This window comes from Protomyctophum parallelum (assembly GCF_964188405.1).
Source record: "Protomyctophum parallelum genome assembly, chromosome: 4".
Taxonomy (NCBI): Eukaryota; Metazoa; Chordata; class Actinopteri; order Myctophiformes; family Myctophidae; genus Protomyctophum; species Protomyctophum parallelum.
In genome coordinates, this window is record NC_139700.1 from 46,128,501 (window position 1) to 46,189,448 (window position 60,948).

The 60,948-nt window shown below is 41.8% G+C and overlaps 1 protein-coding gene across 2 annotated transcripts; it reads right to left on the reverse strand.

The window, feature by feature from the left end:
* Positions 1-28,304: 28,304 nt before the first annotated feature.
* hbp1 (HMG-box transcription factor 1) lies at positions 28,305-60,569 on the reverse strand. 2 transcript variants are annotated; one of them, XM_083763384.1, is made up of 11 exons: positions 60,469-60,569; positions 58,741-58,857; positions 56,233-56,431; positions 51,939-52,059; positions 50,704-50,818; positions 47,587-47,702; positions 46,449-46,605; positions 45,203-45,347; positions 38,518-38,802; positions 35,482-35,623; positions 28,305-28,453 (listed from the first exon to the last, which is right to left on the reverse strand). In XM_083763384.1, the coding sequence occupies exons 2-11, from the start codon at positions 58,811-58,813 to the stop codon at positions 28,436-28,438; spliced, it is 1,371 nt and encodes a 456-aa protein (XP_083619510.1). In that variant the 5' UTR covers positions 58,814-58,857; positions 60,469-60,569; the 3' UTR covers positions 28,305-28,435. The 2 variants fall into 2 exon arrangements, with proteins under 2 accessions (XP_083619510.1, XP_083619511.1); XM_083763385.1 differs by lacking the exon at positions 60,469-60,569 and adding an exon at positions 60,208-60,310.
* Between the last annotated feature and the right edge of the window lie 379 nt (positions 60,570-60,948).

Genomic DNA, 60,948 nt, shown 5'->3' on the forward strand with positions numbered 1-60,948 from the left:
TACTTAGAAATACTACAGCAGAATCTTAATCCATCCCAGACGGGCTCAGGCCTTTGACAGTATACGTAAATCTGAGACAAACTTTATGCTGTTCATAAAAATAATATATATCCAGCACCCCTGCGAACCAGAAATATACTTTTATTTTGTGTTTGTGTAGCACTGCAGAACATATAGGCTACAAACATGGGGGGGGGGGGAATTGCTTGTGTGCTTTCATGCGTGCGTGCGAGACTGGGAGAGAGAGAGAGAGAGAGAGAGAGAGAGAGAGAGAGAGAGAGAGAGATTCACACAGCATCCTGAGTCTTACATCACTGGCTCTCACTGTGAGAGTCTGCAAATGGAACGTTTGGTTCCATTTGTACACTCTCAGAGTTAAACACTGAAGATTTTTAGAGTTTAGATTGCAAGGGGGAAGGAATGTAAAAATACACTGCAGTCTGCTGCTTTGTCACCGACGCACCTGTTGTTAGTAAGTCGAGTGTGCGGAGGTCTTCCCTTCAGAAAATATAAAGATACACTAAAATGGACATTTCCCCATTTTTTTGGCACCCCATTGTTAGGTATGTCCATATGATGACCACGGAAATATTCTAAAAGTGTGAAAAATAAACATATTTTTAATTTCACTAGGTCTTTAAGAGCACAGGCGATGACTACCTCGTATGAATACATCATTTTTAAAAGTAAAAAAAACATGACTTTTTTTTTTAAGAGACTCGAGACTCGAAGTGGACTCGAGCTCAAAGCAAAGTTGTTGGCATCTCTGGCTATAGCCTGGCTCCAGCCCTTAATCACTATAGCCACGCTCATTAAAAAGAATCTGGCGATTCAGGTCTGGTGACTCGGTCTATATGGGGCGGTGTTGTTTCGGTCGAAAGAAATGATTGCAGCTGCTGATTGGCCATCAGTGCCTCCACTCGATGACATCAAACAACAAACGGCCCCCACTGTGGTAACTGTGCTATCACACACAGCTGGCTATTACATCACCCTATGATAAATAGTTTCTTTACAGAAACGACAGGTTTTACAAACATCATCATCCGACATATTTTACTGCTTTTGTTTACATGCTAGTAGCGCTCGTTGACTGTGTTTGTTTGGTCAGCAAACGGGTTAGCCATAGCCTATTAGCCACATGATTGACAACAATGTCATCTGCTTTCCTACTATTCTGATTGGCTGGTATGAACCAATCGACGAAGATTGCCGCTTTGGCAATGCCCATCCCAGAAACGGCTGTCTTGGCAAGGGCTTTCAGTCTGAATAATAAAGTGAAACGAAATGAAAATTCAAAAAGTGTCAGGCTAATCTCACGCACACGCACACACACACACACACACACACACACACATGCACAGACACGCACATGCATATGCACACGCACACACACAGAGACACGCACACACAGAGACACACACACACACACACACACACACACAGACACCCGCACGTACACGCACATAGGCCTTCCGGCGACGTCGGAGATGGATAATGTTGTTGTGAACATCAGCCTCCATTATGACTCGTTAATAATTGACCAGGAATCTGTCCACGGGTCTATTTATAGATATAGATCTGCTTATTCATGTATGAATCTAATGATGCATCTATTTCTAAGAGCCAAGGGAGCTCACACTTGTTTACATCTCATTGTGTGAGCGTGTGTGTGTCTGTGCGTGTGCGTGTGCGCGTGCGTGTGTGCGCGCGTGTGTGTAATTGTATTAATATACTTGTGAGGAGGAGAACAAACGAAGTCGAGAAATCATGGTTGTTTTGTGGTTTAAAAAAACAGATGCCTAGAGATTTACGATTATGAAAAATAATATTCAGATTGTGGATAGGTTTAGGATTATAAACCTTTAGAAGTTAAGTTTAGGGTACAAGGGATAGTGTTAATTGTGACCTAAACAACGTTAAACTCACTTTACCACTGCACTTTGCCACTAATTTATGCATGCGCATACACTATATAGATTAATTGTACAATGTTTCTGAACAAACACTATACTATAGGGCCCTCAGGTACATTTTCATTCATTCATGACCCGCTTTAATTACTTAGATTTTAAGTAAATTAAGTAAAGTAAAGCTTAATGAGTAGTATTAAAATGTTATTGTCTTTTGTTGTCCAATGTATTTGTGTTTCGTTTATGAACTTAACATAACTACAATTAAAGGCATTTGAAAGGCATTTGAAATTAAATAATTTATTTTTTACTTATTCAGGATTACAATTGAAAAATAGCAAAAAGATATCTACAAACTATATTTAGTTTACCTGAAAAATAGCCGATCTACAAGATCTACAAAAAAGTAATTCATACAATCACTGTCCTAAAACAATGTCCTCACATGCTCACACAAGTATAGCAATACAATTGCGCATGTGTGTGCGTGTGTGCGTGTGTGCGTGTTGTGGCAACCCAGGGGAGAAGAGAATAGGCAATATTCACAATAAAATAAGAGGCTCAGAGTCAGAGTCAGCGTGTAACTTAAATTGTCTTCTGACCTGAGATCAGATTCATACGAGGTTTCCGCCGGACACACACTGGTCTGATGAACCCATTCTGACCTGAGATCAGATTCTAAAAATGTCAGTCGCTCTTCGATTTTTCAAAAATAGCAGAGCTACAAGCTCGTATCGCGCCACTCGGTGGCGCGATATGAGCTTGTAGATCTGCTATTTTTCAATAGCTAAAGCATAACATGATGCTGACACCAAAATGGGTGCCCGTTCAGAATGGGTTAACTAATTAGGGAAAGGGGAAAACGGGGCAAAACTTCAACTTAGGGTTCCTCCTGTCTGGGTCTTGGGCTTCTATGCACAGTCCTGTGGGCAGAGCAGAGAGAGAGCTAGTGACTAATGTATTCAGGTGGGGGAAAAGTGGTAAATGGTGCATTTATATAGCGTTTTCATCCAAGGCGCTTTACATAGATTGTGCATCAATTCACCCTTTCACACACCGATGGCGGCGGAAACCATGCAAGGCACCAACCTGCACATCAGGAGCAATTAGGGGTTCAGTGTCTTGCTCAAGGACACTTCAACATCAACTCTGGGGGAGCCCGGGTTCGAACTGGCAACCTTGTGGTTGCCATCCAGCCACTCTACCCCTGAGCCACCGCCACTCCAGTGCTGCTCTTCCTTGTGGTTTGGGAGTTCAGTCGGCTTAGATATCCATCATACAAGCCGCCCTCCTCATGAACAGAGTGATTCCTGCTTCCTCACTCCTCCATTAGTCCAAACTGACTCACCAGGCAGCTTGGGCGTCGGCTATTTAAAAGCTTCTGTTGATTGCCTGACTGGCTGCAGGTGCGTCCATGTCCAGGCTCCCATTGGCTGCAATACCTGTACAGGGGTAATATCACCTCCCCCAGCCTCCTTATGTGGAGAATAGGCCTGGCTGTTTCCCCATATATGCCACAGTGTGTGCGCGTGTGTGTGTGCACGTGTGTGTGTGTGGGTGTGCGTGCGTGCACATGTGCGTAGATGGGTACAAGGCTTTCACAGAAAAGTACTAGGGATGTGCCGATGAGACATTTTGGCCGATATCGATATACGATATAATTAATTACTGATATGGCCGATAACCGATGTTACCGATGTCGATATGATCTCATTCTGTATTGGAAAATTATAATAATTTTGTCCATTCTGAAAAAATCCATGTAACAGGATATCTGCACTGCAGGCTTATATAGGCAAGTCAGATTTAACCTAAATACATTTATATTTAATATTGTGAGCTTTAGATCTGTTCAAGCTTTGACTTTGTGTCTTGCTTATTATCGTCTGTAAAGACAGACGATTAATCGGACAGATGAATTAATCGGTCCGATTGATTAATCGAACCGATGTCAATTAATCAAAAAAATGGCCGATGCCGATGTGTTTACAGATTAATCTCCCATCTCTGGAAAATGAGGGGCTCATGGTCAACCATAAAGGGCAGGGGTCTTCAGTGTTTTGGACCCCCTAACACCGGGGCGTCCCATCAGCGTCCCGTCATCATCAACGCAAGGAATGTTCCCTTTTTAACGTTGCATATTACTGTCGTAGCAAAAAATAGCCGATCTACAAGCTCAAAACGTGTCGCACTGCGATGCGTTTTCAGCTTGTAGATCTATTTTTATTTATTATTATTATTATTATTATTATTTTATTATTCAAATGCCTTTAATTGTAGTTATGTTAAGTTCATAAACTAAACACAAATACATTGGACAAAAAAAGACAATAACATTTTAATACTACTCATTAAGCTTTACTTTATTTAATTTACTTAAAATCTAGACCGAAGTAATTAAAGCGGGTCATGAATGCAAATCAATAATATATCAGTATGCTGATATTAACCTGAGGGCCACATTAAGTGAATTAAGGTGGGGGCCGCATGTGGCCCCTAATGTGGCTCAGGCTGCCAGTTGCCCATGTACGCCCTATAGTATAGTGTTTGTTCAGAAACAGTGTACAATTAATGTAAATAGTGTATGCACATGCATAAATGAGTGGTAAAGTGAGTGGTAAAGTGTGTTTATCGTTGTTTAGGCCTGACGTCGGAATTAAATTAAACTAAATCCTGACAGTTCTCTGAAAAACCTATGTTTCTATATCAGTGGTGCTCAAGATTTCATGTGAAGGACCTCAAAAATTGTATGTAATTGGCCGCCGACCCCCATCTGAAAATATGTTGTTTCAGGAACCCTTCAGGAGCAAAGATTTGAGTTAAAAGCATTTACTCTGGGATCGAGGCTACGTCGTGACCAGCCAATGCAGCCATCGCTATTCGTTGTGTGATTGTAGCCTTTTTATTCATTATAATTGCAGTGATAAGACCGCAATGAAGGCGTCTGGGACGCCATCGACCCGTTTGTAATGTATAACGAATACAGATGTCTCATCCTAAACTGCGGAAGCCATCGAGTTTTAGTCATTTTTTCTATATCACAGCCGGGCTTAGCGTCTCTCTCGTACCGTGGATGTAGCCTACATCCACAATCTCACAACGGATAGCAATGGCTGCATTCGGTCCCAGGCAGTTAGTTGATCGTGGCGGTCCCTCGATAATACGTCATTACTTATCTGCCGTGGATGAAGCTCATTTCCATCGCTGATCTCTACTATACGTGCTTCTTTGCCCAAACAAAGTGAAGACGCGATGGCGATGTCCAACAAAAGACATGTAAAGCAGCCAGTTAGTTGATCATCTCTCTCTCCTGTGCTTCTTTGCCCAAACATGTCCAGACATGTCAACCAACTGAACTCACCGATCCAGTAACGCGTCTCACCGTTATACTATCGTTCTGAAGGCAGATATAAAAATAAACATAAATAAATTATTATCATATACATACTACACACTGAATGAAAGCCCTAAATGTCTACTTTTAGGAGGAAAACAAATACATAATATTGATCCCATGTACAGTTTGTCAGTAGGCTATTGAATGCAGTTGTTCAGGTCCAACTATTATTCACAAAATAAGGCCTATAGCGACATGTACATACTATATACCGTATGAAACAGAAGACTCTCTGCTTTCATAAGAAAAAAACTAATACTGTAATAATAATAAAAATCACACCCCTGTGAAGTGAGCAGTGCAATGTTGTGAAGTGAGCAGTGCAACATTGCACTGCTCACTTCACAGGGGTGTGATTGCTAAAAGTAGACATTCAGGGCTTTCATTCGGTGTATGGTATGTATAGGATAGTATTTGTGCTCATTTTTATATCGGTCTGTTGAACTAAAAATAAATAAAAAAGAACTGAACTGAAATGTCTGTCAACTTCAACCTTCCATATCTCTGCTGTTTTTTCAAGCGAGCAGCGTGCAGGCAAAAGCAGGTGTTAGAAAAAGGTCAATATCTCCAGAATGGAAGATGGTAAAATCATATATATTTTTTTTAAATTGAAGTGGACAAGTTGGGCTGTGGGTTGTGGGTTGATTTATGCGGTGTGATTCTCGCTATAAGAGGCCCCTCGCTGTGGGCCCCGAAAAAGTTCAGAAGTCCAATGTTAATCGCTCAGCACCACCAAGCCTGAGAAAATTGAACACTGTAGCAATCAATGTCAGATAGGACTTTTCTGTTTGGATGTATGGGCTGTCAAGGCCAGAAAGTATTTATATATGTTTTGCCACTCGGTATAGGTCGGCGATCCCACATAACTTCCGGGTATGATTGATGATGTTGCGTGTCTATTGTGATAGCATAGCCTAATCACTGCGATAGAGTGTTTGTTCAGTAACAGTTTTAAATAGCTCTACATGGTGACAGTAATCATTACAATATTGCTATATTTCTGGAAACAACCTGCAACTCCCAATATTTACGAGCAACGTTGCAGGAAAACAAGCCCCAAAAGTCACTTGGCAACACTACTCACTTCAACAGGAACAGCTGCTATAAATAAATAAATAGTGTTGTCTGATCCTTCCTGCTGGGTGTTACATCTGGCCTTGGAAAAGGAGAGGGAATACAGCTCCACTGAGAGACAGCCTAAACAAACACCTTATTTATGGAGCTGTATTTATGACTGCAGGTCTACCTATTGGATGTTGTTGCTTTCGGTGCATATCTTGTCTCTTGTCTCCATGTTTCAAACTTTTTAAAGTAATGCCCTACACTTACTTACACCCCCCCCCCCCCCCCCCCCCCAACCCCCGCCAAATGAAACTCAGCTTCTTCTAAAATTATGCAACCGGGTTGAGACTACTGTTCTCCTCTATGGCAGCAAATGCTGAACCCTGAAAGAACCCTGCAGAAGTCTCTATAGACCAGGGGTTTTCAATGCTTTTCAGGCCAAGTGACTCCTTAGCTGAGAGAGGGGTGAAGCAGGGTCCCCCTTAGCCCCATATGTGCCCTCTCCCTACGCTCATTCTGTAGCTCCGAGTACATGACACTGCTGTTCAACCAAGTATAATATACTTGGTTGAACAGCAGTGTCATGTACCAAAAAATGTTGGCTCTGAGATGTAGTGGAGTATATTATACAACGATTACGGCCGAACGATACGCACTACCAACATTCTGCAGTTGGTGTTTTAATCGGACAGGTCCGGAGATCATGTGTGCCGATTATTGTGAGAGTTGGACAAAATCTGTAGGAGTAAGGCTATGGACCAGAGCTACTTCCCTACCTGCTTTCTCTGCACCATTTAAGGCCTTTTCCAAATGTTAAAATGTAAAAGACCAATATTAGTATGAAGAAAACAAGATGTTAAGACCTCTAAACCAAATAGAATAACGTTTATGCTTTGTTTATGGCTTCTGAATGTAGGTCTTTTAACATGTAAAGTCACGCGTGGAAAGGGGGCGGGGAAGGGCTGTGAGATAGGCCTAATAAGGTTGGTGAGGGGTGCGTTAAGGGTTGGGAGAGGGTTAAGGTTGGGTTTAGGTGTGCTGCTGCCCCGTGGGAGGTTAGGGTGAGGGTTTGATATATCGGACCAATGATATGTCTGGCTTCAAGCACGAGAGAGAGGTGGAAGCAAACGCAGGTGGATGACGTCACAGCAGGAAGGAGTGAGGACACATATGCTCCCAAAACGATCTATTGTACAAAACATTACAACATAAAAGTGTCAATAAATAATAATGTGAGGGATCTTTGGTGGAATGCATTCATTCACTTCACTTCATCTTATATATACCTGCTACATCATTTTGACTAAAACCTGTCAGATCACTAAAATGTGTAATTTGTCATTGAACTTTTATTTAACATCGTCGGTGTTGGTGTTCTTAAAACTGGACAGTTGTGTGTTGTGTAACTTTAGAGAGATCATGACATGATAGCAGGGAAAATGCATAAGCGTGTGTGTGTGTGTGTGTGTGTGTGTGTGTGTGTGTGTGTGTGTGTGTGTGTGTGTGTGTGTGTGTGTGTGTGTGTGTGAAATGAAATTAGAAAAACTGTCACTATATTTGAAATAGGCTGCCCATTTGATTTGTATATGGACACTTGTTTTACATCCAAACTTACTGTCAGCTTATTGTCCTTGTATTTGGAAGTCTGGGCCATGTCCATAAACTTGTGCTCAGGGGTCTGCAATTGGGTGGATTGCAAAAAACAAATGCAAAAAAGCTGGCTAAATACTGTTCTGTCTCAGCTACTATGGGCAGTCTGTCTATCTGGAGAAGGCGTTGTTTAATTTATCCCTAGGTGGCTTAAAAAAAAAAAAAACAAACATCCTGTTTAGTAGTGTCAAGTAATAGTATGTCAACAATGTGCTATATATATTTATTTATTTTTCTTCTTTTCCCTCTGTGTGTTAACACACTGGCTGCTTGTAACATACAGCTACGGCAACCCTAGTATATAGAGAGAAATCAGAGTATAAATGCTTGTGTACCTACCTGTTGGCCGAGCCTAAGGGGCCCTAGGTTACATACTCACCCGGTCCCTAACCAAGTACTTTTACTCTGATTACTTGCCCAAATGTATCCGAGTACTTCTACTCAAAATTACTCTTCTGTGCCCTGTGGATAGAGAAGACTACCTAACCTCGTACCTACCTCCGGGGGAGCCTCCTGGCACCCTCTGGACCCTGGAAAAGAAGAAGAGGAAAGTTATAGAAAAGTCTAGTTGGTAGATAGCCTAGACCGGAGTCTCAGGCCCCAACCCTGTACTTACCTTGTGCTCTGACCGCTTGCTAACACCCCTCTCATCCTCTGCAGTGACGTATCCATCCTAGGAGACCGGACTTCAAGAAAGAATGTTGTCTGATGAATTCTGATGTGAAACTGACTTTTGTTTGACCTTATCTGAAATAAATCAAGGGGCGCCACCGTGTGTCTAACCCCTGATACTGCATTCTGAGTCCTGTTTCCCACCCGACCTCCCACAATATATATATAGATACATAGAGTTGGGGACACAATCTGGGGTAGATATGTGGAGAGACCCAGTAATCTGACTGCCTCCAACTAAAACAGCTGGAGGAAGTCAAATTGGGCATGCAGAGGGATCAGTTCACAAACCAAGCCACCCTTCCCCCTCAGAGGTAGAACAGAAGTTAGTAGCCTACTATGTCAAGATGTTTCTGTTCTCATCAAGTCATAAATACATAGAGGTACACCTGTATTTACATCAACAAAACAATGTTATATGCTATGTCATGTATTTCACATTGAGAGATGAGGAGTTGTTTAGATGTAGATTCACATACATAGCCCATGTTTAAAGTGAGCCTATTCTTAAGATATGGTATGAGCATTGAGTGATACTGAAGGGAGAGCTAAGGAATGCTCTGTCCGAGGCGGTGGAAAGCCTGGTGATGCGAGGTTATTAGAAACATGAGGGTTTTTCGAGAACAACTGAAAAAAATGGAGATCAGAGGTTTCTGCCCGACAGCGCGGACCATCTGAGCTGATTGTTCTGAGTATAGGTCCTCGTGGCAAAACACTGTCCGCTCTGAACGCTCTGTACGGGATCAATAAAGGTTCTTTGAACCAGCCGTGCTGAATGCTGATCCACATGAGGCTACTGTCAATCGTGCAGTGGAACAAATGTGAACCTGATCCACACAGAGCCCTGTCTGTCCGTCAGAATCTACTTTGTTCTTACTCTTACACAGACTGTGGTTCTTCTAACAAGGTGTTCATGTCAGGTGAAGCATGTTGGCCGCGCGGAAACACCCCTTTTTTCAATAGCTATAAAGCATAACATAATGCCAACACCAAAAGGGGCTCCCGTCCCAAAATGGGTTAACATTGATTTTACAATGTAAATCGGGGGTCCCAGAGATAGAAATGCCACTAAATGAGGGTCCGTATAGACTAATATGCATGTCAAACTGGAGGTCCTTGAAATGAAACGGGTTTGAGAATCACTGCTAGAGCCGTGGAAATCTTCTCTTATGGGGGTCCCTGGCATGTCTTATGGGGGTCCATCTGGGATATCTTTTCAAACGGGGGATCCGCAGGATAATCAGAATCATTTTGGGGGTCCTTGACAAGAAGCACTGTTCTGAGAGACCTTAGGCTGAGGCATATTAGGCTAACACAATTAAAGGACCACTTCACCACTTTTCAACCTATCTTCATATAATAGGTCCTCACTAATAATCATGAAAAAATGGTGCAATTTTTTTCTACTCGGTCTGTGTCTCATAGGAGGGCTGTGGGCAGTTCAGAAACCGTCCTCCAGTGACATCATCGATGGGGAATACAAGCTAATAGAAACTGCAGGCTTTCTAGTCCTGAAAAGTTGCAATGCGAAAATGGAAGATAATGAGAATCTAAATATTTTTGTAAAGAAATCTTGTTTAAAAAATAATCTGCCTAATGATGATGTCACTGGAAGACGGTTTCTAAACTAAACAGCCCTCCTATGAGACACAGACTGAGTAGAAAAGAATCGTGCCATTTTATCATGATTATTAGTGAGGACCTATTATATGACACACACAGTACAATATAATAAAATGTTATATTACAGTACAATACAGTATAATAATAATACAGTAATGTGTTTCATGCTGTAAAATGGATAAGAGTACATTATGTAATTTTACATTACAAAAAGTTAAAATTACAGTAAAATACTGTTTTGTAGTAATACAGTAGTGTTTCATGCTGTAAAATGGATTAGAGTAGTTTATTGTAATGCGAAAATACAGCAACTTGCTGGCCACTGAGCTGCCAGTAATGCACTGCATTTATACAACACAAAGGCTTAGCGTATACCATAAAGCATGTTTAACTTTAATTCCAATCCATAAAACAAACAAAACAAACTCTAATCCTGACCCAAACCCCTTTTTAACCATAACACAACCATGTTTCCTGTGTGGACCAGGAAAATGCACAACGCCTAATTCTCCATTTCTAGTCTACTTAAGGCATAATGGTCCTCACAAGCATAGTAATATAAACACACTCACTCAGGCGTGCGCACGGCCACACACCCACACACAGCCTCCATGTTTGCAGCAATGCAGCATTTTCAGTAGTTCTGGATTTTCAAGGGCAGCAAGAAGTGATACCCTGAAAAATACGTCTTGACGGTTGACTTACTGTAGCTCATTACTTATTGACACTGCTGAACTTTAACAAAGTACATTCACTTGAGTACTGTTTTAAAGGCCTATACGTATCTGTACAGCAGCTTTACTATTTGTTGTTTATGTTCATGCCGTGTTGCATAAACATAACATATAAGGCACCGAGAAAAAGTGCCTATAGAAAATGAATTTTGTTCCCACGTCTGGGTGCACTACTTTTTCAATGCCTTTTTTGCATAGACAATCCTTCTAGACTTTCAGTTCGGTAAACACATTTGGCTTAGAGATGTATACTCTTCCTCTGAAATATATACGCTTGGTGTGGAGGACGAGTATAGCCTACTCGTTTTAATGCGCTTTATATCGATATAAAGAAAGCCTTGCTGTTTTTTTTTTATCATTTTGGGGCAAAATGACAAAAATAAAATACTATTAAATATCAAATAAAATAAATGAAAAAAATATATATATATATTGTAAAACACTGCCCTCTCACGTATTAGAAGGACAATGTCAGTCACCAGAACCATGGGCGTTTTTAATTAACCCATTCTGACCTGAGATCAGATTCATACGAGGTTTTCCACTGGACACACACTGGTCTGATGAACCCATTCTGACCTGAGATCAGATTCTAAAAATGTCAGCCGCTCTTCGATTTTTCAAAAAATATGAGCGATATGAGCTTGTAGGTCTGCTATTTTTAAATAGCTAAAGCATAACATGATGCTAACACCAAAATGGGTGCCCGGTCAGAATGGGTTGATTAATGTTTCATGGTTATAGTGTTTGGTGTTACAATAATGAATGGCATTTTTACAGCGCTTTTCCAAGTGCTCAAAGTGCTTTACAACGGTTCATTCATTCATACATCGGGAGGTGAAGCGGCGAACAGTCGACGCCAGCGTCCTCACTTCCCACATTCACACACCATGGTGTCAATCTCACACTAACCAACTCATTGGAATGCAATGTAAGCTTGCAGTGTCTCTTGCACAAGGACACTTCGACATGATGTGGAGTTGTAGACAATGGGTTTTGTACGTGTATCAACAGGGCATGTCTGATAAAACTGAATATCAAGTACCCAAATATTGAACCACCTGGGGTCCGAGTCCAAACTTATTTTTCAAATAATAATAAAACCTCTTCCACTTTTTCCCAGCTACAGCTTTAATTGCTTCTTCTCGATTTTTCCACAGACCAAAACACAAACAGCCAAACCAACCTATGGTGTATTGTGTGCCTCCCTGCAGCATCCAGTGTGTTGTCATTAATTCTGGGCTCCTGCACAGTTGTCAGATGGAGACATTCCTCCATTATTTTCTGTGCGGTGAGGTGACGCATGCGGCTCCCACAGTTTGCCATTAATAAACACCCCATAGCACGTGCGCGCACTAACAACATGGCCCAGAGGAATGATGATGACGGCTGCACAGTTCCTGGTCCTGTCTCTAGGCCAGTGGTTCTCAACGTGGGGTCCACAGAAAAAGGTATAATTTAACCCATTCTGACCTGAGATCAGATTTTAAAAATGTCTTCTACATCCTGGCAGTTTTCTGAAAAAGCCATGTTTCTGTGTCAGTCGTTCTTCGATTTTTCAAAAATAGCAGACCTACAAGCTCGTAGCGCGCCACTCGGTGGCGCGCTACGAGCTTGTAGATCTGCTATTTTTCAATAGCTAAAGCATGTCATGATGCTAACACCAAAAGGGGTTCCCGCCCAAAATGGCTAAATATAGCATCACAATCATTTTAACCACTTTATCCTTTTTGTCGCTTAGTGGTGACGTGGTGAGGAGGACCCAAAAGCAGGACAGCCAGGCAGGTATAGTGTCAAAAACTGCTGATCATAAAAAAAAAAAAAAAGAAAAAGAATGATCCGACAGGGACTGACTGGGGAACAAGACACATGCGGGCTGATTACAGACGAGAAACACCTGGGGAAGACAAGAACATCTAGAACCATGAAAAACCAGGACCAACTAGAACATGAACAACACACAGAACTACAAGACCTATAGACAAAACAGGCACATATAGTCTCACTGTGACACTTTATGAGATAGAGGGTGAGAAGTTCAGTCACGTGAGAGAGACTCGGAGTATAGACCCACTGCTTCTCCGCTTGGAAAGGAGCCAGCTTAGGTGGTTCAGGCGCATATATATCTTTCTACGTCCGAGCATAGAAATGGTAACGCCCCGCCTGCCTCTGATTGGCCTATACCGACACTGCCACTCTTGCCTGTCCTCCGAGATGCAAGGCTACTCCGTACAAGAGAATGGCAACACGCGGCAGTAATTTGTAACTTCAATTTTTGTAGAAGAGGCAAACTAATATTGTTTGTGCCGTTTGCTTTGATTGAATAATTGATTGAACACGTAGGCCTCTGTGTACAGTATGCCTACTATGATTTGATTTGGCTGTGTTCTAAATTAAAGTGTTAATGTTTATTACCATGTATTAATCTAAACTAACACTAAACTAATACTATTATACTAATAAAGGGAAAAGATACTTTATTTTACAGTCCAATAATGTTTAAAGTTTGTATACATATATATAAATAAACAGGTCAACGGCATAAACAATATTAGTTTACCTCTTCTACAAAAAATAAAAGTTGCTGTCGCGCGTGCCAAGCTGTCATTCTCTTGTATAGCTATTATATATCGTACTTGACTTGTATTATTTATTTATTTCCCACCACGGAGTAACCTCGCGCAGGCAGACTATCCAGCATGTATCTTCCACCTCGGAGACACCGGCTGTGTCGGTATAGGCCAATCAGAGGCGGCCGGGGCGTTGCCATGTCTATGCTCGGACGTAGAGAGAATATTCAGGCATGCCAGCCGAGCATCTCCATGTAGGGAGGTGACCGTTGCACGTCCCACTGGAAGGAGACCCCCGGGTTACCGATGTTGCTCTGCGTGGAGAGGTAAAGTCTGGAACCCTCTGTTGGAGCTGCTGTCCCTGACGACACGACTCTGGATAAGCGGCTGAAGATGGATGGCTAGATGTATAATGGTTGGTGGCTAAGAGAAGTCAAACCTATATAAGCCATCACGGCGTCTGGCCTGCAACTGTGAGGCCTCATTCTATTCACACGCATGCTCTGTCTGTTCATTTTAATGGCTGCCACAATGCATTTGCAATGGGACTCGGGAGTCACGTGGTCTGACCAAACATTTGTGTTTGATTGCTGATTGCTGCCTCATCAAACACAAATGTTTTGTCAAGCCATACGACTCCCATTGGAATTGCATTTGTTGTGGCAGCCATTATTCACAGACAGAGCACAGAGCATTTGTTTGATATAGGTGTGAATGACTCATTACACTGCTAATTACTGACACTCATTACACTGCTAACTGATTAGACTGCTAATTGGATACAAAATTACTGACTGTGGCAGACAGAGGTGGACAGTAACTGAGTAAATGTACTTAAGTAGTGTACTTACATACAGTAATACTGATTATGAGCAGCGACGTAGAGTCTGTGGGGGCCGGGGGGGGGGGGGGGGGGGGGGGGCAGGGCCCCCATGAGGATTTTGAAAACTATTCGTCCCTGATTCTTTTGAAAAAACGTCAGTCCATGTGCAGAAAATGAATGGAGCGGCCCTGTGAGTGGCTTTGTGAGAATAGTATTCTCACAAAGCCCACAAAGCAGACTAGCATGGTGAAGTGCTTACATGTATTAACCCATTCTGACCGGGCACCCATTTTGGTGTTGGCATCATGTTATGCTTTAGCTATTTAAAAATAGCAGATCTACAAGCTCATATCGCGCCACCGAGTGGCGCGATACGAGCTTGTAGGTCTGCTATTTTTTGAAAAATCGAAGAGCGACTGACATTTTTAGAATCTGATCTCAGGTCAGAATGGGTTAAGGAAAGGTATTTCCCCCCCCCCCCCCCCGGCTTATACCATTCTGACCTGAGATCAGATTAAAAAAAATGTCTTCTACATCCTGACAGTTTTCTGAAAAAGCCATGATTCTTCTATGTCAGTCGTTCTTAGATCTGCTACTTTTCAATAGCTAAAGCATAACATAGTGCTAACACCAAAAGGGGTTCCCGCCCCAAAATGGGTATACGAGCACAAGCTCTTCGATGTGCTTCATTATAATCAATAATGGACCTTCATTCAGTCCAGTGGACACTGTAGGACTGGATGGAAATGGAGAAATTGGAAGACAAAACTATAGCTAATGGATCTAGGGATAGTTCTTTCTTTGGTGTATAATGGACAGCAACCACTCAAAACTCAAACAGCTCAAATAGCTACAAAAACAGCTGAAGTATAGCGGCACTGTAAACAGCTGAAGTATACCGGCACTGTAAACAGCTGAAGTATACCGGCACTGTAAACAGCTGAAGTATACCGGCACTGTAAACAGCTGAAGTATAGCGGCACTGTACTTGAAAGCTGCATTATTCTGAAAGTAAAGAGAATTACCGGTATAAGTATAGACAACATGTCTGGCTGTTTTGTTTCTTTGTAGCCTACCTACCATGAATGAAACGGTCTTTAATACTTTTACTTTTGATAGATACATCTAAACACCAGATACTTTTCTCAAGTAGCCTACATAATGTACGCTACCTGTGTGTGTGTGTGTGTGTGTGTGTGTGTGTGTGCGTGTGTGCGTGTGTGAGCGTGCGTGTGCAGGGCTGGACAGGGTAAAACAATTCAGCCCTGACATTTGGCACAGACCGACGCACCACAACCGGCAAGCAGATATAGATACTCTACCTCCGCCTCGCTCTGGCCGAGGCTCACACAAACAAACAAGCCCTATAATAACAGTAACACCACCACTTTTATACTGAAAAACATCCCTCAATGTGCAGAAAATGAATGGAGCGGCCCATTCATTGGGCGGCCCCCCCGGGCATATGCCCTAGTTCAGTGGCGGAAGGTTCCTATAACGGCAGTGGGTGACGCCACTGCCCTAGTTAGTACGTTAAAGTGGCCAGTCCAGGCCTGAAATTACGTTTACTCTTGAATACTTAAGTACATTTAAAAGCACATACTTTTTTACTTTTACTCAAAAGTAACATTTTGACTGAGCTATACTTATACTTAAGTAAATCTGAACCGGTCGTGTTTGTACTCTTACTCAAGTACTGGGGTCGAGTACTCTGTCCACCTCTGGTGGCAGGACACAATTAATACGGAAATGTACACAGATCAGGCATTCGAATGCTAATGTTGTTTTCACCTGCCAGGTATAGGAGGGTATGCATTGCATACAGTACTGAAAGGTAAGGTACTATGTTTACCCAGGGTAACTGGACTAAGCTCAAGAACTTGTTTACAGCCAGGCCCTGCTCATAGAACATTTCATGGTAGGGGTTCAATGCCTTGCTCAAGGGCACTTCAGTCTACAGCTGTGGTCATTTTAAAGTCCCGGTCGTCCGGGGATACGAACTATAGCGACCTTCCGATATCAAGACCGCTCCGCAAACCGTCCGGCCACCGCTGCCACCTGTACTCTGCTTAGGCTATTCTTGTTCACAATGAAACCATGCACCAGCAAGAACACCCTGTTCTTGCTGCAGCTACACACTATGATTTTAAAAACCCAATTTTGTGCTGAAGGGTTTTAGGGGAAATGGAAGGGCAAAGCAGCAATACTATATATCCACTAAAAAGCAATCACTGACTGTAGCTCCATTTTCATCAATCTAACACGTGTGCGTGTGTGTGTGTGTGTGTGTGTGTGTGTGTGTGTGTGTGTGTGTGTGTGTGGGTGTGTGTGTGTTTGTGTGCGTGTGTGTGCGTGTAGTGAACCCTCCCATCAGTGTCCACTGTCCAGACAGACAGGATGTTCTGTACCGAGCCGTTTGGGGCTTCATGCAGTTCACTCCACAGCGGAGGTCTTCAGGAGTGTCCTCACCCATTCTGACCTGAGATCAGATTCATACGAGGTTTCCACTGGACACACACTGGTCTGATTAACCCCATTCTGACCTGAGATCAGATTCTAAAAATGTCAGTCGTTCTTCGGATTTTTCAAAAATAGCAGACCTACAAGCTCGTAGCGCGCCACTCGGTGGCGCGCTACGAGCTTGTAGATCTGCTATTTTTCAATAGCTATAAAGCACGACATGATGCTAACACCAAAATGGGTTCCCGTTCAGAATGGGTTAAGGAGGGTCATGTGGTGAGGATGGATGAATGTCGGGCGGATTCCCAAGGATCTCCTCTATGGAGAACTAGTTAACGGAAAACGTCCCGCAGGAAGACCAAAACTGCGCTATAGGCCTACAAAGACATTTGCAAGCGAGACCCGAAGGCCTTCGGACATGGATCTGGACACCTGGGGATGCTGCAGCATCCGATCGCACAGCTTGGAGAGACAGATCATCGAGGACGTTCTCTCCAGGTTTGAAGAGACTTCTCGCCCAGCAGTCCGTGGCAAAGAGACTTGAGGCCCAAAACCAACCGGACAGACCAGCATCAGTCTTTCCCTGTGTGAAGTGAGGAAGGGAGTGCGAATCCCTCATTGGTCTATACTCAGACACACTGAACGCTGCACCAAAAGCAAGAAGAACCCAATATCCAGAGCGTGACTCCATAATCTCTCTCGACGGACGGATGCCAATAAATGAATGACCAAATTAATAGAAGAAAACACAAATTAAAAGTACGGCATGACATCACTAACCTGACGCTGCCAGATGAGGGCGGTATTGGGTAACCATGTTCCCCAACACAGCACTCATCTGGGATCTCTCAGGGAGTTGAGCTGACAAAAATCCGTTCCGTACCGAACCAATCAGCGTGAGCTAAGGGCGGGATATGTGCAAAACCGGATGTGAAGCTATATAGACACGTCAATATGATTGGTTGTGTTTGCACGCCCACACGGTGATAGACAGACGGTCCCATCCAATCATCTACCAAGTATCTTGAAAAAAAGGAACAGCCCCGTCATCGAATTTGCTTCCGCGATCCCAGATCCCAATAAGCTGTGAAACAAATTTGTGTAGCAAGCTTCTTGGATCTGGCAGCGTCAGGTTATGACATCACAGGTTAAACCCTATTCCTTGAGCTTTTGCCCCCCCGGCTAATATGGACAAAGGTCTATAAATTCCTAATCTTAATCCCAACCTCAAATATTTTCCTATTCATAAACCTACAGTCATTTTAAACCATGAAACAGCATTCATCTTGTGAGGACCAGGGAAATTATCCTCACAATTTACTGTATATTATGTGTCAAATTGTACTACACTTGTGGCCATCGTACAAGTAGTGATGTGATTACGTGCACACGCATGCACACACACACACACACACACACACACACACACACACACACACACACACACACAGTAGTAGCATGAAGTACTTCATTATCTCACTACAAGGTTATTCCAGCCTTCATTCATTCCCTGAGCCGAGCTCTCATTGGAGTGACGAGTCAATCTCATGGCGTTAAATCTCACAAAGGGATTAAAATGTGTCCATGCTGTGGATGCTTAGTGTTCATTTGACTCCGAGGGTGTTACCAGCGCCGCGGTTATCTCCTGTGAGCAGGCGAGATTAACACACCATTATACAGGCCCTTCCAGATCCATATATAGCATTTAAATAGATGGACCGGCTGGAATAGGCTCTATACAATATATATATATATATATATATATATATATATATATTAGGGCTGTCAAAAAAATCGATTCGAGTTAGAATCGCGATTCTAATGCCGTCCGATTCAGAATCGATTCTCATTTTCCAAAATGTTCTTTTTTTTTAACGTGAAAAAAAAGAAACATGCACAGGTACTACCTGTGCATGCAATGCATTATGGCCTGGGTTTCTGCATAGTGCATTTACTACCAGCTAAGCTAAGCCTGCCAATTGTATTTCTTTTACACCTGTTTTAATACTAATGTATTGTTCTGGTATTGAGTGAGAAGAGATTTTGTAACTTTTGTACTGGTTCAAATTTGTGCAAGCTAAATAAATGAGACATGTTCGTACTCTTGGATTTAACCTTTGTGTGTTTAAATCATTCAGTTGATAAAACCTTTACAATTATACAAGCTTTTTACTAAATGTACTCTGCTTTCATGCCAGAAGACTGGAGTAGATCATGCTAAAATTCTATTTAATTGTTTTAAATAAAAATAAAAAACTGCTTTAGAATCGGAAAAAAATCTTTTTTGAATCGAGAATCGGAAAAATCGAAAAGATCGTTTTTGAATCGAATCGTCACCCCAAGAATCGGAATCGAATCGTGGGACACCTAAAGCTTTGCAGCCCTATATGCACAGCAGCCATGTTATAAAGACATTGGGCCTCTTCCTTCACAGGTGTTTACCAATGAAGGTCCTGCGGCAGGTTCTCAATTTATTTAAAACACATTTCAAGGGCAAACCGTTCCTCTGAGACTGTACAAATGGAACGCAGCTTGTACGGGGGCTCGGGGATGGGAGTTTTGCCAGGTGCTAAACTGGCTTATAATTACTACTGGGGCTAGTATAGTACACAAATGTACTATAGGCTGTATATACACCTCATGCCCCGAAGTCCCCAACAAACACTCAAATCAGGCTTCTGGACAAACTGAACTTTTATGCACTACTCTTAATTAAAGGGGTGCTACAGGGGTGCGCACGCTTCTCCGGCCAGTCATTGGTCCTTAATCCAGAAAACGGCCGGATTAAGGTTGGCGAACACGCACGTCAAGTCTGTATTACTATACAAAGAACATTCCCCCCAAAAAGCAGAACTACAACGTTGTGCAGAGATAGGCCATTGTCGGCTCAAGTTTCCTATGGATGCTATAGGGTTCAAGATTCTGCGACCCCCGACCCCCCTGTAGTAACTCTGAGGAACCCTATACTGGTCCCGGACCCCCTGTTAAATGGTAAATGGTAAATGGTGCATTTATATAGCGCCTTTATCCAAGGCGCTTTACAGAGATCGTGCATTACATTCACCCATTCACACACACATTCATACACCAATGGCAGCGGAAACCATGCAAGGCACCAACTAGCACATCGGGAGCAATTAGGGGTTCAGTGTCTTGCTCAAGGACACTTCGACAGTAACTCTGGGGGAGCCCGGGTTCGAACTGGCAACCTTGCGGTTACCATCCAGGCACTCTACCCCTGAGCCACGGCCGCCGCCTGTTGAAGACCCCTAGCATAAACTGTATATACGTTTGGTTTCCATGTTTGTTTTGGCAAAGATATTGGGTGTTGGCTGTTGGGGGTGTAGATGTAGATGCATGAAGTGTACTTTTAATAAGATGCAGAGGTTTACTTATAGGACAAATAAAAAAAAACGATTAGAATTTAAATGCTCCTGGCTCTGGGCTGTTTCCGGTTATATTTCATCTTGACATTTCACTAGAGGACGAATCCCTTGAGTTGCAGCATCTCGTTTTAAAGGGGAGTCCTAGATTGATTGGACTATTAAATCGTAAACGTATTAAAGTGACATTTTAGGAACACCAATCTGGTCCCCAATTTGATATGATGTCCCCAATCCCCAATAAGTCTCCTAATGTGTCCTATTTTAGGAACAGACCACACACATGTGCACACATGCAATCACACATTTGTAATATATTTGTCAGGACGGCTTCATGAATGCATTTGTAATCAATTTTAACCCTCAAAGCAAAGCTAGAAATAGCTGATCTATAATCGCACGTCATGCACAATCACAACAATCAACGCATTGCTGTGCAATGCATTGGGAACTCGTTGATTTTCGGCGTGGGACACCAAACCTTTTCAGGCATTACCCTTAAAACTAACTAACCTCTAAATGTAACCCTAATCCTAGCTTTTCCTTATTGTCTAGCTGTGTATAGTTTTGGAGGAAACCTGTAACTCACACCAGAACTATTTCATTAAAACAAGCATTTATCTTGTGAGGAGCTGGAAAATTGTCCTCAAATGATGGGAACATTGTGCCCTCACAAGTATAGTAATACAAGTATTCCGTTGTTAATGTTAATGGTGTTGTAAGAATATCAGCCACAGCGAACAGGAAATGACCTCATCTTCATCATGTTTAGTACTGATGTGATCTGAGTCGTAACCCCGGCTGTGATTACAAGGAAATACTAATTACTATAGGAAATCATTTATTACTAAGTCATTACTAGGAAAACATTAATTGAATCATAACGGCATGTAATAAAACCTTGTCGTCTCTCATTTGACTCTGGATATTTGGCAAAACACTACATTTTTGATGATAACATAATTCATATTAAAGGACTACTTCACCACTTTTCAACCTATCTTCATATAATAGGTCCTCACTAATAATCATGATAAAATGGCACAATTATTTTCTACTCAGTCTGTGTCTCATAGGAGGGCTGTGGGCAGTTTAGAAACAGTCTTCCAGTGACATCATCATTAGGCTTTTTTTTTAGATTTTCATTATCGTGAGAACGATGGCTTCCATCTTCGCATTGCAACTTTTCAGGACTAGAAAGCCTGCAGTTTCTATTAGCTTCTATTCCCCATCGATGATGTCACTGGAAGACGGTTTCTGAACTGCCCACAGCCCTCCTATGAGACACAGACCGAGTAGAAAAAGATTGCGCCATTTTTTCAAGATTATTAGGGAGGACCTATTATATGAAGATAGGTTGAAAAGTGGTGAAGTGGTCCTTTAATGAATTATGTGGGGGGGGGGGGGGTACTGTCCTAAACTTTATTATAGGATACTTTTAGCACCTAAAGGAAAGGGAAGTTTCATCTTACAACATGGAGACTCGTACTTGCTGTACCTTTGACTTAGACACTTTGGACAGCAGTTCATTTAAGTTCAAGCTGAACTGCACCGTGGGTGTGTGTGTGCTCGTTATCTGGTCAGCAGTGTGCAGAGTAGCCTGACCCAAACTTTCACTTTCAGCTTGTATTCATTGCATTGGATCCATTTCTGAGAAATGGGCTGACTGTTGTGAAGGTGTGTGTGTATGTGTGTGTACGTACGTACGTTTGTGTGCCTGTGCGTGCATGCGTGTGTGTGTGTGTACGTACATGCACATATGCTATAGCGTGTACACACACACTATAGCAAAAATTGCTATAGCGCCCCCCAATTGAAGTAAGACTGGTTTCAGTGCTATTTGGTATGACTTCAGCTTCTACTATACTGTAATGTTTCATAAACATGTGACTCTGGATGTATGCATTAGCGGCAGAATAATAATTTTCATAAAGATGCAATATTCATTGGCATATAAAAGCTTAATTTATTCCACTTAAATACAAAAGCCCAGATCTTTCTTTAGATATTGATCAAAAGTTTACGTGTAGAAGGTTTTGTCCATTTTGATCAAAGAAAATCTCAGGAGTAGATCAATTTGAACTGTTCACTGTTCACATAATGCAAATCGGTAGAGGGCACAAATCCACGGGTTCATGTACATTTTATTTGCATTGTAATCCCCATAGGGGGATTTGTAGCCTCATATAAGAACAGTGTTTGAAAAATAAACATGTCATCCTGGCCGTTTCACTTCAAATGGATGTGAAGAATCAACTCAAATCATATGAGTGACTGACTGTCGCAAAAGATACAGACACCTCCTTGACAATAACGCAAACATCTTGGTTTTTTTTGGACCACAATGCTTAGGCTATATGAAACCATTTTAAGATGACCCCATATCTCCATAGAGAAATTACTTCCATGAACATGGGGAAACCAGGGTATGAGTGACGTCAATTGAGTGCTATATAGCACCACACTTTGGCTAATGGTTGTGCATGGGTTGTGCATAGCCCTCTAGTATATTGGGGTTCCTTTTATATCTAGTATAAAAGGAACCCCTTTTGGTGTTTTAAGCATTATGTTGTATGACTTTAGCTATTGGAACATCCACATCCACATGCTCACGCTATGAGCTTTTTTGAAAAATCATGAAAATGTGGCCCAAATGTTTGAACATATTCTTTCAGAGCGAACATTTTTAACTCAAATCTTTGCTTCTGGTGGATCCCTGGAACTACATCTTTTCAGAAGGGGGTCGGTGGCCAAATACATATATTTTTGGGGGTCCTTGACATGAAAGTGTTTGAGAACGACTGACATAGAAACATCGTTTTTTCTGAAAACTGTCAGGATTTACAAGACATTTGTAGAATCGTCCTCAGGTCTAAATGGGACAGAACTATAGAGGAAACCTACCAAATACAATAAGGAGAAAGGCCCTTCCAGAATAATGACCCACATCAAGGCACTAGAGTGACCACTGCAATGTTACAGCCGTAACGCTGCAAAATAAAGTCAAGTTTAACTTATGCATTTACATTTTTGTAACACTATGTCTTCCAGCACTGTGCAATCTAAATGTTGAAAGTCATGTAACAAACATCCAATTTACACAGGAAAGAACAAACACCAAGACAAAGAATATAAAATGTAGCCTACAGTCAAGTTTAATATAATACAAAGATGTTGGCATATGACACTGATGTGAACCTGTACATTATGAACAAAAGCACAACATTATGATGTCATAATGTCATACAATGGCTGAAAATTGGATAAGATTACATATTTATATAAAGTGCAATAAAAATAAATGCAACACAGTGAAGACCTGAACACTTACTAGACCCCAACAAACAGCAACATACAGACTTTTGTATATCAGGGGTCTTCAACAGGGGGGCGTCCTCAGGGTGTCAGAAATTCTGGGGGAGGGAGTTTTAGACCAACCATCTCGATAATCTCGGGGGAACATTGGCAGGGAATAGCAGATCTATAAGAGCAGATTTCAACGTGCAGCGCCATCCATGTTTTGGCCATGTCGTGACGTCATTTATGCGTCCTACCTGGGTCAGTCCCTCCCCCCCCCCCCCCCCCATTCTGAATTCCCATAGACTTGTTTAATATTGCATCAAATAAGAACTGCATTCCAAAAATAAACCAAAGAGCATGGCGGTTTGATTAATATGGATATGAAGTATCAACTGACAGCGAGAAAACACTAACACACTAATATTACACACCGACAAATTAGTAAACATTTCGCCAGAAACGGACTGTATCAAATATGAGTGACTGACTATCGTAAACGATACAGAGCCACGTACCTGACAATGTCGCCAGGACAGTTTATTTTTGGACCACAATCCTTATGAGATGATCCAATTTCATTGACGTCAGGACTTTGGGAACTCTATTGGCGTAGCAGAATTGGCTCAAGAGACTAAAGGTCATTACACACTGGCGAATTAGCGACGCGATGCGAATAAGCGATCTGAAAATGCGAAATATTGCATGTTGCAGTTCGCCTGCGAATCTCTGCAAAATACGACACCAGAGCGAACAAATAAAAGCGAAAACGGTCGCATTTTCGCACATTCGCCACTGTTGTGGAAGCTTGCATGGACTTCAATTGGTTTTTTTTAAATGCGAATTATTCGCACGAATATATCGCGTCGCTAATTCGCCAGTGTGTAATGACCTTTAAAGCCCAATATCTCACCAGACCCATGGCGGAAATGGCCCTTTAGGCTAGTGGATAAGATGTTGGCTTCCCAGTGTACATGTGAGACCTGGGGTTCGAATGCCGGGTGTCGCATAGACGAATACAAAATAACTAACTGAGAATTTAAAGTGATTGTGACATTAAAAAAAAGGTTTTGGAATTGTTTTTCTAATCTCAATTGCACCCAAAAAACATGAACTTTTAACATTCAGTAGATTTTCTGTGATCTGGGGTTTTCTGGCTCAAACAGGTGCTCTGATTTGCCGGCAGTAAGTGACATCACTTACTGCAAATCCCATATATGTCAATGGGATTTGCCAGCAGATGTCACTGTTTCACTGTGTTGCCTGTTTTCATTGTAGCTCAAAAGTAGCTCCAAACCCCAAAGAAAACTTCAGACCACAGAAAATCCACTGAATGTTCAAAGTTCAGGTTTTTTGGGTGTAATTGAGGTCATACAACCTAAAAGAAAAAAGAAAAATAAATGAAAATGAATGTCATAAAACCTTTCCTATCTACAAGCTCACGAGCTTGGCTTTTCTGGAACATTTCTGAGTAGGCCAAAATCACTTAAACCCCGACATCCATATTGTGGGGAAGGCTTTCGCAGAAAACATTTAATGAGAACAGAAAATACACCAATATAGAGCCCTGAAGACTCTCAGTCAACAACACAGGGTATACAGCACTATTAAATAGTGAGAATATCAGATCTACATGGCTATTTGTACTTGTTTTTTTTGTCATGTTTCAATTTCAGAAATTATTTTGAAAAGTTATAGTCGTTATAAAAGTATAGTTGTAACGAATTTATATTAATTATAGTTATTGGTTACCGTTCTGGGTGTTGTAACTTACATGAACCCAAGTGTCCCTGTCCTATCCACAATAAGCGAGCATTCTCTGAGAATTGGCCAACATTTCGGTGAAAACAGCCAATCTACAAAGCCCGTAGATCGGCTATACTTTCGCCAAAGAGATTTTGTCTAGAGGGGGGGGGGGGGGGAGGAGGATGCCTACTACAAAGCCCTGGGGGACCCCCGGTCAGTTAGGTATAAGGGTTTAAGTGGTTAGGAGGGTACAAATGGAACCAAACAGACCTGTACATGTCCACACAGTTTGACCTTTTTTCTTATACCGTGTGCAGCAGAGTATAATTCCAAATTACAATAAAAAATTACAAGAGTTGTAAATCTGTGCAATAAAAGTTGCCAATCCCATATGGATGGCTGATTAATCAATCCTCTTTTATACATGTCCAGATGTTGTATATATATTTGAACTGCTCTTTTTTTTAGCACCACAAGGCGTCCATGTTTCATAATCACGATGAGACAACCTCAAAAATAAAAGAGCAGCTTCATATATCAGAGGAATATAATGGCCTGTAACCCACAGCGTGTTATTTGCAGTGGTGGAAAAAGTACTCCACTTAAGTAAAAGTGCCAATACTGCAATTTAGAAGTACTTCGTTACAAGTAAAAGTACGGAATTGAAAATGTACTTGAGTAAAAGTACAAAAGTATCAGCATCAAAATGTACTTAAAATACTAAAAGTACTCATATTGCAGAATGTCCCATTTCACAAGTTCCAAATGTATACAAAATCTATTGAAAATATACGTTCTACTTGTAGATCGGCAATTTTCAAATTGGTTAGTGGTAAATGTGTGTTTTCTAATCAAAATTTAAATTTCCAAAGTAACTACAATTTTCAAATAATTGTAGTGAAGTAAAAGTACAAATTTTGGCTCAGAGATGTAATGGAGTACTGGAAAATGGAAATACCTCAAAATTGTACTTAAGTACAGTACTTAAGTAAAAGTATTTACTTTCCACCGCTGGTTATTTGCGCTCCGCAAGCATCGTTTGCGCGACCGCTCACCAAAAAACCTGAAACCAGACCGGATTCACTAAGAAATTTCACAAACATTTCGATCAATTCTCACCCAATGAAACCTGGGATTCACAGCTAATATTATTATATAAAATATGAATATAAACTCTCTCAGTGTAACCACCGAGAGACTACAGATGATGCAGGTTCAAAGTTTGGACGGATTGATTTAGATCAAGAGTTATTCACGTTTTAAGATTTTCGATCTGATCAATGGGGGGGGGGGGACATTTTGGCTGGTGGGTTTCAGTCATCAGGGACTACGGTCACACGTGTGCATCAGAAACATTGTAGTCAAACACATGCCGAGGCGGCAGACACTTCAACGGGCTCTATGCACAGCAGCCATATTGGACAGGAATTGGGCTTCTATACTTCCTTTAACCCATTTTGGACTGAGGTCGATTTAAAAAAAGGGCTTCTGAATCCAAACAAAATTCTGAAAAACCCATGTTTCTATGTCAGTGGTGCTCAATCCTTTTACATGTCAAGGACCCCCAGAATTATCTCCATTGGGCCACGGACCCCCATCTCAAAATATGTAGTTCCAGGGACCCCCACTGAAGCAAATATTTTAGTTAAAAATGTTCGCTCTGAAATATATATTCAATAATTTGCGCCACATTTTAACGATTTTTCAAAAATAGCAGACCTACAAGCTCGCAGCGTGCCACTCGGTGGATGAGCTTGTAGATCTGCTATTTTTCAATAGCTAAAGTATAACATAATGCTTTAAACACCAAAAAGGCCTTCCCGCCCAGAATGGGTACGTTTGAGAACCACTGTGCTACACTAAATGGAACAGAGCCTTATTGGTATACGGCAAGTCTCTTGAGACAAGACTGTTGACTCGCATCATTCAAAGGGAAAAGAGGGTGCCGTTTTTCCTTTATTTCTTTGCAGATGGGTTCTCAGATTGATATTGTTAAGACCTTTGAAGGAAGTGAGTCCCCGATTTCTCTCCAATATGGGCTGCTGTGCATATGGAGCCCCGTTCGCCTAGTTGTTGGGTTTCGTCCAACGAGAACAAACGTATAGCAGCATCACATCAACACAGCAACCGCCTCCCAAAAACCTTGGGCTTCCTCACATGGACAGAGCTGTATACGTCGCACTCCATATAGTATGTATACCGTTTATTTCCGACGGCCTGGTTTATTGAGGTACGACACGAATTTAAAATTGTGACCAAATTTGACTGAGGAACGGCCACCGGATATTTTTTCTTTTTTTCATGTCATATGAAAGCGGGGAATCATAGCTTCAAAATGACATGTTGGTTGTTCAGTTCGACCCACCAGTTTTGGAGATATGGCGAGTAATTTCTTGCAGAAAACAGGCTCTAAAGGTTCACTTCTGTGGTCTCCAACATCACACCTAGCTACATGTTAAATTTATTTCATATTTACGATTTCAGCTCGGACACTTATTTCAGACATAATCTAGTATGTGAAGAGTCTGCCTGTGCCATTAACTCATTTTGGGGAGAACAAAAAAAAAAAGTTTTTCTCCTCTGGTGAAAAGGAATTTGCGACATGGCAGGCTCTCAGTCAAATCTGGTCACAATGCAGTAGCACTCTCTCCCTCTCTCTTTGTGTTGCCCTCGGGGCGTCAGGATCCCTGGGGTCACTTTGAGAACCACTGGTCTATGAGACACCTGACGAGTTGTGTGTGACCACCCCCCCCCCCCCCAAAGCATCATTTACACTTCACAGTACGGCGGTGTCGCTCGTCGACAAGGGGCCAGTGAAACAGGGTTCATGTCGGCGAGCGCCGCCGCGGAGGATGACTGAAGCTGAAAGCGTCCGACATTAAAAAATATAAGAAAATATATATAAGCAAAGTTAGATTACTAGATTACAGGTTTCATATAAAACGCATAATTGTTCCCCCCCACCGCGCCCCCCCCCCCCCATAATATTTTGTCTGCATAACGTTTTAACGGTTATAAAAGGGTGGATTAAAAAAAGGTGTCGTCACAGTTGACATCATTGCGTCCTGCTTCTCCGTCCAACCAGAGAGGATTCTGGGAAAGATCTTAAGTCTGCTGTGAACCCTGAGCGGGGGAAGAGAATGAAAATAAGTCAAACTTTTAATACATAATAAAAACACTGCATTAGTGTGTGTGTGTGTGATAGGATGCACCGATCCGATACTCGTATCGGAGATCGGCGCCGATCCAGGCTAAAATTCTAGATCGGGTATCGGATCGGCGGCCGAATCCATTATCCGATCCGATAATTATGTGTAATTACAGTATGAAAACAACTCTACCTCCTCTGTGACACAGCATTGTAGTATTGACAGTATAACATGTGGAATGCAGCCAGGCTAGCCTGCGCACACATTAACCTGGTCTAATTGTTGCAGTTATTTAATAAATAATTCAGTGCATTTATATCTGTGTTTGTTACATTTTGTTTTACAAAGTTGGGAAAGTAATGTTTAAGTCAAGCTTGATGTTGCCTTACACAAAATAATGATTCCAGACTCCACACAGTGAGGCATACAGCTTAATAGGTTATTACGTTTCTTGTGGGGGGTATCGGATCGGTACTCTGTATCGGCAGATACTGGACCCCCATGTATCGAAATCGGTATCGAATGCCAAAAAGCCGGATCGGTGCATCCCTAGTGTGTGAACCCCACCCATAGCACATACAGTATACAATCTCACAATACGTTGCAACGCGGTGCGTTGTGAGCTTGTATACGAGGTATTTTAGGTGAAAATACCTCATACAACGTTACGTGTTGCTAAGACAAACTGGCTGCTCCTACCATTGAAGACCTTGTTATTTCAGAAGAGGATCATAAGTATTAATATCAAGAACGTCTATACTATAACACCATGGTGAAACGTCGCAGTCGGGCGCCCTGCAACAGTGCTTCATAGGTACCCAGAATATTTAGGGGCATTTTCTCCCTTCCTTTTCCCAAAAAAAAAAAAAATGTTTAAAATGATTCAGTACTAGTAATGATGTCAATACATAAGTATGTACTGTATTACTGAGCATTTCTCTTGATAAACTGTGCGTTTCTACACATGCTCATTAATCTAATAGCAAGTGATTCGGGATTCCAAAGTAATGAGGTCAACACATCACTGAGCATTGTGTCTTGTGATTTTGATCAAAAATGTGTTTCTATTAAAGGAGAATTTCAGACCTTCATTTGTAGTTGTTACGTCCCCACCAAAGAGGTCCAGGTGTTATTTTGTGCAAAAGCGCATTATTGGCTATTTCCCTTACCCCAAGCCCTCAATGAATTGAATTGCATTGAATTGGGCATTGGGTTGTGCTAATTTGCTTATTTCCATTGCTCAATGATCAACGCAAATAGTATCCCAAGCCGTACACTACTATTTATTTGGAAGTAGTAAAGTGTGCCGATGGAAATAAGAGAATTAGCACAAAAACCCAACCCCCATTGAGGGCTTATGGTAGGGGGATATAGCCAATAATGCACTTTTGCACAAAATAACACCTGGACCTCTTTGGTGGGGACGTAACAACTACAAATATAGGTAAGAAAGCCTTCTAGAAGTGATTACACATACAGTACATGCAGACACAGACACAATATATAGCATAGTGATTTATTTTACACAAATACTTCCAACAAAGAAACACATGGTAGTACAGTGATTGATGCAAATGGCCAGTCATTCCACATTCAGAATTAATCCCAGATTGAGATTTGTTATTGTCCATTAACGTTCTAAAATTACAGTATACCATTACTCATCAACTACGGTGCTAACCTTTCATTATCATTGGTTGAAAGTTGGAGAGGATACTCACGACATACCAAATCTTGTTTATGTTGTGCAAGCGGTGGTTGGGGATTATGTCGGAGACAATTTTAAAACATTTTATTTTTGAAATAGCCCTTTCAACATGAACTCTGTGGTGTGCAATGGTCTTTGCTTTGCCGACGTCACACGCTGGCACCCGGCGGTTAGATCGGACAAAGGGAGGGAGGATGTTTAATTTCAGCCCCACATCCTCCACCTCTTGGTCTATTAGAAATCCCTCATCTGCCATAAGCCCGTCGCCCTGCTTAAGGTAGCCGTTCACCATCAGATTCCTCAGCAGGGGTATGATTCCACACTTCTTGACCATCTCCTTGTCCGATACACAACCTGTAAATAAGTTGGAACAAAACATAACGGAGCCTCTCGGGTCGACAGCAATCAATGACTTGAGCGTGCCGGTAGATTTGTAATTTGAAAATGCTCGCTCTGTGGCACCAAAGAGCTCGGTTGCTGAATCTTAATCTCCGTGCAGTCCAGGATGGCAAACGTGGTGGGGAATTCAGACCAGTACGTGGATGGCATTCTCTGTGTTATTATGTCTCTGTGGGGCCACATGGGAAACCGCCCGAGTGTCGTGAACATAAAATCAATCCAAGAGTTGAACAAAAGGCTCACACATTGATGACTGATGTTGAACTTGAAAGCGAGCTCGTTGTGGTCAAAGTCTTGACGCAGCTTCATCAGAACCAGGAGGAGCTGCTGACAGCAAAGGCATGAGAGTCATTCGCTCGTCGGCTTTCTTGTAAATCGGGGGGCCGTTTGTGGCGGAGCGTTTGCGCTGTTGGGAATGCGAACACGGTGCACAGGACGTTGAACCGCTCGTAGGTGAACCCCGTGTTACACTGGAAGGAATTTGGAACGGTGCAGAACTGTACTCGTTCTGGGGTCATTTCATCGCTATAGCTGAGAGCTCGTCCTAAATGTTCAATTCGTTCGAGCAGTTCGGCCTTCTCACTGTCCGTTTGGCGTCGCTTCTCGACAAAATCCTGGTATCCACGGCAACCTAAGAAACAAGTTACATTTGAATTAAAACCACAATGTAAATATTTGAATGGAATATATACTTTTATTCATCATGTTGTGTGGTTGTAATTATATTTTTCATTATTTCCCCCCCACCCCCCCCCCCCCCCCCCCCCCCCCCCCCCCCCCCCCCCCAAACTACCATTCTTGGTGAAAGCACAGCCACCACCAGCTTGCAGTGCAACATCACCCTGTGGCAATACAAAACCTCCCCCCTGTCGATTGGCCAGTGATGTCTACGTACCACGTACCGGAGCACACCACCACCAGCTTCAGTTTGATAGATGGCCGCCAAATGCAGAACACAAAAGACCAAGCGTCATGTCTCAAAATTTGAAATTAAACGTTGACAAAAATAATTATTCATCAGAGAATGAGGCTTTGCCAAGCAAAAGTATGTTGTACAAAAAAAAAAGTACATTTCCTGAGCGGCATGCACCTGCACAGTTGGGGCCCTTCTACTGCAGCCAAGTTTGCTTTTCCTTGGGGCAACGCCAGATGGCATTGTATGCAATTGGGTTGCTTGACCCTTAAATGTCGCTTTGCTGCAAGGGACATGGCGGTAGCCATTGCAGTAGAAGACAAAAAACGTTTACATTGTAAAAGAGGGCGAGACCTTCACCATCTCTAAAATTCACTAGCCAGATCAAGGCTAGCTGCTACCAGTCAGCTACTGAGTGGCCTAGCATTGTGACTTAGTGCTTTACACTAGAAAATATGTGTTTTTTGAGTGCACAGAGACACAGAATGTATCAAATGATTTTGAGACTCCAAAGCCCATGTCAGCTGTAAAATATTTGATGCTGCTATATAAATATTTGAAGTTCATCAGAAAACAGAATTTAGGAAAGGATTTTTAGTCCAAAATGGGTTAAATACTGTTTTTGCACATTGTCATGTTAACCCATTAACCGAATGTATGTCAAGAACGCAGGATCTCGTTATTCTCTCCACAAAACCCGCCTGTGCCAAAACGAGAAATCTCGTCTCTTTAATTTGATTTAATCGAGTAATAAAAAAAAAGTTATTATTTTTAGCTTTTACTCACGTTAGACAGCCTCCACAATGACCCGACGCGCACGTGGTCGCACGCTTAATAGTCCTTTTTCCTCCTCAAAATGAGACAAACTGCGAAGGCCTTATAAAGTCTAAACTTTGATCACGCTAAGAAGTGAATCCATCCCGCAAGCGACGCACAGCCTAGAATGAAGATGTGGCTCAAATATGGGGCGGCTATCACTTCCGGGGCGGGGACGGAAGCGACCCGTCTTGTAAGCTTAAAGTGCGGGGTTTATTGGGCACTGGCGCCACGTTCTGGCTCATAGGGGAAGCACACATTGTGCATTCCATGCCGCTACGATAGGCGGTAACGTCGAGGCCAGTGCCAGTGAAATGCGCAACATGAAAACAAAGACGAACCCTCGTCCGGCCAACCCTGGAAGTGATTGCCCGCCATTTTGGGCTCCATGCTCGCTCATGGCCCTGATCTGCCGCCCGGACTGAGTATTTTTCATATCGTACATCAAATTAATGTTTAATCAAGCTCTAAACATGGTCCTTTATGACCCGAGGCCAATTCTACAAACGCCTTCTAAAGCAGAGATTCTCAAACTTTTTCGGGCTAAGACTCACCAAAATGATATGTATTTGCACTGTTTATGACATATTTGCACTGTTTATGACATATATTTGCACACATTTTCAAGGAAATAAGTTATTGCTATACTGTGTGTGTGCGCGCGCGTGCGTGTGTTAAGACATTTTGCTGATCCATGTATGCATACATACATACCAATTTCTGCAGAGTCCTGCTTTGTGTCAGGCTTCTTCTTCTTGTACCTGGAATAGAATGTATTAGAAAATAGTTAGTGGGTACACTTAATAAAATAAAACATGCAAAGAATAGAATGGTTGGCTCGGTAATCTGCCATACTGGACATATTTACATCTGCTTATATGTTACCTTTTTTTACAGCTTGTAACAAAGGGGTGTGCTTTTGTTGTTGCTTCAACAACGGGGCGTGCTTTTGTTGTTGCTTTTGCAACAACGGGGTGTGCTTTTGTCGTTGCTTCATGCTAGAAACACATACAGATAAATTAATTTATAAACATACTGTACATGATGAAGTTCAGTCCTACATCAATGCAATATCTACTTTAGCTGACATTTGAGAAAAAAAATGATTTCTCAACATTGATCTACATTATGCATATTTTGTAATGTTTGCTAACTTCATTTCCAGGGTTAAGGACTTCTCCTAAACACTAGCATGACTGAAGTAAAAAATCTGACAGGAGTAGCATGTGCTTAAATTCATATTAGAAAACGTTTCAGATGTGAAAGGTCATGGAAGGGGAACATTCTGAAAGCTTCATGGGCAAAGATAATCTAAATCTAAATCTAAAAAAAAAAAAACTGTCAAAATGACCTCTCAGTAATTTAATTAATGCTATGGACCAGAGCTAGTCTTGATCTAAGCTGAGCCTCGTTGTCTCAATCAGCCTCGTCATCAATATATTACGGAGCCTGGGATATTTTATTTTGTGATACATATGGTTAAAGGTATATTCAGTGATTTCACTTAATTCAAATATCACTTATTTTTTTGTTTTGTTGTGATAATCCTCCCTACTATAGAGTGTGCTGGCCATATAAGGAGTTCCTCCCTGTCCCCAGTTAACCCCTGGGGGTCAAAAAACCTTAGGTTTCGTTTTTTGACTCTATCCTGATTGGACGAAAGGCTGGGTCCCACAGCCAAAAACGAAACCTACGGTTTTTTGAGTGAAATCACTGAATATACCTTTAAGGCGAGGCTAGTGACGTGAACGCCACTGTTCAGATAATCTTGATACAATACTGTGGCTATCACTGTCTTGATCCACGGCTAAATGCTAACGTTTTACTCATTCAACCTGCTACTAAAGCATATTATTAAACAGCTAAGTTTACTAAACAATGGTTAAATCAATTGTCTAATACTTCAAATAACTTACCTTGGAACAAATATAGGTGGTCTTTGTAACTTTCCCCGACGTTTAATTGTTTGTAATATGGTCGGCCGTATAACTTCACCCACAGCTTGCATTTATTCGGTGCTTGTTTGGGCTTGGGGGGAAAGGAATAAAAAATGCCCCCTCCAAACGTTACCTGGGTACCTAGAATCACTGTTGCAGGTCCCCCAACGGCAATGTTTCACCATGGCGTTATTATAGTATGGTTCTTCTTGATATTAATACCTCTAATCCTCTTCTGAAATATGGCGAAATAACATGGTCTTCAATGGTAGGAGCAGCCAATTTTGTCTTACCCAGCAACTGGAAAGGTGTGTGTGTGTGTGTGTGGGGTCTATAGAGCGTCGCAGTCCCGCCCCCTTTCATGACGACGAGAGACGCGGAAAATAATTCCCGTTCATTTTGTAAGAAGAAAAACAAAACAAAAAGTGTTGTATCCTGGCTTTTTTCTTCTAATTATTTGATCAGCCCAAAACATGTGTTTATTGTCATGATTTGTCACAACTCGAGTTGGCTTTGTCCGCGGCGTAAACGTCTTTAAATAAACACTTTTTGACTGTGGACTTTACGCCAGTGTAACAAAAGACAGCTTTTAACTAACCAATTTTCAGTTGTAAAAACTCCAAACTGGTTCTAAATTAGGCAGGGGTTAAAAGAACAGAAGCGGTTCCATGCGGGTGCAAAAAGGGTCGATAGATTGGTTCTCTACTTCTCTCGGGTTAATGTTAACCCATTCGTGGCGGAAACCCCTTTTGGTGTTTCGAGCACTATGTTAAACTGTAGCTATTGAAAAATAGCAGATCTACAGAGTGCTGCGCTATGAGCTTGTAGAACTGCTAATTTTGTATTTCCCCAAAAATAGCAGATCTACAAGCTCATAGCGCCGCACCGAGTGCCGCGCTACGAGCTTGTCGATCTGCTATTTTTGAAAAATCGTGAAAATGTGGCACAAATCTTTGAATATATATTCTTTCAGAGTGAATGTTTTTAGCTCAAGGGGGGGGGGGGGGGGGGGGGGGTCCGCTGGAACAACATTTTGAGATTGAGGTCCCTGGGGGCCAAATACATATATTTGAGTAAATATATATATACAAAATATTTGAGCACGACAGATAATAGAAACATGGATTTTGTTCAGAAAAGTGTCAGAATCTCTAGAAGACATTTTTGTAGAACGGTCCTGTAGTCAGTTATAAGGATTCAGTGAGGTAACATGGGTCAGAAGGTCTTACAGAATTGGTTCTCTTGCGTTTCCAGCAGTCCGGGTTGATTTTCTTCTGCTGGTCAGCCAGGGCCTTGGCCTCCAGCGTGTACATCCTCCGCTCTTCGCTCCGCATCTTCTTCCAGCGGTCGCCCAGGATCACACTGATGGCTCTGGGGCATGGCCAAAGGGTCAAAGGTCAAGCTCACAGCCTCATGAGGTCATGGGGACGCGTCCCCAAATCACAGACTAACATTTTTTCCCCCCACAATATAGTTTTTAGTGCAATACACCAGTGTTGATTCTGTAGGCTATTTAAAAACTACGGCTGAAAAATGTTGGTCGACTACCCTTTTTCCACTGGACGAAAACTAAATGAAAACTAAGCTAAGCTATGGTGACTAAAACTACAAGTAAATATATTGACAATTTCGTCAACAAATAAAAACTAGACTAAAATGTTAGGAATGGACTAGTGGACAAGAGAACCAGTACAAGTCATTTTACGCTTGGTTGTATGATCAAAATAGCAGATCTACTTGTAGATTGGCTAAGTGTAAAAAACAGCCATTAAGACGGCCTCAAGGCCTGCCAAAATACAATTTAGTCGACTAAATCAACTGTAGATTTAGTAGACTAATATCTCATGATATTTAGTCGACTAAAACTGGACTAACACTAAAACATTGCAGGTGACATTGCAAATGTGACTAAAACTAAATTAAAACTATTCAAGAGACTATGACTAAAACTAAAATCTGCTGCCAAAAACAACACCGGTGGTTATGTTCCTCAGTTTCTATGTTCCCAGGGTTCTATGTTCCCCCACATGCCTATACATTCTTATATGATTCTTATGATTTAAGTATCCGTGTCATATTAGATATTTGCTAACATGAAACTATTTTTTTCCCCACCAGATTAGGTTGGGATTTAACCCATTCTGACCTGAGATCAGATTCATACGAGGTTTCCGCCGGACACACACTGGTCTGATTAAACCCATTCTGACCTGAGATCAGATTTAAAAAATGTCAGTCGCTCTTCGATTTTTCAAAAATAGCAGACCTACAAGCTCGTATCGCGCCACTCGGTGGCGCGCTATGAGCTTGTAGATCTGCTATTTTTCAATAGATAAAGCATAACATGATGCTAACACCAAAATGGGTGCCTGGTCAGAATGGGTTAAAAGGTGTTTTTAAAACGTAAGTCTAAAGGGGTACTGAGAGCACACAGTTAGTAAAGTGCCCCATCTTGTGACAAAGCAGAGGTAATACACGGGTGCAGTACTTAGTTTAGACAGTTTTTGGTTTAGACTAGTCATTGGTTAGACCAGTCCTACAACTAGTCTAGAACCTATCTCCAACCCTCACCCTAAACCTCCCACGGGGCAGCACACCTAAACCTAACCTTAACCCATGTCTAACCAATGACTAGTCTAAACTAAGCATGCACCCTGTACTACACAATACATGCTCCTGTTTTGCATATAGCAGTTAAACCTTGTTTTTTGGACTGTTTCAACAAAAAAAAACACTACATATCGTTTCATAAAAGCATAATTGACGTTACGTCGCTGTACATTCTGGTATGTTGTCGTCATCGTGGGACATTCATACTAGTGTAATGTCCATTATTGCATACTGTAATATTTCCAGAATTGTGTATGAATGTATTTCATGTACTATGTCGTAGCTACATAATTCGGACATCCTAAAACTCAGACTAATTTGGCATACTAAATTAATTTTAGTTTTTAGAACCTCTGATAGTAGTCATTGCTAGAGCGATTGTTCAGTGACAGGGTTCTCCAACCACTTGAACCCTAGCATGCATAGTCTGGGGAGAACATTTGTCGAAAATAGCCGATCTCATGGGCTATTTTTCGACACAGAGGTGTTGGTGTAGTAGAGGGGGGGGGGGGGGGGGGGGGGAGTATGGAGGGTTAAAGTGTTTAAATGTCTGAAAATACACGAACATGAACATGAATCATAGCATGTTAGTCAGATCTTGTCTCTTTTCTATACGTCTGTTGTTCAAACTGTGATGTTGTACTGTAGCACGGCCTGGTTTAACAGCTTATCGATGATATATAAGTACAAACTGTACAGCCAAATTAAGATCTGTGCTAAAATTGTTGGTAGGCCTGTGGAGGTCGCGTTACGTTCCTTTAAAGAGGCCCAGACCAAGAGCATGCTTAGACTTGCGAAGAGTATCTCTTCTGACCCCTTACATGTTTTAAATGATGAATATCAACTGTTGCCCTCCATGAGGCTGGTTTAGAGTCCCCACATTTAAGAAAAACAGACTAAAGAACTTGTTTGTGCATCAGTCTTGCTTCTAAACCAAAGTCGTTAAACCGTCTACCATTTTGTAATGTATGTCCATGTCCTTGTTTGTTTCTTGAACGGTGACGTTATGGACACAACACAAATTTCAGTGCAAGCTGACAATAAAGTTGTATCGTATATTATCAGAAAAGATAATATGTAAACAACAAACAACACTATTTGTGATGAGCTATCTATGAGATCTATGAAAAGAAAAGTGTATTCTGTAACTATTGTATACAGTAGGCTACTGAGCTCAGCCAAGGGGTCCTTGGCGTGAAAAACATTGAAGACCCCTGGTCTACCCGCTAGCAATGATTACTGTCACAATATCGAGCGATTCAACCCATTTTGGGGCGGGAACCCCTTTTGGTGTTTCAAGCATTACGTTATGCTTTAGCTATTGAAACCTACAAGCTCGGTGCCGCGCCACGAGCTTGTAGGTCTGCTTTTTTTGAAAAATCGCAAAAATGTGGCGCAAATCTTTAGATATATATATGCTTTCAGAGCGAACATTTTTAAATCAAATCTTTGCTTCTGGAAGGTTCCTGGAACAACATATTTTCAGATGGGGGGTCGGCGGCCAATTACATATAATTGTTGGGGTCCTTGACATGAAATATTGAGCACCACCGATATAGAAACATGAGATTTTTCAGGAAATTGTCATGCTTTAGAAGAACATTTTTCAAATGTCGACGCAAGTAGTACACACTAGTGTTCAGTGTGTGACATACCTGTTGTCTTTCCCAGGGTACAGCTGTGTGTACTCCACGCGGAACTTCTTGGCGAAGAGCATGAAGGCATTCATTGGACGCTTGCATTTGACGGGCGTGACCGCCGCGACTGTCGTGGCGGAGGAGGCACTGCCTCTGACGGACCTGCTTCCCGAGGCGTGCGGGGGGGAGGGGCCGTCGCGCTCCGGGCTCGCGGCGCCCCCGCTGGACTGGGAGGTGCGTCGCTGGCGCGCCATGCTGCTCAGCAGGTACACGGCTGACGAATCCAGCGGCGTGAAGTCATAACTGTAAAAATGACATGAATATTTAATTAGTTAAAAGCATAACTCTACAGTGTTTTCCTCCCAAACACTGGGTCGGCTCTTTTGAGTCGCTAATATTACGGTCCTCCTTGTGGTGTAGCAAACCACAATTAGACAGCAAGCCAAACTCACAGAGGACATGAGAGTCAACGTGTATATGCTTCAAGCTCCAACATATTTATTGCAGACTCAAGGTGCATACCATATAAATGTAGCATACATTTAACCCATTGTGGAATGAGAACCCTTTTGGTGTTATACTTTAGCTATTGAAAAATAGCAGATCTACAAGCTCATAGCGCGGCCCCTACGAACATGAAAATGTGGCGCAAATTTGGAATATATATGCTTTCAGAGCGAACGTTTTTAACTCAATTCTTTGCTTCTGGGGGGGAAGGTCTCTGGGAACAACATATTTTCAGATGAGGGTCAGATAGGGCTCCTTGACATGAAAATGTTTGAGAACCACTGAAATAGAAACATGTTTTTTTTCAGAAAACTGTCAGGATTTAGAAGATATTTTTAGAATCGTCCTCGTGCAGGTCTAAATGGTTTAAGGTTATCATGTTAAGTATATGCATGGCAACTGTAACAATGAGGCAATAGTCTTTTCACAAGCATAAGAACTGTATGAAATAGATTTGTGTTATTGTGCATGTCTATGAATTGATCAGTGGTGGAAAAGTACTCAAATGTTTTGCTTAAAGGACCACTTCACCACGTTTCAACTTATCTTCACATAATTGGTCCTTACTAATGATCATGATAAAATAGTACCATTTCTTTCTACTCTGTCTGTGTCTCATGGGAGGGCTGTGGGCAGTTCAGAAACCGTCTTCCAGTGACATCATCAATGGGGAAGCCAAGCTAAACTGCAGGCTTTCTAGTCCTGAAAAGTTGCAATGCGAAAATGGAAGCCATCGTTCCCAAAATAATACAAATCTGCCTGACGATGATGTCAATGGTGGACTGGTTGATGACAAATTATCGATTTACAGTGTACACTGTCTTGAATGTAAGTCTGTCTAGTGTTGAGTCTGTTGACCTTGTCTGTCAGAAAATCCTCAAAATAATACTGTAATATAGAAATTCCCTGTTAGAAGTAAATGTCCAGAATCATTTCAAGTTTAAATGTCTACAAATATGTCAGATCTACAAGCTCACAATGCATCACATCGTGTTGCATTGTGAACCCGTAGATCAGCTATACGTGAACTTGTAGATTAGCTATTTTCAAATGGCCCAAATGTATATAGCGCTGAAGTGGTTACTGTACGTGTTGTAATAATAAGCATAATCTACATAAAGTGCATAAAGTGACTAAAGTTTTCAAATATATGTAGTGGAGTAAAAGTACAATATTTGCATCTGAGATGTAGTGGAGTAGAAGTAAAAAAGTCCTGGAAATACTCAAAGTACAAATAACTCACAGTTGAGTTGTACTTAAGTATATGTTAAAATGTAGTTAGTTAATTTCTACCACTGGAATAATTGGAATTGATTGATTGCATAGGGCCTAAATGGAAACAAGACAGCAAGGCCATTTTTGGGTGCTATGCTTTTGTGTGTTGCCTGTACTGTACTCTGTTGCTGTTTAACTATACATTCTGTCAGTCAAGCTCTGGTCCGAGCTATAGACCAGAGCTGCCTGTATACATTCTGCCTAAGAAACTATTCAATCGATCACACCAAATACACAACAACAAACACTCAGCCGAAGAATAGCACTGGTTAAACAGCCACAGTACATAATCACAGGACTCGTGAAATTGAAGTTAGCATGTAGCATGTTAGCATAGGAACAATACATCCCAAATCACTTGTTTACTTTAACAAGGTTAATCCAATCGTGCAAAAAGTCATACTTACAGTTACAGACTATGCTTGCCTAGCACAACAACAGGCAGCAATAATGGCAGCAAAAGCTTAGGAATGCTGTTTTGTTTCTGGCTGCGTGAACTGGGATAAAAGACTGAAATAGCTCTCTCTGTAGCAATGTTTGTATTTGTCTCAAAAACTATCTTTCGTCTTCTTTTCGGCAGTTTTCGACGCAGTTGTGTATTCTAGATCCTCTCCACAGCCTGATGCTCCTTTCCCCGACTGAACAGTCTTATAATCAAAGTGGAAATCCAAATATTTCTGCCCTGAACGTTCTCACGCTCAAATATTCCCCAATCCCCACTGTTGTTTATCTGTTTAACTTTTCAGGCAACATGGCTCGCTCGCGGGAACCATAGGGGGGCGTGAACCATAGGAGGGGTGGGAATTAGCTGATGTTTTTCTTTTTTATTTAGATTCCATTTAGTTTTCGTCAGTGGAAAAAGGTAGTCGACGAACATTTTTCGTCTTGGTTTTAGTCGACGAAAACAACACTGGACTGAGATGCCGTTTGATCGTTGCTGTTCTTCTGAATAAACCCCTAGATATACAGTCACCTCACCTTCCAGATGGACATACTGTATATTATTTCCATGACAGAAAACAAAAATATTATGTTTTTTTCCTCTGTAGGAAAAACAAAGTGCTGATATAAAATGTGTCATTGACTCATTTTCTGTAAGACAAAATATTTCCATTTAGTATTTAAACCATTTTGTGTAATAATAGTGCAATCAAGTAAACTTAAATTAAAGAAAATTACATTCTGTGAACACTGCCTTTTGGTCTATAGGCTACAGACAGACAGACACACAACTCTGAGCATGATGTCAATTTCACAGTTTATTCAAAGTGAGGAAAGTGATCATTTCCAGGTGCTTTGGTGGTGTGACTGGGTGAGGGCAGTCGCTTGCTGTGGAGTGCAGACAGGCCTCAGGCATCCATGGAAACTTTACTCTTCCACATTGATTAAAAAGGAAAGACATCTGTCGAGCTATATATATTGTAACATAGGCCTATCTCTATTCAATTCAGATATTGTATTTATTATTATTAATTAATTCACATTTTATTTGATATGAAACATAAAACATTCGTACTGGTAGTATGGTAGCTATAGCACAATGTTGCTGTATAGTCTATGAAACCAACGCATTTCACTTGAATGTTGATAAAACCGCATCGGAGATTCGGAATCAACAGTGCAGAGAAAACCTTTGGACCTTGTGCACTGTGTGTGTGTGTGTGTGTGTGTGTGTGTGTGTGTATGTGCGTGTGCACACGCACAAACACACACACACACACACACATACGGACAGAAACAAAGTTATTTTATGGAAATCAAGATTGAACGTCCTGTCTCGCTATAGAGCGTCGCAGTCCCGCCCCCTCGAGAGACCCGGAAAATAAATCCCTGTTCATTTTCCTCATAGACTTTTCAGAAAGTATTTATTTAAAGACGTTTACGCTGCGGACAAAGCCAACTCTTGTCGTGACAAATCATGACAAAAAACTAAAACTTTCGGGCTGAACAAATAATTAGAAAGAAGAAGAAAACGGCAGGTTACAACACTTTTTTTGTTGTTTTTCTTCTTTGTAATTATTTGTTTGGTCCAAAATATTGTGTTTGTTGCCATGATTTGTCACGACAAGAGTTGGCTTTGTACGACACTTATAAGGTCTTTAAATAAATACGTTTTGAAATGTCTATGGGAAAAATGCATTGGGAACCATTTCCTGGGCCTGGCGTCGTCATGAAAGGGGGCGGGACTGCGACGCTCTATAGCGCATGTAGGCTATATGCTATCACAAACATTTCACCCTGTGTATGGCTCTTCCTGTGTGTGTATGTGTGTGGCGTGCACAGAGAGAGAGAGAGAGAGAGAGAGAGGCGTCCTGTTTCTGTCTCACGCTTGTATCACAGCATCCTGAGATGTCAAAATGAATTGGAATAAAAAACAAATGATGTAGCCTATATGTATCGGGTCTGGATTGCATCTTGGTGAACTCTCGCAGTGTGTGTGATGCCTAGTCGGCGATCGATCGTTTAGTGTGAAAGCCAAAGATATGACAGTCGATTTAAAGAAAAGACTCCTGCAGTGTGAAATACTTAACGATCTGATGACTCGCCGACAACTTTAAAACTCCTACAGTCTGTAGGGGCCATAACGCAAATAGAGCAGATGCCATGGACTATTACTAATTGGGCCAGACCAATGTGACCCTTACTGAATGGTAAAAAAATTAAGCAGGCTTTCCGCAGTGGAAAGTCTGGTGACGTAGAAGTTAGGTTTAAATGATAAAAGCCAAGACGACTCAGTCAGGTATACCGGGCAAGCTCACAAGCCAACTTACCGAAGGCGAGTCTTCGTCACCAACGTGGTTTCTCCTCAGATGCTCGTTCATCGTGCTTGTCATCATCATAATCATCATTTTTATTTATACTCGTTAAAGGTATATTCAGTGATTTCACTCAAAAAACCGTAGGTTTCGTTTTTGGCTGTGGGACCCAGCCTTTCAGGATAGAGAGTAAAAAATCAGGGTAAATTACAAAGGACCTTTATGCAGAGCAACCAGTCAAACAAACAAACAAAAATAACTCCGTTGAAACAAGGGCTATCACGGTTTAAAAAAACAAAAACGTTTTGAAGCATTCCTTTGAACTGACCGAATGATGGCAGGGAGCTCAGTTTTAAAGAATTTTGAAGTTCCATCCAGGATTTTTGGGCCGCTGACAGAGAAGGCTGTCTTACCCAGCTCTGTCTGAGCATGAGGAAAACAGCAGATCTACAAGCTCATAGCGCTACGAGCTTGTAGATCTTTTGAAAATTTGTGAAAATGTGGCGCGGATCTTTGAATATATATTCTTTCAGAGCAAACGTTTTTAACTCAAATCTTTGCCTCTGGGGGTCCCTGGAACAACATACTTTCAGATGGGGGCCGGCGGCCGAATACAGAACAATTCTGTGGGTCCTTGACATGAAATAGGTTGAGCACCACTGACATAGAAATACAGCTTTTTCAATCACTACAGCTGTAGAGCGGGTCTGATAGGTGTGCTCCCATCATGCCACACCGAATCCATCTTGCGATGTTTGCAAGCAGCTTTTACACGTTTTGATGCGACGGCGAGATGGCACTATATGCTATATGGACGCCGCCATTGTGCCTATTTGTTGTGATTTGTGTTGTGGTCCGGTCGCTATAGTGCACATGCGACACTACGGGAAGAACGGTGTCTCTAATTCTGTCTTTTAAAAAGTTTAGCAGCCCTAAGCTAAATACTAATGTTGGAAAACCCCCGCGATTCATTGCAGATAATCGATTTAATCAGCCTTACTATCTGAATCCCCACGCCCACACCCACCTACGCCTTTTCCCCTCACTGTATAGTTTCTCTTTTCTCTTCTTACCTCCTCTATGATGATTTCCTATTCTGTTCTTTGGCTATATAGAAGTGTATATTTGTACGTCTCTAAATGTTTTGATGAATTGAACAAGGTGGACCCTCTTGTAAACAAGTGTAATGCTTTATTTGGTCGTCGACTCACAGTTAACAGTATTTGTATTGCGTTGTGCTTGAAATGTACTGTAATTCTGCAAACTGTGAGCTTGTAGATCATCTATTTTCGGGGCGTACGGCATGGATTTCTAAACAAATTTGTTCAACGCAAAAATGCTGTGTTCGCGTTCAGGATACTTCGGGGAAAAAAAGCAATTCTCCTGAATGGTGCCTTCCGGTATGGCATGGAAAGGAGAGGCATTTTGCATTTCTTTCACCGTGTAGTAAATGCTGCATTCGTGGTATGGAAAGGGCAGTTGTTTTCGGGTAAAAGGGCAGGGGGCTGAAGCACCCTGTGCACGTCCCCGGCTTGACCCATCACAGGTTGGATTAAACATACCTCCTGAACAGGTCATTATGTGATGCTGGCATTCAAAGCAACCAAAGGCATGGCTCCCCCATATCTCACAAGTATGATCGTACCCTACAAACCCTCCCGCGCACTCAGATCAGCCAATGCAGGGAAGCTGGAGGTACCTTCACTAAAAACTCTTCTCCCTTCTGGCTCCAAAACTATGGAATGCACTTCCCATCACAGTCAGAACTGCAGCCTCACTCCCAATAGTCTGAAAACCCACCTCTTCAGACTCCACCATGGCCCATAGCACTTGCCCTAGCCTAGCCCCTTAGATAGCACTTTATGTACTTAGATAGTATTTTAAACAGACTTATAGCTTGTTACGTAGACAGCACTAGAATTGCAATTTTATGTAGTCATGGCACTTTATAGTACACATGTATAATATATAATATAGTATAGTATGTACAGTTTACATAGATACTCCACTGTTACGTTCTTAGTTTATACAGTACATGATTCATGATAAACTACTTTTTATATATGTGATGTATGCCATGCTTTTGTTTTTGCTTAATGTAAATCGCTCTGGATTAAGAGCGTCTGCTAAATGCCTAAATTGTAAAATGTAAATTGATGACGTACCTCCTGAACGTGTCAAACACCACAGAGTCGTCACAGTTGATGGCGTCGGGGTGGCTCGGCGGCAGACAGACCTCGCCCACCTGCATCTCATAACAAGGTATCCCATGATGCACCACGGTAAGGCTCGGATAAAAGGAAGACCACCCTGAAAGACAAGAAACCCAATGGATACAAAGGGAAAGACCACCTTCAGGGCTCCATGTGCTGGTGTGCAGCAGTGTGGTTTTTGTCGACTTAAACTAAGACGAAAACATTTCGTAGACTATACCTTTTTTCTCTGACGAAAACTAAAGGGAAACTAAATGAAAACTAAGCTATGGTGAAAAAAACAGTTATCCAGGCCCGCCAAAATACATTTTAGTCGACTAAATCAACTGTAGATTTAGTCGACTAAAATGTATTTTGGCATCTTATGACATTATCTTATGACATTTAGTCGACTGAAACTAGACTAACACAAAAAAAAAATCCTGGTGACTAAAATGTGACTAAAACTAAAAGAAAACTATTCAAGAGACTATGACTAAAACTAAAATCAAAATGTGCTGCCAAAAACAACACTGCTGTGTATAGATTATAACCTATAGCAGGACACATACCTGTGCTGTACATAAACAAATGCACAATACATAGACAAATAAATCGCACAATACATTTACAGTACTACACTATTCACCTCTCCTAGCTTGCAACTTTGGCACTGTCTAAAAAATATAACGGCGTCCTATGGTAAAGACGTGCTAAACGTTTATAGTAAAAACAAGAAAATGCGGCACAAATCTTTGAATATATATTCTTTCAGAGAGAACGTTTCTTTTTATTTCGACGTCAGGCCTAAATGGGTTAATTTGACCAAAGTTTGGCAAAAGCCCAGTGCACACACTTTCCCTGCCGCCTCCCAAACAGCTCTGGAGTGTAGGCTAATAACGCAGAGGGAGTGAGACGAGGCCAGGGCGCCCCGTGGGCTTTTGTTTTTATTTTATCGGTTCACCATTAGCCGTTTAATAGTGTTCGGCGATTACAAATATGTCTCAACGGCTAAAACGCCTAGCCGACACCCCTAGGCCACCGCCCTTCAAAATAAGACTACCTCCCGTTCACTTTGAATTGCTGGCAAAGGCTCTGCTCAAAGCCACCAGTAGATGGCACCGAATGAGTTTGTAAAGAGCTGTAGAGATCTGGAGAGACATAACCATATCACTTAGGCTACCTTTCATTTTCTATAGGGCTATTATGCTTTTCATACCTTTGTTTTTGACGAAGAAGGGATGGTCCAGTCGACATTCCGCAGTTAAAAGCCCGTGGTCAGGTGAGCCGGGGTCAAAGGTCAACTTGAGGACGGCCTGGCTGAACGACAGCGTCTCCTCGCGGTTCACCAGCTGCAGACCCTCCGAACCGTAGCGCTGAAAGCACCACACAGCCAATCAAATCGCACCGCAAGTCAACCCACAGCCAATCGAGCCAATTACACAAAAGGGACTCATTTTGGCCTGATGTGAATATTACGCAGATATAAAGCAACACAGTTTTTTATTCTGAACAAATGAGTATATGATCATATAGTACTTTATTGTCAGTTCACACTGAAATTTGTCTAGCGACCCAGCAGCCAAGTATGCAGAACACATATACACACATTTGACATAACACAAAGAACAAGACGATTTACATACATAAAGACATGAAGAGAAGATCAATATCTGCCTAGATTACAGCGTGGCTACTACAACTCCTGAGTAAGCCTCAAGGTCGACTGGTGGACAAAGGACCTCTTTAGTCTGACCTTATTGTATGCTGGTACACTATACAGTATCTCCTTCCTGAAGGTAGCAACCTATATTCTCCATACAACACATGCCTATAGTATTAGAGGTTATATTCCTTGCTAACCTTAGGATGCTGTTATCATACGTGTGACTATAGTTACACCTGCGATTTATTAATCACGTCTCCAGTGTGTAAAGATCTTTAGTTGTAGTTGCTTGTACGTGAAACCAGTCAGTTGCTCATAAGCACAAAGAGCAGTTATTATGTTATGAGCAATTATTTGATGCATGTTTAAAGCCCCTTTTGGTGTTTAAAGCATTATGTTGCACTTTAGCTATTAGCTATTTTAATCGTGAAAATGTGGCGCAAATCTTTGAATATATATATTATATAACGTTTTTAACTCAAATCTTTGATTCTGGGGGGGGGGGGTCCCTGGAACAACATATTTTCAGATAGGGGTCGGCGGCCAATTACATAATTGGGGGGGGGGGGGGGTCCTTGACATGAAAATGTTTGAGAACGACTGACATAGAAACACGGGGGTTTTTCAGAAAACTTTAGGAGGCATTTGTAGAATCGTTCCCAGGTCTAAATGGATTAACGGTGTCACGGACCTTGAGAGTGGAGAACGACGTCACGCTCTCGTCGTCTGAGTCGTCGTCGGAGTCTCCGAGGTCGTCGGCGTCCTGCCACTCCACGTTGGGACCCCTGTGGAAGCGCAGGCGTGTGCCTGAACAGAAATACAGACGTTATAGGACCCCTGTGGAAGCGCAGGCGTGTGCCTGAACAGAAATGGCACTGCCTGTCAATAAACACGCACATGACATGTATTCAATGTAGGGATGCCACAAAGTGACCATCAGCCAAATGGAATAGTCGACAGCTCTGCCGATTAATAATCGATTAATTGAACCTTTTTTTTATCAATATCAGATAAAACTTTTAAAGATTTTATATTATGCACATGCCATGGTCACATAACCATTATATGTTGAGTGCATGCTTTGATGGTTACAGTTTTATAATCAGTTTTGATGAGTAAACCTTTGTGGAGATCTTCTCAGTTCTCATTGTATGCTAGTTACTGCCATTCAGGATGGAAAATGAAATCCATTTGGATTTGGGGAGAAGTAGTTTCATAAGGGGCTGGTATGAAGTACTCGGCGGCATCCCTAATTCAATTATGTCTGATTGATGTAACACTTGAATAATAGAATGGTGATTAAAGTAAAATTATTATCACACAGACATCCCGACAAGGAGGAAGAGATTGCACACGCACACTCTATTCATTTGTTTCTATGGAAAAGCAGCTGTAAAAACATTTATTTAATTTTTATTTCATTGGATTCATTAAGGAATAAGCCGTTAAAATGCCACCAATGGCGTGCGAGTCTTCCAGAGATCGGATGGGTGACAGTAGCCTTCTTTCTGTGCGTGTGCGTAATGTGGCCAATGGCCAGCATCCGATGTTAGGTCTTCAGGCTTGATAGCGTTTCATTGGGAGACAATAGAAGCATGGCTGATATCGTGAATGAAAGTAGAATTATCAAGGAGACATTACATGGAGCGTTTTGGGTGCTGTAAAGGTCTTTGGTAGAGGTGTGGGTGGTTTGTGGTTGAAAAGGTATTTGGTAGAGGTGTGGGTGGTTTGTGCAGTTAGGGTCACAGTGGCATGTACGCGTGCATTAGGCATGCGTACATGAATCGTAATCGAAATAATCGATACGTATCGATAAATCGATACAGACGTGCGCGATGCGAGTGCATCGGTTCATTCACTGTGTATCGGATACAATTGACGATGCATCGTTCACGGAGTGCCTGCATCGGTAAAATCCATGGTTGCACCGGCTTTTTTCCATGTTGTATTTCACCCTATTCTGTGTTTCCGAGGCGCGTTGAACGCACCATCAGAAAAGGAAGACAATACGGTCTCTCTAAAACATTCAGCGCAGCGCGCTGCAGTGCACACACAGTCAGTGAACAGAAGATACCGTACGACGGTGCAGACAAGACAAACAAAGACTATAAAGCGCACCCACGACTAACAGAAGTGAGCCCCACGCATTAAACATGAGAAGCACCACCTTTAGCTTCGTAAAACCGCTGTCCGAGCTTTGTCCGTCGATCAGTTGTTGACTTGTCACTGTAGCGCTGAGCGCTGGTAATGATCCACAGCTGTTCTTGCTAATTATCCGACGCAAATGCGAATCTGCGTCGCGATCATCAATTTGTAATTAAAGAAAGCTTCTGCAGTCTGCTCACACGTGTACAACAACAACAACGCCACAGCTGGGTGTTTTCAACCGTTTCACAACTTTCCACTGTCCAGCTTACCCCTGCTGTTCTCTGGGATAGATTTATATTCTGCAGCGCGACGGTGTCGCACGCCTAAAATTGCAGATCCACAAGCTCACAGCGCGGCGTGGATGCGACGTGTTGTGAGCTTGTAGATCTGCAACTGCTATGTATTTAAAACGTTAATAATACATGCAGGCCAGGGTCTTCAATGTTTTTCAAGTCAAGCCGAGAACCCCTTAGCTGAGAGTGAGAGATAGATCAAGCAGGAACCCCACACTATACATAGGCTATATTATTATAAAACTGTTTTGCAGATTAAACTAGAACTTGAACTAGAAGAGTGCCTTCTAGTGCGCAAGCAGAGCGCGCAAGTACTGTCGACCGCTACGAACTTTCAAATCTCAGCCTCTCTGTAAAACATTGAAATCAAATACTAAAGTCGGGTTCTAACTGGCTGTCACAATGGTGACGTAATTACGATACGTTTCAGTATTGGTTGGGTAACAGGTAACTTATGTATGTATGTAAGTTGTAAATTGAAAGTACTATACTGTGGTCGGCTGGCTTTTGTATGTGTGTATGCTCGGAGGTATATATATACTGATGTCGATGGTGACGTAATTAGGATATGTTTCAGTGTCGGGTGAATTAAAGGTAATGTCTGTATGTATACATGTATGTAATCTGAAGCCTATCTTTATTACGTCACCATCAAAAGCCAGTTATAACCCGGCATTGATACATATCTTAATCAAGTCACCATCAATACCTACCAAGCATACACGTGCATTCGTACCAGAACGACCACAATACTTGCGCAAGTAACTAGACAGACTTGTTTGCCAGCACTACCAGTGTGACCTGTAAATGAATGTTTTGTTTATTTGTTTCTTTTCTATGTATATGTTAGTAACATTAATTGATGAACGATAGACTATTACATTTTAATCTCTTGACTTAAACCCTCTATACTCAAAACCTCAAATTGACCTTTGAGGTATACAGTATATAATATACTATAGCCTAGTATTAGTAATCTAACAATTCCACAATAACCAGCAGAGCGCAGACCCTTTGTTTACTTACAGAATTCTATAAGTTGGGTTGTTTGAGATGCAGAGCTACTGTATGATACTAACCTACAGTAAAACAATAAATTCCATTGAATTGAAACGTAATGCATTTTTACATGTTTTGGGAAATTAACAGAACTTTAATATAAATCCTTTCTATTGTGTTGAATCGCCATCGTATCACATCGTATCGCATCGCATCGCAATGTCCAGAATTGAATCGCCATCAAATCGCATCGTATCGGGAAGAGGGGTGAATCGTATCGCTAAAGTATCGTATCGCTGGCAGTGCATCAATATATCGTATCGAATCGGCCTCAGTGACGAGATTCACACGCCTAGTAGTGTGTATACCTTTGAGGAAGCAGTGCCAGGCTGTTTCGGGCCAGGAATGGGACCAGACCATGTCCTCATCATCTGAGAAGGACGACGACATGGAGAACACACCCGACTCTGACTCGCTGCTGGCCTAATGGGAGTAGAACCGTCATTACTGATAAAAAACATTTAGACCTGTCGAATTATTTTTAAATTAAAAAACAAATGTCTTCTAAACAGTTTTCTGAAAATAAAAATGTTTCTATGCCAGTCGTTCTCAAACATATTCATGTCAAGCACCACAAATATATATGACATTGGCCGCAGAACCCCATCTGAAAATATGTTGTTCCGGGGACCCTCCCAGGAGCAAAGATTTGAGTTAAAAACTCGCTCTGAAAGATTTTTTTTTTTTCCAAAATAGCAGACCTACAAGTTCCTAGCGCGGCACTCTGTGCTGCGCTATGAGCTTGTAGATCTGCTATTTTTCAACAGCTAAAGCATAACATAATGCTTTAAAACACCAAAAGGGGTTCCCGCCCAAAATGGGTTAAATGAACCCTTTAGGGCCCAAAAGGTAGATTATGATCTACCAGTAGATCACAAAGGCTGTGCAGGTAGACCACATTACATGGCCCTAAAAATATATATAATTAAAATATATGAAAAACAAAACAAAACATTAACTGTTAGCTCAAACCATCAACGCAATACTTTGTTCTCAAGAATGTTGCGCACGAATGTCAGTAGCGTTACAAAGTTATATACAAAACAAAGCCTAGCAATTCCATTTTCCCCCTCTATTTCCCATTCCAAGTGTGTGTTGTCTTCTATGCAACGCCAGTGCTGCTATTCCAAAGCCCCCTCAGGTACATTGTTAACCCATTTTGACCTGAGGACGATTCTACAAATGCTTTCTAAATCCTGACAGTTTTCTAAAAAAAACTCATGTTTCTATGTCAGTGGTTCTCAAACATTTTCTTGTCAAGGACCCCCAAAAATATATGTATTTGGCCGCTGGCCGCCATCTGGAAATATGTTGTTCCAGGGACATCCCCCCCAAGATTTGAGTTTAAAACGTTCGCTCTGAAAGAATATATATTCAAAGACTTGGCGCCACATTTGCGCGACTTTTAAAAAATAGCAGACCTACAAGCTCGTGAGCTATGACCCCTGCTTTGGGGTGCTACGAGAGCCCTCTTCCGCTTCACGCCAGGGTCTAAATCACCCTGCCAGGGTTTATTTCTCAACAATGACCTGTGAAAACGTACCCTGACACGCCTGCGCTCCCTCAGGTGTCCTCTAGAGGGTGTGGGGGCGCTGCTGGCCAGCGGGGGCCGGGCGTAGGAATGCAAACTGTTACTGTGGCCAAAGATGTGGACGGGAGACGATCTGCACGCACGCACGCACGCACGCACGCACGCACGCACACACACACACACACACACACACACACACACACACACACACACACACACACACACACACACACACACACACACACACACACACACACACACACACACACACACACACACACACACACATGCTATTTTATATATACACACACACGTGTGCTTGTGTCCTAAACGTAAAGCTATAATCCGTAAATTGTATCGAAATATCGATTTAAATTTAAATTTAAATTAAGTCGAAGTATATCGATATGTAAACAGCAAATATCGTATCGCATCGCTTGACTTTGTATCGTAACGCCAATGTAAATAATCGGTATTGAATCGTTTTGCAATGCAAATAATCAATTTAATCAATACTCAATACTACTATATTGTATTTAGCAATTTTAAGAAGAAAAAAAAAAAAAGATGGGTTTACATAATACTTTTCTATTCCATATCGCTACACTTGGTCCATCAAAAATGTTGTGTATTCTTTGTTCATGTCACTCTCTCTCTCTCTGAAGCACTTTGTGATTTGCAAATAAATAAATAAATGTGTTACAAATATAATGTATTATTATTAATAATAATAAATTATTATTACTAGCCCTTACCCGTTGTGAGATATTTGCTTGCGTTTTTAATTCACTAATAAATTCATTAATAATCATAATCATATAATGTGTCATATCAAAAAAAGGGCTTTGTTACGCCCTCCATATTCATATGGTCAATGCCTGTGTGAAAAGTGGGAGCCATTGGTGCAGGCAATGAGGAGCTACGGCTCTGACACACAGACAGACATTGTTAGAATTATAGTATGATGATGATGATGATGATGATGATGATGATGATGATGATGATGATGATGATGATGATGATGATGATGATGATGATGATGATGATGATGATGATGATGATGATGATGATGATGATGATGATGATGATGATGATGATGATGATGATATCACAAGGCATGTGGACCGACAGTGCTGGCTTGCAAGCCGCCTCTCCCCCCGAACCGTGAGTCAAGCAAATGAGAGATTTGACGATTTATTCATTACAAGAAGTCCTGAATTGTAGCTTTAACCTTCTTCCACGGATTACAGACAAGGTCCGCGAGAGAAGGATGCCGTTGGCTGGGCACTGCGTCAGGCACCCGGAAATGGTATCGAGCAAACCCACACGGAAAGGAAAGAGGAGCAACCGGCTACATGGATGTACTGGAAAGTGCTCTGTTCTCTTTTTATTAACACTGAATAAAATCAATCGATCTGATCAGGACAGTGTAGATGTAAATGGCACAGGGTTCAAGAGTCCTGAGTTGGTGTTGGCCAGTATGCAACGAGCCATTACCTTCTAGTGTTGGGTTATAATTTAGGAAATTAGGTCTACTATGTCAATTCGAATCTGAATCAACTACTTCACATCACAGGTTTACAGGTATATAGAAGTCTGTGAAATAGTTTTACAGATAATCACTATTAACCCATTTAGTCTAAATGTTTTAAATGTCTTCTAAATCCTGACAGTTTTCTGAAATAGCTATGTTTCTGTTTCAGTGGTGCTCAATATTTCATGTCTATTACATGAAAAATCATAAAAAATGATATGTAATAGGCCTGCACCGACCTCCATCTGAAAATATGTAACTCCAGGAACCCCTCAGAAGCAAAGATTTGAGTTAAAAACGTTCGCAAAGATTTCAGGCACATTTTCACTATTCAAAATAAAATAGCGGACTTACAAGCTCGTAGCGCGGCACTCTGTGCCGCACTATGAGCTTGTAGATCTGCTATTTCTCAATAGCTAAAGTATATCATAATGCTTTAAACACCAAAAGGGGTTCCCACCCAAAATGGGTTAAATATTGGAATTGTCAGATGACTAATGTCATCAGATTAATCACAGCTTAAAAATGAATTAATCATGATTAATCACCATTCGAACCATGTCCAAAATATGCCAGGTTTTCCTGAATACTGTTGTGGACATGGAAATATAAATGACAGAAAGCGGATATACATTTGTTTTTTAATGTTTTTTTGCTTTCTAATGCATTTAGTATATGATGTGATGTGAGCATTTGTAGGCCTAGCCTCCACTTTTGAGTTAAATGAACACTGGCTTTTGGCCATGTAGACTGGGGTCCATGCAGTCCAGAGATGTATATCATAATGAAATGGCCTAGGCTAATTTCTATCTATTTAATTTAGGGGTCCTTGAAATTAAAATGGCTGAGAATCAATGGGTTAAAACTGTGTATAGACTATAGTTAATTCACAAAATAAAATAACATGGTACATTTTTGAAACAGGGCTTGGTTTAGAAAAGCCTATATCTTGCGCTAAAGTAATGTATTGAATAACATATAAATGTAGGTTTTATGGCTAGAAAGGCATTGTAGAGAAGTGGACTATAGTGAGAGATGAGATTGTATCTCCTTCATTACGGGACTGCAGGATTCTGGAGATAGTTAGTCGTGAATGATCAGCTTCAGTTAGTGTTTTAGGTCGCCTTCACACCAGAAAGCTTTACTACGATTAAAATTAATCCTGCTGCACATTGTCGGAAAGTGCGCTTCGTTTGGCAGGTGTGAAGCCTCATTCGAATCCTAATGCACATCAAAGAACCGCATTCTACTTCGTCCAAAAACAAGGGTTTCGCTTCGCTTCCAATCGCATTTGATTTCGATTCGGTGCAGGTGGGAATGCAATCCGCAGCAAATAAAGGAAATTAAGCTAAACACAGTTGGAGACGGAGAAGGGATATAAATGTTACGCAGCGCAAATATGTCCCGTTTAACCGTGAATAATGTGGGCAAATAAGGAGACTGAAGCACTCATTGAAATATGAGGACGAGTAGGCCTACATTAATCATTTGCTTAAGGAAACACTGTAGTGTACAGAATATTCAGTCCGTCTGTGCGTAAACATGGAGTGTTGTCACTGCTGTCACTGTGTGGGGAGGGAGTGGGAACTTTCTTCATGTCGATAAACTTGTAAACGGAGGTCAGATTCATTTTGTGCTGCTGTCTGCGCTGTGCCTCCACATGCCCAAAAGAACAGTGTGCACACAGACATGCACGCACGCACGTGTGCACACAAGAGTGAGAGAGAGAAGTCTAGTCCCCGACACACGGTACCCTAATTTTACATCCTAATTATTACTCAAAATATTATTTTAACACCATAGATTTAACTGTGTTATGAATGGAACACATTGATGAAGTTCCCTGCGGCGTTACCAATTGCTGCGGATGACAGCGCAGTGTGATGGCAAACCGCAGCAAATTAAATATGCAAGAATCCCACCTTTTCCGCCCATTCGCATCGAGTCTACCGAAGTATTAGGTGTGAATGCGACCTTAGTTCGTACCTGGAGTTGTGCATTATCTCCGCTGTGCACAGCAGCACAGGGGAACTGTCTTTATATCCATGGTCGTTTTCAAAAGTACCATGTGTTTGTTTTGGTAATAGCCTACTGCAGGTGCAGCCCTGCTGATTCCCGTAATCGCGTTGGACAAAAGGAAACCAGCCGAACCAACTTTAATGGCTTAATGTACGTCCACAAGTTGCGACGGACCCGACAGTACTATAAAACATGTTGTGAGTGATTCTTGCAGCGCGCTGCGTCTGAGCCCACTAGTAGTGTGCGTGTGTGCGTGCGTGTGTGCGGAAGAGGGAGGAAGACTCCAGACTGGAGGTGGAGGAGTCGTGTGTGTGTGTGCGTGTGTGACTGCGTGTAATGAATGTTATGCACTGGACGTTCCTGAGCCGCGCACACGTTAGGGGGAACACTGCACATGCATTTCATTTAAATATTTTAACGCAATTAATTAACACGATCATTTTGACAGCCTTAAAGGTATATTCAGTGATTTCACTTAATTCAAATATCACTTATTTTTTTGTTTTGTTGTGATAATCCTCCCTACTATAGAGTGTGCTGGCCATATAAGGAGTTCATCCCTGTCCCCAGTTAACCCCTGGGGGTCAAAAAACCTTAGGTTTAGTTTTTGACTCTCTATCCTGATTGGACGAAAGGCTGGGTCCCACAGCCAAAAACGAAACCTAAGGTTTTTTGAGTGAAATCACTGAATATACCTTTAATTGGAATACACTAAAACGTGTTGCAGATAAGACTGATGTGTCTCCGTCTAACCTCTTGTGGGGGGCGCTGTCCTTCACCAGGGGGCTCTGGGGGCCGGTGGCGATGTTAGCCAGCTCTGTGAGCCAGCCGCCTTCACGTGGAGAGCTGCCGAGCTGCCGAGCTGCCTTGTGGTGGTGGGACACCTCGGACCCCACGTGGTACACGTCTGAGCTCCGGTCCAGGTCCACCTCCTGGAGCTCCGGCATGTCATCTGGAGAGCAAGCAGTCAATGGCTCTCAAACATGTTAAGGTCTAAGGACCCTGCAATTGATGTTACTTGGTCCAGGGACCCCCCCTTTTGAAGAGCCCTGCGGGCTGGGGTTGGGATCCGGAACCGGATCCAACATTGAGGAACCGGAATCGGTTCCATCACATTTGTGTAGTCTCGTGTTACCAGACTGTTGCCTCCGCAATTTCCAAATGCTTCATCATACAGTCTGGGCCAACGCTGTCATGAGTAAACTATAAAGCGGAAGTGGAGCCTCCTCGCCACTTCCGTTTCGTCTTTACAGTCGTGCACATTTATCCTAATATAAATAGAAAACATCTAAGCATATAGCTTGTTGCTTAGCAGAAAATAAGCTCTAAAGATATTTTAAAATATATTTTCGTGAACTGAAATGGCAGCTTCCATTACTCAGCTCATGGGGGCTATAGGTGCAGACTCTACAGCAGGGTTCCCCAATAAATGTTAGCGTACCAAGGCTGGGGGCCGAGTCCGCACGCGCAAGGTCGAGGTCTTGCCCTAGGGCAAGACCCCATTTGAAAAGGATGCCCAGTTTGACATGTATAGGCTGCTGACCCCCATGTAATGCCATTTATATCTGGGACACCTAAAAAAACATATATTTTTTTATTCTTCCAGGGGCCACAAGGGGGCACTCCGCGGGCCGCAAATGGCCTGCGGGCCGCCTATTGGGGAACCCTGCTCTACAGTATATAGCATTCGGAGATTGTGGAATAGTTGTCTGGCTACGCGAGACTACATTTGTGGAACCGTTTCCGGAACTGGTTTCCGTTACACTTCACGTGTGCTATACAAGTAAATACCAGTGGTTCTCAAGCTTTTTAATTTCAAGGACCACTATAACTCTCAGACTTATAAGGGTCCATTAGGTTCCATTTCTACTACACTCTCAGTTACAGACCTGTAACGGTCCATTTGGAACCCCTCTCAAGTAACCCAGAGGGTCCATGGACCTCACTTTGAGAACCACTACAATAATACATACATGCAATACTGTATGCATGATTGAATTGGATTGAAAATCAAAAATGAACCCCAAAATTGTCTCGACTTTTAAAATGTATTTATAGGACTCGAGGAATTGGATCGTTAAAGGGATTGTGATATTTAAAATAAAATAAAATTGGTTGTTTTTTTTACGCTTTTCTGAGCTCAATTGCACCCAAAAAACATTCAGTAGATTTCCCGTGGTCTGGGGTTTTCTAGCTCAAACAAGAAGAGCCAGCAAATCCCATATATGACAATGGGATTTTGTCACTGTTTTGCCTGTTTTCATTGCAGCTGAAAAGGCTTCACAGACTCAGAGAAAAAGAACGAAAAATGAATTAAATGTCAAAAGAAAATTAATGTCATGAAACCTTTAAGGAACCTTAATTGTTCAAATATGACAGTGTGGCAGGGACCCATATGAGAGATGATTTGTCAACATTTGTCAACGCTCTTTCTTTCTTTATATTCTTCCATCGATCAGATCGAATAATTTTTTAAAGTTGACTCCCACTTCCTATGCCAGATTTTATTTTTATTTTGCTCAGAGCACTCTCAGGGCTGTATTTTGCGTGTCTTAAGTCTTATTACTTAACTTAAGACCTGGAGGCATGATCAATGCCATTTGGCTATTCTGAGTGGCCAAAGAGCATTGACCACGCCTCCAGGTCTTAAGTTGAGTAATAAGACCTGGTACTTAAGACACGCAAAATACAGTCTTATAGACACAGGACAAAAACAAACATCTATAGTGCAAAGAAAGAACACAAGTGCAAAGTGAAGTGACAGTGAGTGAAGAGTGCAATACAGTTCAAGGTCAGCAGCCTGACTGCCTGGAGGAAGAAACTGTTACTGGGACAGGTGGACAGGTAGCGTTTTTTGGAAGGGAGTGGTTGGAACAGGGTATTTGCGGGATGGCTGCAGTGTCTTTAATGATGTTGTGGGCTTTTTTCGTACAGCGAGTGGTGTAGATATTGTAGAGGCCGTGGTAGTGCTGTGCCGATGATTTTAGCTGCTGTTTTAACGTGCAACCTGTTACAGTCCTGAGCGGTCGCATGGCTGTTGCATGGCTGTCTTCTGCTCCCCCCCCCCCCATGCAACAAGGTTGTGTCATCAAACCATGTGACTCCCATTGGATATGCATTGAGGCGGCCATGACACAAGTGTGTCTTGTGTGTGTCTTACGTGTGAGTGAGGCCTATGTATGCACTCTGGATATACGTGTCTGCTAAATGCCTATATTTTAAACTTCAATTTGCATGAAGTTGAGTGGTCCTCATAGTTACCATAGTCCATGTGGCAGCTGGGTGAGGCAGGCAGGTCCTCTGTGCATTTGAGAGGATCAAAGGATTCATCCATTCTGACAGAACGATGATTTCACATCAACATCATTCACATCACATCTGTCGAAACAATATTGAAGACTCAATGAAACATCACACCGATGATCAAATAAACGAAGTCAAGACAAATTAAGTCAAATGAATGAATAAAAAAAAAAGGTGTCTAAAGTGTTTAAAATGACTAGACAGAATATACAAAATCCAAAATTGATATCTTGACATTGTAAACCTTCCACCCTCAACAATGACAGACCATACCAATATACATGTAGGCTATCACAATATTGGTGTGTGTGTGTGTGTGTGTGTGTGTGTGTGTGTGTGTGTGTGTGTGTGCTGGAGGGGGGTTCCTTTGTCTGACAGCCTGATCATGTGGTCAAAATGTGTTCAGGCATCTTTATAAACTCAAGACAACTGTACTCACACACATTCATATTTATGTGATAATTATGGTCATCTACTCTGTTTTTTTCCCCCATTGCCGACTGCTTTTACATTTTTTTTAATTCCATGTTTAATTTCATGTTTCTTTCTTTGTATTAAGCCTATGACTGAACACTTTACATCCAAGTATAATGTAAAGCATGTACATATTTATATTGATTAACTTTCTTGTAAAATTTAATAAAAGTAAAACATAATCCAGAGGGTTATTATAGTTATTTAAATAACGCACACACTGACATACACAAAGACAAAGGAAATCAGACTGATTGATTCACAAAAGAAAATAACATCAGTCTGTAAAGACGAATGAATGAATTTGTAACGTAGTCGCTTGTCGATTAGAGCTACAAGCTATCAACGCGTCGCATCCAATACTCTCATCTATGGATGCTACGCGTTGATAGCTTATAGATCAGCTCTTTATTGGAAAAGCCTGGTTTCCATTCACCCCTCGGCGGTCACATCCGGTCCGTGCGCCCGCCTCCAGTTTCTGGCGAATTCATCGCGGGCACACAATGATCGCTTCCGTATCCGCTCCGGAAAGGATGTGCAACTTCGCTAAACGGAACCGGACCGCCCAAAAGGGAGTCTCTCGGTGTAAACAAAAGAATGTCAACAAGTTGAGGCATGATGACGCAACCCCCCCCCCCCCCCTGCATCTCCCCGTCCGTGCAAATGAATGAGACCAAAAACATTCAGAAACATTTAACAAAAACGACACACTTTTGTCATTTAAACTTGTGTCGTTTTGTCTTCATGATTATGTTGCAGGCCTATATTCAATTCAACGCGTCTTTTATTGTCCCAAGGCAATTCTCATCATAAACGAATATAAACTATACATTAAAGACGGAATATAAAGGCAGCGACAAAAAAAACACTATTAAGAAAACTACGTAAACACTAAACGTCGTGTTTATTGGTTACGTTTCAGTGAATATAAACACAAACGTGCTGCCAAACCTTCCAGCTGCTAAACCAAAACAACAACACGTCACAATGAGAAAAAAGAAAGAGCCCCGTCCGTCCGTCCGTCAAACATACAAATCAAATAAAAGAGTAGAGAAAACCGCAGTGACAGCTTGTTTCTTTTGCTATTTCCTAACAGCGCTATGGACGCGCGCGTGCTCATTGTGTGAAATGTTAGTTTGAGACGTTTGTTTCAATATAAAATAACACTAACATGCATACAAGTATTAAAAGGACGGAACAACTTCCACTCACCGAGGGCTGTCGCCATCGAAATATAATGCCCTCTTTGTATGGCGTCGTACTGCGGTGCTGCGCAAGAGGAGGGGGGGGGAAGAACGCAGATCTACAAGCTCACAACACGTCACGAAGTGACATGTCGTGAGCTTGTAGGTCTGTGGGTTTTTCAAGAGCGCGGCACCGTCGCGCGACGAAGTGTAGGGAGAGGAAAAAAATCGGGGCTCTCTTCTCTGGCATTCACTGACTGGGGTTGGGAGGAGCTGGAGGGGGGGGGGGTTGAGCGGGTTCATGACACGAGGGAGCCCTCGCATTGGCTCGTTGGGACGTCAGTCTCGTCAACGCGTCGCTCTCATTGGCCAGTGCGAGTCGTGGAGGGGGCGCGGCCTTGGTTTTGTTGATGTGCTTCTCATTGGCTGGAAGTGCATGCCTGTTATCGCCATGAAACAGCTGATTGGTATAGTAAACAATGCAATTATTACAGACAGTACATCACAT

What these genes read in the sequence shown, in the direction of transcription:
- hbp1 (XM_083763384.1), bottom strand. Translation starts at nt 58,813, where the DNA reads ATGGATGAATCCTTTGATCCTCTCAAATGCACAGAGGACCTGCCTGCC. An exon ending in CGTCGTTCTCCACTCTCAAG is followed by an intron (nt 46,606 to 47,586) that starts GTCCGTGACACC and finishes TGGTGCTTTCAG; the next exon opens with CGCTACGGTTCGGAGGGTCT. An exon ending in GTGTTTGACACGTTCAGGAG is followed by an intron (nt 38,803 to 45,202) that starts GTACGTCATCAA and finishes TCATTTTTACAG; the next exon opens with TTATGACTTCACGCCGCTGG.